The following is a 72,089-nucleotide window of genomic DNA, read 5'->3' on the forward strand; positions in this document are numbered from 1 at the left end:
TTAAGCAATAAGGGCGAGGGAACTCTATGAAAGAAAATTAACTTATACTTAACTCATAAATAAATTCTATAATCGCCCTAGCTTCACACTGTGTCTTCGAACCTGTGTCACTGAAAGGGTGGAAAATTTTGGGGTGAGAACAAACCACATGTTCTCAGTAGGGAATGGGAATGCCGTAAAAGTAATGAAATAGAATGCAAATAATTAACATACTCAAGGAAACTATATTTTTATCAAACCCTTATGAAAATACTATTCTTGGTTTTACTTTAACTAATTATTTACCTCTTCCAAAGAAAGTCTCTAAGCTCAAAACAAATTCCAAAATATAAAACTGGTCACATTAAGCATTTCTCAACCACACAATTAATTTTCAATCACAACATCAATCCTTACTCATCATCATACATTCACCAACTAATAGCACTAACAAGAGGTTCAATTCAACACACAAATAAGTCACAGCAAGGCAAACAGCACAATCATATGGAAGTACAACAAGCAAACCCAATCAAATGCAAATGCACACACAAGGATGATGCATGTCTAGCCCTAGTGCAGGTAATGAGCTTATTTGTCGGTTTCTACCCGCTCCCGACGTAACCCGAAGTAGCTGAAATGGGCATGGTTTTCCAGTCAGCATAGGTACATTTCTCACTAACTGACGTATGCGTCATATCCTCTGTAAGCAGACTCTGCCTTACAGGTGGCGGCATTCCAGCCGTGTATGAAATCATATTCTCTGTAAGCAATCTTTGCCTTACAGGTGCGGCATTCTAGCCGTGTATGAATTAATATCCTCTGCAAGTGATCCAAGGTTATCAGTTGCAGGTACAGCTCTCAACAGCTGTGTAACACTGGAAAACGTTCTATGGTCGTACCACTATCTATCTGACTGCCTTCACGCAGCAGATCATCACACAAATATCTCAGGAGTTGCCATAACGCAACAAATGAATAAACACATCTCTTGGGTTGCCTTAAGCAACAAATAAATATCTCTTGGGTTGCCTTAAGCAACAAATGACCTTTCAACAGGTCCTCTGCTTTTTATTCTCCTTTATAATCATAAATATGCAAGCGGGACAAAACCCACGTCCTTGCCAACAATTTTATAAACTGAATACCTTTCCTCAAAAGAATCAATGTAATTATCATGATAAGTTATCATTCTCATTATCCATCTCCAGTTACATATTCTTATACAATATCTCTCTTTTTCTTTGTTCAATCATGTTGTACAAACTTTATGACTTCCACTTTTGCAACCTCTTAACTCGAACCAATTTTAAAACTATTTTCTAGTTTAATTTTCTTTCAAAAGACTCAAGAAAATTATTTATTTTAAATTCGCTAAATACTTATCAAAACATTACCCTCTTACTAAAAGTAACCAAATAAAACTCTTTTTCAAGTTTACTAACTTCCCAAAGACCAAAAACCATCTCTCTTTATCATTCATATTCAAATATTATATAATCATTAAACTTTAAAAAAAATAATCCTTTATTTCAAACCCCAGGCATAACTCTCTTCATATTGAATAAATCTCAAAACATAACTTCTTTTATAAATAATTCAAACTTAAAACATAAACCTTTCCTTGGTAATTTAATTTCAAAATAATATAATTCTTTTCTTACCTAAATAAAATTGTTTTCATAATAAATTCAGCCCATACATAATACTTTAATCAATAGATAAAACTTAAATAACATAACTTTCCAAATCCAAACCTTCTAAAATAACTTTTTCAAGTAAAACCTCAGATTTTACAAAATTCCGACGGCACCTCCCCTAAAACTCGGACTTAGCCACCCTTACGGGTTCCCTCTTTCTAAACAAATCACCAGCCCTTTTCTCAATAATTTTCAAACAGACAATTCTTAATCAATCAGATATTCGCATTTCATAATAATTAGCAAATCAATCATACTCCACAATTTCTGCTAATCCATCAATCCAATCTCACCATTTCATATTTACTTTTCACTTATCATAAAATCCTTTTAAAATTAAATACAATCAACTAGTAATCCCAAAAAAAATTAGCCTTTCATAATTTTTAATTAATGCCATTTACTCTTTAGCAAAGTTACTATTTTGTTTTAAAGAGTCAGACTTGAAGAGAATGATTTGGTAATCAAACTTCAATCTTTTAACAGTTCTCAATCTTAATTCTAATTAATCATGACTCAACTTTAACAATCATCAAAGCCAATTCTAATTAGTCACAAGTTAATTTCACAGCCATTCCGATACATCAGATAACTAAAAATAGCAAGAAACACTTACTCTCAATAACCAGAATACAGCCACACAATTCAACTAATTCAGTATAATCACATAGAATCAAAACTTTTCAACAATTCCATCAAAATCAGAGAAAACAATATCAATTACAACTTCAAACACTCACAACAAAGCCCAAAGACATTCACAGCCATAACCTGAATTCAATAATCCAAATTTCACAACCTCAAACCAAGCTTATTTCTATCAATTAGTCTCTTATAACAACAAAACCAATTATATTCACAGCAGCAATCCAAACTAAATTCATCAATTATCCATTCAACAGCTGTTCAACAATTAACTTGGCATATTTCAGTTTAATAAGTTACACTAAATTAATCATTATTCACAACAGCATCTAAGTTCAATCACAGCTCAGAATATTCACAACGACTAACTAATTTCAAATGTATTTCAAGTCATTCATGTTAATTAAGAAATTCTTAACTATTGTTAACCATTTGCACTTATAACTTTGTAGGCATTCTAAATTAAAAACGTTAAATCCCCTACCTCGGTGTCACTACTTGCAGAGATCAAACGTGATGAACCCCTTTTTATTTTTCATTCACATCAGTAACGGTAGCTTCAACCTCCACCGGTGTTAACAGCAGCAGCTGCATCAACCAGACAACATCTCTGATGGCGACAGAGGCTCAGGCAGCTATGAGAACGAGGACCAGAAGCAGATCCGAGCAAGCCTCCCTTCCAAACCTCCAAAAGCAACACCAGTTCCAACAAGGCTCGACGGTGGTAGCGGTTGACTTCAGTGCTGGCGACACCGGGCAGAACGGTAACGGTAAAAGCTCGGCGCGGTGGCTGGTCTTTAGCAGTGGTGGCGACAACAATGATCCTAGTTTCTCCTCTTCGTGTTCTTCTCTTCCTGTAGTAATTGCTGCATCAACATCACAAGCCCAAAGAGCAGGGAGTAGCAAAGCTCAGCCACTGTGAAGCAGGGCAGCACAACAGCGGCCAAGCATAGCCCCTCAAACGGCAGTAGTTTCGACGAAAACGGCACCGACGACGCGAGCACGGCTAGGCATGGTGGTTGAACCCCAGCTTAGCCTCCGAGCTCTCTGTCTCCTCTGTTCCCGAGTTCCATCTCTTTGACTTTGCTATAAGTAGCGGCGGTTGGCTCTGTGACGAGGACGACGGCGGCGCAGTGAGGGCGACGGCGGCGATGCGACGGCAGCTACCTGACACGGCGCCTTCTCCCTCCCAATCTAGTTTGCACTCGTCTCTCCCTTTCTCCCCTGGCTCCCTCTGTGAATGTCCTCTCCTCACAAAATGGCGGCAGCGTCGTGGAGCTTCGTCGGTAGTGACGCGGGTAGCAGCTCGCGGGGCTGACGACGGCGACGGCGCAGAAACGACGGCTCTAGCAAGGCGACTGGACGGCTCTCTCTCTCCGCGGTTCCGTTTCCGACGATGGCTCAGCAGCAATGACCGGTGGTGACACGTGACGGAGGTGGCGACGACGTCTCCCTCCTCTCCGATTCCAAGCCCTCTGTTCTCCCTTTTCATTTCTCTGTTTCTTTCTTTTGTTTGTGCGTGTTGTGTTTAGGAAGAAAGGGGGGTGGGGTACGGCTGAGGGATGGTGAGGGTGGAAGGGTTAGGGTTTGAAATTAGGAATTAGGGTTTCTGATTCAATTTGGGAATTAGGGTTAGAAATTAGGGATTTTATAAAAGAATATGGATAGATATGAATAGATATTTTGATAAAATTGAAGGGTAGAGTAATTTTAAAATCAAATATACTCTATTAAAAATATTTAGAAACATTATTTATCAACATATTTCTAGGCTCAATCAATTATTTCTAATTTAAAATATAAAATGAACATATTAATCACATGTTTATAAAATATAACTTAAAATCAATATTAATTATTCAAATTAAATGATATAACCTTTTATCAAAACTCTAATTTTCAATTTGTGTAGAATAGCTAATTATAATAAAAATTGTACTTGAACATTAATTAACTTAAACTTAAAGTATTTATAAAAATCAAACTAATCATTTCTAATAAATTAATCTCTAAGAGTACAAATTAATAAAATAGAACATAATTTAATAAAAATTACTTAAATTGAACAGTACAATTCTTTCTTATTTTTTAATTACTAAAATTATAATTTCAATTATACCAAATATCTAATAAAGTTTATATAAAAATTCTAATTAATTTAAACTTTAATTATCATGAAACTCTATTTAATTACCTTTAGCAAAATAATTTTCTTAAAATAAATCACAAATAACTAATTATTTGATTTTCAAAAACTAGGGTTGTTACATCACGCGTTCGCATCAAGCACGTGCACGCGTCATCTTGCAGAACTCCAATCCACGCGTATGCGTCAGACACGCGTGAGCCATGCGTGCGCCATGCGTGCGCGTCGATGCTCGCTGGTTATCTCCTTAGTTTCTAGTGTTCCTTCCATTTTTGCAAGCTTTCTCTCTATTCTCTAAGCCATTCCTGCCCTATAAAGCCTGAAACACTTAATACACGGATCACGGTATCAGATGGTATAAAGGAGAATTAAAATACACAAATTAAAGATTCTAGGAAGCAAGTTTTCAACCATAGATCAAGACTAGGAAGGAATTGTAAAACCATGTAATTAGTATGAATAAGTGAGTAAAGAATTGATAAAAACTACTCAATTGAGCACAAGATAAACCGTAAAATAGTACTTTATCAATCTCCCCACACTTAAACATTAGCATGTCCTCATGCTAAGCTCAAAGAGACAAAAGGAATGAATGGGGGAAAGTAAGACTCATGAAATGCAACCTATATATGAATGCAACTATATGCTAAGAAGGTTCTATCTACTTGGTCAAAAGTAAACAAGTTCTTCAAGATAAAAATAGATCAGATTCCATTAATTCAAATCATACAATAAAAGACAAGTAAACTTGTAAGAAGATAGCTCATGAAAGCAGGGAACATAGAATTAAGCATTGAACCCTTATTGGTAGTGTATATCACTCCAATCTCTCAAGTGTCTAGGGTTAATCACTCTACTCTTCTCTAGTCATGCTTTCTAAACTTTGTTCTTCCTCTAACCAATCAACAATTGTTTAGTATACGAATGCAAACATCATGAGGTCTTTTCAGGGTTGTAATGGGGCTAAGGTAAGGGTGAGGCTGCTATATGTATGGCCTAGTGAGCTGAAATATAAATCTTTAATTAACCTAAGCTTTCACCTAACATACACATACTCTAAAATTATGCCTAGCTACCCAAAATTCCCACTTTTGCATTACATACTCATGCATCAACTCTTCTTTTAATTTTATCACATATGCATTGATCTTTTCATTAACTTAACTTAGCATTGGGGTAATTTTGTCCCCTTATTTATTTACTTGTTTATTGAATATTTTTGGATTTTTATTTTTTATTTTTTTATTTTTTTATTTATTTTTTTAAATAGAAAAAATAAACATAACTTATCAATGCACATGCATTTTTAATTTTTCTGGTCTCACATGAGTAGGTACCCAAATTTTCAATATTTTATCAATTCAATTCAACACTTTCTAATCAACCCAAGTTCCTACGGTTCCCCACACTTAATTGATACACAATCTCTATCTTAAACTAACCAAAGATTCAATTGGGGTAATTAATTATTTTTCCGCTTAAGGCTAGTGATGTGGTAAAATATAGAACAAATGAAGATTAAAAGGCTCAAAGTGGCTAACAAGGGTGATTTAAAAGGGTACGCTTATTTTGGGATAAGTGAGCAAAAACAAGTGACGGCCTCAATCATATGTATGCATGTAAATACACTAAACAATGGACATATAGAATGGAACAAAATATAGATTGCAATCATAGAGAAGGAAACACACAAGAATAAAATATTATGGTTAAATAATGTAACCACGTAATTAAGCTCATGTCTCACAGGTTGTGTGTTCTTAGCTTTAAACCATGTTCCAATTTACAATCTTCAAACAAGTTTAACAAAAAATTTTTGATTTAAATTAGTAAAATTTTTCAAAAAATAGGGTCTTAAAAAGAAACTTATTACTTAAACCAAGTAGTGGTAGAATATGCACAAAATCAAGTAAACATGCAATGAAACATGCAAATGCAACAATGAACTAACAAATAAAATAAAACATTGGTGTTGAGAAGAAAATAACTAACCCACGGAAGTCGGTATCGACCTCCCCACACTTAAATGTTGCACCGTCCTCGGTGCATGCTAAGATGTGCAAGTGGACGGGTTTCTCCAACTGACGCTTTTCTCCAAAGATTGTGCAGATGGACTTGTTTGTTTGCCCATTAAGAAGTTTTTTTTTCTCCCATCCTGGTGGCCATCCTGAAAGAAAATGGGAAGAAAAGTAACCTAAAAACAAAGATAGAAAATAAATAAAATATGGTTGGGTTAATGCCAAATAATGATAGTCTCAGTTACATGGTAGCTACAACATGCAATTGAGAAAACAGTGGAACCAAAATGGCATATCAATGTTGCAAAAATTTGCAACAAAGGGGAAGAGATAGTAGGTAATGAAAGACAGTATAAACTTATGTCAATGCAAAAGTAATACAAGTATCATAAAAGATTAGCATTTATTTAAATAATATTACCCAATAGTGTAAAACAAGTCACTAAGCACCAAAATAATACCAAAAAAGATACAACAGTTGAATAAGAACATTTAACACCAATGGTAAAATAATAAACGTAGAAAAAAATATGCACAAAATTAAAATGCAATGAATGAAAGAATGCAAATAAATGAAGTAAAATAGAATGAAAGTGAAGAAGGATGAGAAGTTAAAAGGATGAAGAAGAAGAAAATAAGAAAGGAGGAAGAAAGAAAGAGAAAACAGAGAAGAAATGAGAGGAAAATGAAAAACGGGACGTGACACGCGCGCGGGCATCACGCGTACGCGTGGGTGGTTTGGAAGCACAAGGACGCGCACGCGTCAGGGAGGCATACGTGTGGGTCAGTTTGTGCCTCTAGCACAGTTTCCGCGCGAGGGTAGCACAACCCTCTGTTCAGCATGCTTTTACGCTAATTTTCATGCCCACGCGTACGCGTCGCTGACGCTCACGCGTGGGTTGAACTTTTTGCAGGGGACGAGTACGCGTGAGGTACGCGTACGCATGGGGTGGCTTGTGCACCATGCACCCCTCCCGCGCGTCTCTCGCGTAACTCTCTGTTCAGGGCGCACACAGAAACGACGCGTACGCGTCGTAGACGCTCGTGCGTCAATTCCCCCCCCCCCCTTTTTTTGAAAAATATAGAATGCACAATGCAGATGCGGATGCAGACATTATGAATGAACACTAAGAAAAATAGAATAAAATAAAACTAAGAATAAAACAAAACAAAATAAAGCTAAGACTGAAAATGAACGATCATACCATGGTGGGTATCAACCTCTTCCTCTTGGTAGCTTTCTTCCAATTCGATCTCTTCTTCATTGTTCACCAAGGGCATGGGAGGTTGTGCTTCCTCTTCTTTAATCTCTATGTCAAGTCTAATGGGAGATGATTCAAATGTAGATAAGAATTTATCAATGATTGAATCCATCTCTTGATCATCCCCTTCAAAGTCTTCAACCATGATATGCCTTGGATGTTGTACACCCTCCTTAACATCAAATTCAAACTCCTTGGAAGGGGCTCTATGACTGGGCTTTCTCATGGACGTTCCGCATCTCCTAAATCTTCAACCACTACCTCTTTAATGATTACGGCCTCCTCCAATTGTTCCAATACAAAGTGATGCTGCTCACTGTCCATCGGAGTTTCTAGTTTCTCCTTCATGTTACGTTCTTCATTAGATTCTCCACATGAAGCCATGGGGGTTCCTTGAGTGTCCGAACGTCGGGAAGCTAATTGATTTATCGCTTGCTCCAGTTGATGAAGGGTTGCATGAAATTTATCCACTATTTCCTTGAGACGATCCTGTGATTCTTGGGTCACTTGAATTGCATGATTAAGATCATATGGCTCTTGGGTCGGTGGATATGGACATGGTGCATATGGAAGTGGTGGTTCTTGGGAGTAATTGGATTCGAATTGGGGTGGATAAGGGTTAGGGTCATATGGAGGTGAATGGTTGTAGGTGGCTTGTGAGTATGGTGGTTTAAAGGTATGTTGGGGAGGTGGTTCATAAGCATATGGTAGGGCTTGTTGGTAACTACAAGGGGGTCCACCATATTCATCATCTTGGTACGCACCTCGGAATGGCTCTTGACCATAGTAATTTGGTGGAGGTTGGTTGTCACGAAAAGGTCCACCATAACTATTGTCTTGGTATGCATTGTATGATGGTCGTTGTCCATGGGACCTTGGAAGGTGTTGCTGCCGAAAGGGTTGATCAGATCCTCATGGCTCCTCCCATCTTTGATTGTTTCGACCTGGATGCATGTTCCTGTTATAGCTTTCATTCCTTACAACAACATTGGAACCAAACTTAAAGCCAGAGGGGTGAGAACTCATAGTAGCTAATAAAAATTAAAAACAAAAACAAAAACAAATAAACAAGCAAAAAGCAAATATTTACAATAACCAATAATAAGACACACAATTGCAATTCCCCGGCAACGGCGCCATTTTTTACGAACAGACTTTTGTGTGGTCTAGAATTTCACAAATAAAGTCTCATTGTAAGTATAGTTCTAAACCAACAAAGAATTCTTTCGTACAAAAGTTTTGGTTGTCACTTAAGCAAACACAATAAAATTTATAACCAAAGTATTTAAACCTCGGGTCGTCTCTCAAGGAATTGCAGGGAAGTATGATTTATTATTGGTTATGGAAAAAATGTATTTTTTTGGTTTTTGAAATAAGGAACAAGTAATTTAAATGACAAGAAAAATAAATTAATAATTAAGAAGACTCTTGGCAAGGTATGAGAACTAGAAATCCCATCTCAGTTATCCTTATCAGGTGTGATGAGAATTGTTTATTGCTCCCACTTAGTTAACCCTTACTAAATAAAGAAAAGTCAAGTGGACTAATCAATTTGATTCCTCAAGTCCTAGTCAACTCCTATGGAAAGACTAGCTTTAGAGGGATCCAAATTAATTAGCAAATTCCAATTTTCAATCAATAGTTGAGTTTGACAACTCAAGTGTCACCAATTACTCAACCAATGCCAAAAGGGGAAAAATCCAAATTATTTATATCATAAATAGAAGAAAGCAATTATAAATCTGAATTACCTCAAATTGCATTAAATAAAGAAATCAATTCTAACATGGAGTTCATAAACCAAATTTAGAGAATAAACAAACTAAAGTAATAGAACAAATAAAAGTAGAAGAGAAAGTAAATTAAAGGAATATTGAACCTTGAATTGGGAAGAAGAAGAAATCCTAATCCTAATAGAAATTCTAAATCCTAAAACCTAAGAGAGAGGAGAGAGCCTCTCTCTCTAGAAAACTACATCTAAAACCTAAAATTGTGAATAATGAATGTTGTGTTGATGAATGAATGGATTACCCCACTTTATAGCCTCTAATCTGTGTTTTCTGGGCCGAAAACTGGGTCAAAACGTGGCCCAAAATCGTCCCCAGTGTATTCTGTTAATTCTGCAGATCGCACATGTCATGCATACGCGTCAGTCATGCGTACGCGTTAGTCATGCGTACGCATCGCTAGTCGTTTTGGCGTGTCACGCGTTCGCATCAAGCACGCGCACGCGTCATCTTACAGAACTCCAATCCACGCGTACGCGTCAGGCACGCGCACGCGTCGCTGGAAATTTCTTCATATCGCGCGCACGCGTGAGCCATGCGTGTGTGTCGATGCTCGCTGGTTATCTCCTTAGTTTCTTGTGTTCCTTCCATTTTTGCAAGCTTCCTCTCCATTCTCTAAGCCATTCCTACCCTATAAAGCGTGAAACACTTAACACACGGATCACGACATCGGATGGTATTAAGAAGAATTAAAATACACAAATTAAAGATTCTAGGAAGCAAGTTTTCAACCATAGATCAAGACTATGAAGGAATTGTAAAACCATGCAATTAGTTTGAATAAGTGACTAAAGAATTGATAAAAACAACTCAATTGAGCACAAGATAAACCATAAAATAGTGGTTTATCAAGCTACATTACACGACCATAACAAGTCGGTCTCAAAGGAGGTAAGAGAAAAAGTAATGTTCAGTTGGTTGAGAAAATAGTCATAGGCATAGAAGAAAGGACGTTCCCCCTGGGTCAGGACAGGAAAGCAAACCCTTTCATCAGAGTCAGGCACTACCAATTCATAGCTTTTTTCCTGATCTCTATTACTACAGATTTGGTGATGTTTTCTAAGCTCCGCGCAGAACTTAGAATTAACTACAGAAACATACATCAGGACAAGGGAGTCCAGCCAGTCGGACATACCCTTAGGGACCTTGGAAGATGTCTCGACAATATTTCTGCGAGAAGACATGGTCAACTAGTCCTACAGCAAGAAAAAGAAAATGGATTACTAACCAAAAATAGCTCGGGCAAAATAAAAAAAATCAACTTGGACGAAACATGACTCAAGCATACAAAAAGTAAAAGAAAAACCCCAAGACGCACACCAAGGTCCAGGGGCATCCTTTGGAGGCAGTAACAGAGTAAGGACTCAGAAAAATCTACAAGGCTACATCCCAACAAATCTCTCAACAAAGAAAATAATCCTCTTCCAAAAAGTCACAAATCAAAAGGTCTATCAGCAAAGAAAGATCTCAAAATCAAAACAAGGCAAAAAGAAACTAGCAAAAGGCACAATCTTCTTCAGAATTAAGTAGTTCATAAGCCTCAGTAACGACATGCAGATTCAAAATAAAAAAGTTACAAATCAGAAAATAATAAAGTCATGCAAAAACCCTAAAAACACCGAACGCAAAAAGGATCATTCAAAATTGAAGAGACTCCCAGAGCACACATTACAACGATAAGTAGATGCACGACAAACGCAGAAATCAAAGTAAGATCAAAACTTTGCAAGTACAAAATAGTGCGGAAGGAATGAAAAAGAAAGAAAACCAACCTGCAAAAACGATGAACGCTGAAGTGGTTGAAGGCAGGAAGCGAAACCAGGAATCACCTTTCGAACAAATGAAGCACCAACAACTACCAATGGTGTCACAGATAGAAGCATGAAAATGTGAAAACAAAAGTTCCAAGAGAACAAAGAAGCACAAATGAAACGGAAGAATAAAAGAGAAAGGGGGAAGTTATAGCGACCAAGAGAAAGAGAAACAGAAAAGAGAAAGTTTTTTATGTAATTCAAAATGAAACGAGAAAGCGGGAGACGAAGGAAACGGAACATTAAGAAGTTAATGGGGGCATTAAAAACCTCGCACATTCCCAAGGCAAGGAACACCTGTTATCAAAATTAAAGAAAAAGAAAAAACGCTTTGTATCCAAAGGGAAACTCTACAAAGAAGAAATCGACAATGCTCGAGCTCGGCTTCCCCAGAGAAAGATTGAAGTCCTCAAAAAGGAAGACCACACTCGAGCAGGGGAACTGTTCATACCCTGGGTCGAGATGTCCGACCCAGGACGATCGACGACAAGCCGAACAACCTCTACAGGTTAGGACTATCCGACCTCTTCTCAAAGAGCTCGGCCAAATCACCAGGAAAAGCCCAAAAAGGGCCCAAACAGAGGAACACAACCCAAATCCAAAGGCAACCCAAGCCTATAGAGATAAGGGCGGTTCCCTTGAAGATAAGATGACTTCACTCAAGGATAATATAAGATAAGATAAGATAACTATCTTATCTCCAGAAAGATCACTCCTCATCATTATAAATGCACTGGAGCACCGAGGTATAACTCACACTCTGATTCTACACCAATACCTGCTTAATACCCTTGCTAACTTAAGCATCGGAGTCCCTTGCAAGTACCACCACCCTCCGGTGAGAAAGGATCAATAGCCAGCCAGTCCAACAAAGTCAGACACGTCGGCTCCGGCCACCACCCACAAGCCGGATGCGTCATCTCCGACCAGCATAGAAGATCTCGTCCGAGATCGACCCATAGTTTCAGGTAACCCTCGGAACACCCACCTATCCCCACCCACCTCAAAATCAAATTTCCCACCCAAACCCACCCTATGGCCAAAACCTAACCTACCCCCATTCTATAAATACCCCTCTTTATAACCCTTCATACACACACCTCTCATCCCCTAATATACCCCACAGGGCCGAGTCCTCTCTCTCCCTTTTCCCTCCTTCTATTTTCTTCTTTTTCTACTCCATTCTTTTCTTTACTTTATTTTTTGCTCGAGGACGACCAAAGTTTTAAGTTTAGTGTTGGAAAAGCATAGCTTTTTTTCTTTCCATTACCATTCATGGCACCCAAGGTTGGAGACTCCTCTAGAAAGAGGAAAGGAAAGACAATAGCCTATCCCTCTGAATCTTGGAAGATGGACAGATTCATCATCAAAGCCCACCAAGACCACTTCTATGAAGTAATAGCAGAGAAGAAAGTGATCCCTGAGGTCCCTTTCATGATCAAGAAGAACGAGTATCCGAAAATCCGAAGAAAGATCCAGAGAAGAGGTTGGGAAGTCCTAACCAATCCCATTCAAGATGTTGGGATTCTCATGGTGAAGGAGTCCTATGCTAATGCATGGGTTACTAAAAACCATGACACTAGTGTGAACCCAAATCCAAGGAATTAGATCACCATGGTCCGAGCAAGAATCTTATATTTCAGCCCGAAAAGTGTGAGGTTGGCATTCAACTTGCCTCTAATGCAAGGAGATCCTCATCCTTACACTAGGAGAGTTAACTTTGATCAGAGATTGGATCAAGTTCTCTCAGATATCTGTGTGGAAGGAGCATAGTGGAAAAGGGATTCCAAAGGCAAGCCCATTCAACTAAGAAGGGTTGACCTTAAGCCCCTAGCTAGAGGATGGTTGGAATTCATCCAAAGATCCATCATCCCCACTAGCAATTTGTCAGAAGTGACTATCGACAGAGCCATCATGATCCATTGCATTATGATTGGAACTGAGGTGGAAGTACATGAGGTGATTCCTCAAGAATTATACAAGGTAGCTGAGAAGCCTCACATCAATGCAAGGTTGGCATTCCTACACCTCATCTGTCACTTATGCAATTCAGCTGGAATTGTCATTAATGGAGATATCTCCATTGGGGAGGATAAGCCCATCACTAAGTAGCGGATGGAGCACACTAGAGAGCATGCACAAGAACCTATGCATCCGCTTCAGTATGAGATCCCTGAGATGCCTCAAGGGATGTATTTTCCTCCCTAAAGCTATTGGGATCAATGGCAAACTTCTCTTAGAGAACTGAGCACTAACATGGAGGAATTGAGGATAGAGCATCAAGAGCATGCTACCACCCTCAATGAAATAAGAGAAGATCAAAGAGCCATTAGAGAAGACCAAAGGGCTATGAGGGAAGAGCAAAAAAGGCAAAGGAGTCAGATAGAAGAGATCAAGCATCACATTGGATCCTCAAGGAGGAGCACTAGCTGCCACCATTAAAGGTCGACTCGTTCTCTTTTACTTCCTTTCCTTTTCTATTTTTCTGTTATGTTATTGTTTTCTTGTTCTAGTTGCATGATCATTTGCATTAATGTCTTTAAGTTGTAAAATGTTACATATATCTCTCACCTTGCTTAAAAAAAATTATTGAAAAGAACTGAGAGATGCATGAATTTCAAGTTTAAAATAAGAGTAGTTTAATTATGTTGATATGATGTCATTTGCTTTTGTTTTCTGAATGTATGACTAAACAGTGCATATTTGAAGTTGAAATTTTAGAATATTGGCTCTTAAAAGAATAAGAAAAAAGGAAAATATTATTGATAATCTAAAAAATCTAAAAATTGATTCTTGAAGCAGGAAAAAACAGCAAAAAGGAAAGAAAAAAATTATTATGCATGCGAAAAAAAGAAAGAAAAATGGAAAAAAGAAAAAAAAAATAAAAAGCAAAAAAATCCATTACTGCCCAAAAATGCAGGAAAAGAAGGGCAGATTGAAAAAGCCAGTAACCCTTTAAACCGAAAGGCAAGGGCAAAAGGATCCAAGGCTTTGAGCATTAATGGATAGGAGGGCCCAAAGGAATAAAATCCTGGCCTCAGCGACTAAACCAAGCTATCCCAAACCATGTGCTTGTATCCGGTGGTAATATTGGAAAACAAGGTGCTTAGGGTCACAGCCAAGACTCAGAAAGCTGTGTTCAAAAATCAAAATAAGCTTAACTAGGAAAGTTAATAATATCATCTGGATTCTAAGTTCCTAAAGATGCCAACTATTCTAAGTTTCAATGGATAGTGTGATGCCAAAATTATTCAGAAGCAAAAACCTACTAAGTCCCGCTCATCTGATTGTAACTAAGCTTCATTTGAAACTTAGAGATTTATTGTATCTTAATTTTCTTTTCTATCCTACTGTGTTTTTAGTTGCTTGGGGACAAGCAATAATTTAAGTTTGGTGTTGTGACGAGCGGATATTTTATACGCTTTTTGGCATCATTTTCATGTAGTTTTTAGAATGTTTTGTTTAGTTTTTGTTAAGTTTTAATAGATTTTAATGTTAAATTCACATTTTTTTATTCTACTATGATTTTTTGTGTTTTATACAATTTTAAGTATTTTCTGGCTAAAATTGAGGAGCTGGAGCAAAGGTCTGATTCAGAGACAGAGAAAGCACTACAGATGTTGTCTAGATATGACCTCCTTGCACTCGGAAGAGCTTTTCTGGAGCTATAAAATTTAAAATAGAGCACTCTCAATGGCTATGGAAAGCTAACTTCCAGAGCATTCCAAAACTGTATAATAGTCTATACTTTGCTCCGGATTAGAAGGCCCAAAATTGGCGTCCAACGCCAACTTCCTGCGCCTTCCTAGCGTCCAGCGCTCAAAGAGCAAAGACCAGCGTCCAAACGCCGAAAGAGGACCCCCTAGCTGGTGTTCCATGCTCAAGAGACCTCATAGCATGTGGATCTCATCAAAGCTCAGCCCAAACACTCACCAAGTGGGCCCCAGAGATTTTAAAACTAAATAGATTGTTTTACCCTTACGAGTCATCTGTTTAGTATTTAAGGGATTAGATTTATGTAATTCAAAAAATCTTTTTTACCTTCTTCAAACCTTTAAACATTATTTTTGAGTTTTACTTGTATTTTACTTCAGTATGACTTTCTAAACCTCCTAGGTTGAGGGGAGGAGCCCTGCTGAGTCCTATGAATTAATAAAAGTATTACTATTTCTTCTTTGATCCGTGTTTGATTTACTTCTAAGATGTATATCCACTCTTCATCGTGGTGAATAGGATGGTCGAACAATCAGCTCTGTTCATCACATTAAGATGAACGTGCCTGACAAAGCCCAAAGCCCTGACAATTGATTGATTTACTACTCTCTTTAATTTCCCTGCACCCAAAGCCCTTTACATTTGATGCAGTTTATTTTTCCCGTAATTTAAGTTTCTTGCTCTTTAAGTTTCTGTCAATTTACTTTTTGCAATTTACATTCTCCAGCAATTTACATTCTGTCAAGTCAATTTCCACTCAAATCACCAACTGTTAGCTTGACTAAATTTATCACCTCACTAAAGTTGCTTGATCCATCAATCCCTGTGGGATCGACCTCACTCACATGAGTTTTACTACTTGATGCGGCCTGGTACACTTGCCGGTTAGTTTGTGTGGAATCCGACTTTTCCTTATCAAGTTTTTGGCACCGTTGGTGGGGATTGATTTAGATCAATAGTGATTAAGTGGGTAATAAGTATAGATTAAGCATTTTCTTTGTTTTTGTCATTTAAATTCTTTTTAATTTTCTATTTTCTGCTGATACTAAGGTGTTTGTGTTATTGCCTAACTAAGAAATTCTCATCTGTGACATGAATTTCAATTTTCATTGGTGATTATGTTTTACAAAATTCAAATAGAGTTCACCTCAACTTTTGATCAAATATATTTCATGGGATATTGCCCACCATCACAAAATGACTATTCTAATGGTGGCTGGGAATATCACTAAGAAATAACAGATTATGAGCAATCCACCCAGTGGGGATATGCTCCAGAGCCACAAAATGATCAAGACAATTTCATGGGATACTGCCCAACACCACAAAATGATTCATGTCATTATGCTAATGGTGGATGGGAGTATCAACAAGGAATGATAGAGTATGAACACCTCCCAGAGACACAAAATGAGTCCTATTTTGATGAATCTAACAACTACTCATATTGTGGCTGGGAGGGTCAAAACCAAAGAGATTTTAATGCTCCATATTCTAATCAGCAAGAGACATTATCTCTTAATTATGCTTTCAATAAATTCATGCAAGATTGCTCCCCATGACTACAAAATGATCCACACTGTGATGAATTCAACAATTACTCAAGTTGTGGGTGGAAGGATCAAAATTAAAGAGCATTCAATAGTCCATACTCTACTTATCAAGAGCCATTATTGATTGAGCAAACCTTCAACTCATTTATGCAAAATTGTCCAACCTCACCTCACAGTTTTTCATATGAAAATTCTTCATCACTTGACTATGCGTCAGCACAAAATTCCTTTCGAAACTCACAACCCATACAAACTTCCCTGAACCAAAGATTCTCAAAGCTGGAGTCCATGCTTGAAAGATATGAAGAGGAAACGAGAAAATCTTGGGAAGAACAAGAGGCCTCTTTCAAAAACATCGAAGTGCTTTTAGACCAAATGTTGAGTACAAAGGAGGAAGTGGAAGAGCAAGAAGAAGAGGCCCCTATATCAAGTGAAACTTCGGAGAATGAGGAGATGAAGGTATGTGAGCCTAGGATTTTATATCCACAGAGGCTACTTGAGTTGACAGAGGAACATGCAGACTCACTCCCAAAGGACTTAGTGGAATATCATGTAGAAGAAAGGGAGGAAGTCAATCAAGGGAATCCATACTCAAGTGAAACAGAAAGTTGCATAGAAGAAGGGTTCATTGAACCACCAATTCAAGAGGCTTTTGATGAAGAGCACACTCGAACCATCACACAACACCCAAGTTTTGATATCCAAGAAGTGAAGGCAACCAACAAGAGCACCGAAGAGAGGATTGTGACCAAGACACACTTGAACATATCAAGGAAGAGGAAAAGGTCAACAGTAAATTGATTTTTAAGAACACATTGCAACCCTCAACATGACTAGTCAATCACTCTAAACAATCAGAGAAGCTATTTAACAATTGTTTAGTTCCTAGTTCATACTCTGTTTTATTAAATTGATTAGTTTTTAGTTCATAGTTTATCTTCTTAATAAAAGCACTTGATGATTCTTGCATGTATTCAATCTGTTGCATTAGGCAAGGAACTAAGTTTGGTGTTCCCACACCAACTTAGGTCTAGAAAATCACAAGCATATATGCATGCTAACCATCTTTCAAGTTCTTGGGGAACAAGTAACTTCTAATAAATTTACAGGGATTCAATCAATCTCTTTGAAGAACTATGCACCATCATTCAAGGACACAGAAGAAAACAAAAGTTATAGATGGTGATGACAAAAGGAGAGCCAGAAGACATCACCAAGAGGTTGTATTGTCACATGAAAACCCTATTAACCAGAATTGAATGTCTTCCAATAAAGGCTATACTTCTCTCTGTCTTCATTCATTTTTCTTGCTTGGGGACAAGCAAGATTTAAGTTTGGTGTTGTGATGACAAGTCATTTTTTGCATGTTTTACTAGCAATTTTCATTAGTTTTTATTTGGTTTTCATGCATTTCTTAGGCAATAAGTAAGTGTTTGGATGAGAAATTCATGTTTGTCTTTATTCAATCAAACATTGTTAAATTGGTGCATTTTCATAAGATTTATGCAAGAATTTTTAGATGATATGAATTATACAAGATTTGATGATTATGCCAAGGCTTTGATGTATCTGTTTGGTTCATGACAGGTAAGAAAGAAGCAGAGAAGTGGAAAAGAACACTGCGTTCCTCACCAAGAAAGTTTTGCTAGCGACGCGTATGCGTGGGTGACGCGCACGCGTCGAAGTGGAGATTTGTGGAAGACCACGCGTATGCATGCATGACGCGTACGCGTGGATACGAGGAGCGTTCTTCAGCCAAGAGTGCTACGTTCTCTTTCAATGAGCGCCTGTGACACTTTCGAAATTGGGACTGGAGATTTGCCACCGATGCATACACATGCATGACGCGTACGCGTGGGTGCGATAATGGTGATGAACGGCACAAATACATAGACGAAGCTGCAGCGTGGAAAGTAACATGGTTCAATCCACGCGTACGCATGTATGACGCATACGCACAGAGTAGAGTTCTCGACACGAATGCTACGCTCTCCTTAAGAACGCTAACGGCGACGCGTACGCGTGGGTGACGCATACGCGTCCATGTGCCAAAATGCAAGGGACGCGCACACGTATAGGATGCATACGCGTGGGTGCTTGAGTGCTCCGTTTTCCCAAAGAATGCTTGATGTCAGGCATTTTGGCCAGTTTCACTGACCTTTTCTTTACTGTTTTTAAGGTAGTTTCATGCATTTTCTTAGGAAATAAGCTAGTTTTGGGTAGATATTCACTTACATCTTGATTCAAGCAAACATTGTGCACTTCAACATTGTCACCCAACATTGTCACTAACGTTGGAAGCAACCACATATCCCCAAGAAGCCACGTTAACTCCCACGTTAACCTAGTTAACGTGGAAGTTAACGTGAAGAAGAAGAAGTTGTCGACAACGTTAGTGACACCAAACATTGTCACTAACGTTGCCAACACAAGCCACAAAGAACCACGTTAACTCCCACGTTAACTTAGTTAACGTGGTAGTTAACGTGGGCAAAAGTCCCACCTGGCAGCTTGACCATGCCTTCTTCAAACAAGAATAACTTGAGCCACAAAACTCTAAATGAGGTGATTCCAGTGGCATTGGAAAGTAGGATTCCAGAGCTTTCCAAGAATATATGGCACTACATGGTTGACACTAAATTTGAGGGAGAAAACCTGCCCCGAAAGTGCAATGATGAACATGGTATCAACCTGTATTAAGGCCAACTGACCTCTTCATCTTCCAAGAAGTGTAACTCGAGTTGTAGAGCTCCAAATGATGAGCTTCCAAAGGCATTGGAAAGTAGACATCTAGGGCTTTCCAAAAATGTATAATAGTATGGGGTGGACACTAAGTTTGAGCTTCAGAAACAGGAAAATTGCTAGCGTTATTGGCAATCAACATTTCCAATAACGTTGGCATATATGCCAACGACCATATCCACTTCAAAGGAGCATAACTTGAGCTACAGAGGTCCAATTGAGGTGATTCCAGTTGCGTTAGAAAGCTGACATTCAGAGCTTTCCAACGATATATAATACTCTATAGTGGGCATGAAATTTGAGCACAAACAAGAGGCATCTTTTAAGCCCCAAAAACACCAACTGGGCAGCAAGTGCAATGTTAGCCACAATAACTTTAGCACTAACGCCACACTTGTAGCGTTAGTATGGCTAACTTTAGCACTAACTTTAGTACCTGGGCTTCAACTTAACTCACTTCTCTCTCAAATCCACTTCAAAGCTCAAGCAAGTAAGCCCACAATTGTCAACCAATCAAGACCACAAGAAGCATCTAGAATAGAAATTTTTATTTTATTGTAATTTGCTTTTATTTAGGAGAGCCTATATAAAGGCCTTAGTTTTTACATTCAAGGCATTCTGGAATTCTAGAAATTGAAGGAAGGGGGAGAGAGTGAAGTTCAATTTGAACTTCTGTGAATTGGCACACTCCAAGGGGAGTGGGTCTTCGGACCCCTCCCCTCAACCACTCTTCTTCCTTTTCTCTTCTTTTCTTTTCCTAGTAGTAGTTTTTCTTTTAGTTGTAATTTTTATTTATGAATGTTAAATTTTCAATTTCAGTTTTTATCTTCATCTTTACTCTTCTGCACTTTCTTTCTTTTCTATTTTGGTAGAGCAATGATCAACTAACTCTTTACATTGGGTTAGGGAGCTCTGTTGTAATTTGATGGATCAATACTAATCTTCATTATTCTTCTTCTATCTTTCCTCTTGATTTTACTTGAAAGCTTTCGATCTTCATCCAATTGAGTAGTTATCTTGGAAGAGAAGCTATTCAGACTTGGATCTCTTTTTAACCTTGGAAGAGGAATGAAGAGATCAAGCTAGAAATGCTTTCTCATGCTGGACCAAATTGGGTTTGGATGGGTATGTGACTATAACCCTCTCAATACATGGTTTGGAAAATGCATGTGGTATAATCAGTGACCATACTTCATCTCTTCTCATGAGCAATTGACCAAGGAATTGGCTATTGATCAAGATTTGAGAGATTGAATTGCAAGAAATTGTAATTCAATCACTTAAGATTGCCAAGGAGATCAATGAGTGCATTGATTGAGGAAGAGATGAAAATGAACTTGATCCGGAGAATTGCAACATCTCCTAAGCCCAATGAACTCCCCATCTCTGATCTTACCCATTCTCTTTAATTTCTGCCATTTACTTTTATGAGCAAATCCCCCATTCCCATTTACAATTCTGCAATTTATTTTCAGTCATTTACTTCCAGTCCTTTAATTCTAGCATTTACTTTTCTGTTATTTACATTCCCGCCATTTTATTTTCTGCAACTCTCAACCCAAATCCTGGATTCGCTCAACTAGAACATTCTTCTAATTAAAGTTGCTTGATCAATCAATCCCTGTGGGATTTGACCTCACTCTATTGTGAGTTTTTACTTGATGACAACTTCGGTACACTTGCCAAAGGGAGATTTGTTGAGAGACAAGTTTTCCGTGCATCAATGCTATATTCTCCTGGAGCAGAATTGAAGTACAAATTAAAAGACCCTCTCTAGCTTGCTTCAACAGAGGCCAAGGGCTCACATCCAAGCACTGAAAGACCCATTTTGGGGATGAGAAGAAGAGCATAAATAGAAGAAGGTTTGAAGAAAAAGGAGGCTGAGGGCTTGGATACAGTAGGAGCAGAAGTAGGAGTAGGAGTAGGAGTACGGTAGGAGGCTCTGGTACCTGGAGGATTAGAGACTCCAGGGAATGTAGTGACTGATACACTTTTTCTTTTCTGCAATTTTGCATTTCAGTTGTATTAAATTTAGTTTAATTCTATTGCAATTTCAAGTTCCTGTATCTCTGCTCTTCTGTAATTCTACATTTCTGTTTTAATTTTCCTGCTTAAAGTGATGACCTATTGAACCCCAATCATTAGGGGGAGGAGCTCTATTATAATTCACATGATTGAGTAAATTTCTTCTTCTTATCAATTCATTTATGTAGCTATAGGATATCCTCTATCTTGATTGAGATTACTTTACTCTAGAAGGGGGTTTAAATCTGTTGAATGCTTGTGTGAGCCTCGGAAGGGGAATCATGAGCATTAGAACTGAGGCTCTATCCTTCACTACTCTCTTGATCAACACTATTCGGGAGGAATTGAGATCTTGAGAGTTATTGTGGCTTATGGATGAGAGACATGTACTTAATCTCTTCTCATGACAATTGGATCAAGGAATTGGCAAGATTGATTGTGATTCGAGAGATTGGATTGCTAAGGAATTGGGATCCAATCAATTTCAATCTGCCATAGATCTACTCATATGATTGAGAAAGGAGTTGAGACCCATTTTATTCATTGTGGATTACTATATCTCCAATCCCTAATGAATTTTTCCTTCTGTCAATTGTCTTTGGGTTCATTTCAATTGCTTGATTTACTGCTCTCTTTAATTTCCCTGCACCCAAAGCCCTTTACATTTGATGCAATTTAATTTTCCTGCAATTTAAGTTTCTTGCTCTTTAAGTTTCTGTCAATTTACTTTCTGTAATTTACATTCTCCAGCAATTTACATTCTGTCAAGTCAATTTCCACTCAAATCACCAACTGTTAGCTTGACTAAATTTATCACCTCACTAAAGTTGCTTGATCCATCAATCCCTGTGGGATAGACCTCACTCACGTGAGTTTTCCTACTTGATGCGACCCAGTACACTTGCCAGTTAGTTTGTGTGAAATCCAATTTTCCCTCATCATTGGTACAACAGTACGAAGGTGTGAGGATTCGTGCTACCAATGACTTGTGAGTCACTGAAGATGATGAGCTTCTGGACCCTGACCTCTTTTGCCATTCTTAGGCCGGCCAGCAGGGCTTCATATTCTGCTTGGTTGTTTGACGCGAGGAACTCAAACTTTAGGGATAGTTATATTTGGGTTCCTTGGTCACTTTCCAAGATGATGCCCGCCCTGCTCCCGGCTTTGTTTGAAGAGCCGTTGACATATAGGTTCCACGAGACGGGAGTTCTCAGGGTGTCGGTGTATTCGGGGACGTAGTCGGCTAGGTATTGGGACTTGATGGCGGTCTGAGCTTCGTATCTGAGATCGAACTCGGACAACTCGACTGCCCATTACCAGATTCTTCCTGCTAGGTTCGTCTTCTGTAGAATGTGCTTCATGGGTTGGTTGATGCGGACTTTGATGGTGTGGCCTTGAAAGTAAGGTCGGAGTCTTCTGGCTGTGAGTATGAGGGCGAAGGCAAATTTTTCTATTTTTTGGTAGTTTAGTTTGTTCTCTTGTAGGGATTTGCTAATGAAGTAGATGGGCTACTGCCCGTTGTTGTCTTCCCGAACTAGGACTGATGCTATCGCCCGACTTCCAAATGCCAGGTATAACACCAGTTCCTCTCCTTGCTTGGGTCGGGTCGGGATGGGTGGTTTCCCCAAGAACGATTTGAAGTCTTGGAAGGCTGATAAACCCCAATTTTGTGGTTTATATTGTGTTGATTTTAGGGGATTTTAGGCTCATAAACCCCTAATTTGTGCTTAAGAGTAAAAACATGCCTTTTAGGCCTTAAAATTGCTAATTTTATTTTACTTTAATTCCATTCGATGCCCTGATATGTTTGTTAAGTGATTTAAGGATTAGAAGGCAAAGATTGGGTTGAAGAAATGAAGAAAAAGCATGCAAAAATTGAGAATTCATGAAGAAATGAGGATTTGCTTAATTGAAGGCCACGTGCACGCGTCACCCACGCGTACGCGTGAGATGGAAATTCGCAAGTGACGCGTACGCATCACCCACGCGCACCCGTGACCTGAGAATCAGCAATCGACGCGTATGCATCATCCACGCGCACGCGTGATATTGGTCACGTTACTCACTTAAAGGCAAAACGCTAGGGGCAATTTCTGAGCTCAAGGAGGCCCAAATCCAACTCATTTCTGATGCTTTTGAACCCAAGGATGGCAAGGGATTGAGGAGGGAGAACTCATAGTGTAGTTTCATCATGTTGTAGGTAGAATTCTAGGGAGAGAAACTCATCCCTTCTCTCTAGCATTTAGGGTAGTTTAGGTTTAATTCTTGTTTTGATTTAGTTTTTCCTTTTAATTTCTTGTTATTACATCTTTGTTCTTCTAGTTCTTGTTGTTAATTTCCCTTTCATGTTGTTTTTATGTTGATACACTCTTGTTAGTTTTAATTTCCATCAATGCAATTTATGTTTTCTTGTTCTTATTGTTTAATTGAGTTGTTATTGTTGGTTTCTTGCTTGTGTTAGTTATGGATTTCATTAATTCTTGCATTTTGTGATATTTACTTTTATTGCACTCTAGGTGTTTGATAGAATGTTTTCACTAGTTATTGGGTAGTTTTCTTTACTCTTGGCCTAGGCTAAGGGAATTGGGTGACCTTGAGTCATTGGGTCTCAATGAATTTGTGATTTGAGAATCCTATGTGGTCAATTTGATAACCATTGACTCTAGCCTACTACTAAGTCAATTAGTAGTTAGGTTAGGACTTATAGATTGATGTTGATCAAGCCTATTTGATGTACTTAATGCTTAGAGGTAGACATTATACTTACTTCAAGCATAGGAGTAGACTAAAAGGGTTGGTCCCTCATAATTATCAATGTATGGTTTGTAGACAAGGATGGTAATCTCAATTACCTATGTCTAGCCAAGAGTTCTTCCTTTCTTTTATTGATTTTTGTTATTTACATTTCTTGTTCCTTATCACAAAAACCCCAAAATATTCTTTCATAGCCAATAATAAAGCACTTCATTGTGATTTCTTGGGAGAATGACCCGGGATTAATACTCTCGGTTATTTTATTGGGGTTGAACTAGTGACAACCATATTAAATTTGATTTGAGCATTGCTTGTCGGTTGGAAACTATACTTGCAACGAAGTTATTTCCTCTACCCGAGAAGAAATTCTTAGTCGACGGTTATGTTCTTTATCAAATTTTTGGTGCCATTGTAGGGGAATTGCAATGGTATTATATTATTGGCTATTGTGAATATGTAAATATGTTTACCTTTTGCTTGTTTGTTAGTTTTTGTTAGGTTTAGGACATTGTTGCTTATTTTTGTTAGCTTTTATTTTTATTTGCTACTGTGAGTTCTCATCCCTTTGGCTATGAGTTTGGTTACAACTATGTTGTAGGGAATGGAAGCTTCAATGAGAATGTGCATCAAGGGTGGAACAATCAAAGATGGGAGGAGCCTCAAGGGATTGATAAACCTTTTTGGCAACAACCCCCTCCGATCTATTATAGGTATAATTTCACTCCTAATGCATACCAATCTAATGTATGTTGTGACCCTCATTGTTATTGTCAACCACAACTACCACATATATATGACCTTTTCCCTCAACATAGCCCTCAAACACCTTACTCACAAGTCCCTTACCACTAAACACCTCCATATGACCCTCATCCTTATCCACCATACCAACCACCTTATAAGCCATATGAACCATACAAGGAACCACAATAATTCCAACACAATTACTCCCAAGAACTACCTCCATACACACCATCTCCATACCCTTACCAAGAAGAACCACCTTTCAATTATGAACCCTTTCCCCCAAACAATGAACCCTCTCTTAAACCACCTCCAATGGATGAATCTCTCCATGCCTTTATGCTAGAACAACAATGAGATATTAGCTCTTACCTCCAAAGGCAAGAAGAGACACAAATGGAGTTCAAGAAGATATAAGCCGTGCTTGCCACCGTGGCGGAAGCCGTTCGTAACATGGTCCCCTCCCGCCTAAGCCTATACGATTAAGGCACTCCCATTGTTGAATGTGGAGAAGCAATCAAGGAGCATAGTGAGGGAGTGAGTTTGGTGCTTCAAGGTTGAGAAGAGGAGTTGAAGCGAGGAGTGCAACAAGAGGAGAGGGTAGGGATGATTGAAAAGGAAGAAGTGGTTGAAGATCTAGGAGATGTTGGAAGTCCATGGGGATGTAGAATTAGAGAGCCCTTTTCCAAGAAGCTTGATGTTGATGTTGAAGAGGGTGCGCAACCTCCAAAGCATATCATGATTGAAGACTTTGAAGAGGTTGATCAAGATGGATTCAATCATTGAGGAATTCATATCTACAATTGAATCCTCTCCCATTGGGTTTGACATAGAGATTAAAGAAGAAGATACCTCACCTCCCATGTCCTTGGTAAGCAATGAAGAAGAGATTGAATTGGAAGGAAGCTACCAAGAGGATGAGGTTGAAATTGAAGAAGCTTACAAGGAGGTGGGAGTTGTCAAAGAAGAACATAAGGGAGTAGAGCTTGCAAGGACATTGGAGATACCTCTCCCCAAGCCACCACCATCCATTCTTTCATTCAAGTAGGTAAATCTCTCATCTCTATGCTTTATTATCCCACTTGAATATGGTTTGCTTGAGACGGATGGGCAACTTAGCTCTTTGTGACTTTAAGAGCAAAAAGGAGATGGTTATTGGTTGGAAACGTCACTCTAGGTTCATTATGGTTGGAAGCTCAAGGTTTAGGAGCAATGGTTGGTGTAGAGCAAGATTGCTTGGGTCTAAGAGGATGTTTGGTTGTCTTAATGAGAATTCTAAGAGCTTGCCACCTAATTGGAATAATGATGATCAACTTGAAGATGGGTGTAGAAACAAGATTTGGGATCTAGGCATATATGAAGATCAATTTTGGGAGCCCTTAGCTTGTGTGGAACTTCACCGAATCTTGGTGCCATCAATTTTAAGATTTGAAGCTTACTTGAAATCCAAGCATTGGTGGAAATTCAAGGATGAGTATAAGCACAAGCCACCATAACAAGGAGCCTTCCAAATGTCCAACTTAAGGACTTAAACCAAAATTTCTAGGTGGGAGACACCCCACCATGGTAAACACTTTCCATTCTCTTGTATATATAATCAATGAATGAATTGAGTTGCCATTGTTAGGTAGCTTTCTTCTTTGCATACTCTTGTTTTAGTGTTTTGGTTGCTAGTTTGTTTGATTAGATTTATGCCATAAGTTGTAAAATAGTTGTTGTTAATTTGTATATTACTTGAAGTGTAAGTTTTGTTTGTTTGATTTGAAAATCTTTCAAAAATCAAAAGATTTGTTGTTAAACTTGAATTTTGATTGTTTTAGAATGCTTGTAGAATAGGAGAGTACCCTGTTTATATTTTCATATGTTGAAAAAAGAAGGTGCATCCCATGTCGTAGCGTGGGCGACACTTACACGTCGTATGCCATATGGGGACTCCTGGTACAAAAACCAGAGAGTTGTGCAGGACTTGTGTTGCCTTCGTGCGAATAGCACAATCTGGACCCACGCGTATGCATGAGCGACGCTGACGCATCACCTGCACTTTCTGCGTTCCATGCGTACGCGTGGACGACGCTTACGCGTCGTTTGTCCCTGCTGTCTCCCACGCGCATGCGTGGGCGACGCTTACGCGTCGCTTCCGCGCCCTGTTTCTCCCCTGTTTTTTGTTTCTTTCTTCTTTTTTCTTCTTCTCTCATTCTTTCTTTCTTCTTCTTCTCTTTTCCCTTCTCCCATTCCTTTTCTTCTCTTCTCACAATTCTCATCGTTGCTTTCTTACTTCTCTTTATTTCTTCTTCTCCCTCTTTTTGAAATTTCACTTTTTACTTTTCTCATTTTTCATTTTCTTTTGTATGTTGCATTTGCTAATTTCATTCATTGCATTTAATTTTGTTTTTATAGCTTGTTTTTATTTCTTTTCTAGGTTTCTTATTTTAATAATGGTGTTGAATTCTCTTACTCAATTGTTGAGAATTTCTTGGTTATATTGGTGCTTCTTGACTTGTTTGATATTGTTGGGTGATGAAGTTTTTAGGTCAATGCTTAATATTTGATGACTCTTGCATCCTTTGTACCTTGACATGAACTTCTATTGTCTTTCATGACCCACTCTTTCTTGATTAAACTTGATGCTCAACATGCTCTTCATGTTATTTACTTATACTTTGACTTTACTCTTGCATCAAGTATTAGTTAATATGCCTTAATTTATATTGTTTTCTCACTCACATATTGTAGCTACCATGTAGTTGAGAACTCTACTTTTACTTGGCATTAGCCCCTGCCTATATTCTAATTGCTTTGATATCTTTGTTGTAGGCTTAATTTCTTTTTTCTCTTCTTTTAAGTTGGCCACCGAAAAGGACAAGGAAAAGTTTCTAAATGGGGCAACAAACAAGTCACTTTACCATATGCATCCTTACCTTTACCCTAGCCCATTATAACCTTTGAATAAGCCCTCATGATAAATGTATGCATGCATTGAATAATTGTTGATTGTTAGAAGAAAAACAAATCTTGGAAAGTATGATTAGAGGAGAATTGAGTGATTAACCCTATACACTTGAGCGACTAGAGCGGATACACTTCCGGTGACGGTTCAATGCTCAATTCCTTGTTCCCGGCTTTCATGAGCTTTCTTCTTGCAAGTATATTTGAACCTCATTTTTATATTTGAATTGGTAGAATTCATGAATCGTCATATGATCTTAGTCCTACATGTTCATATGCGTCCTTGGAGATTGATTTACTTTTAACCAAGTAGGTAGAAGCCTTTTGCATTTAGTCGCATGCATGTAGATAGGTGCATATAGTTTCTTTGCATTGAATAAATGTGCATACCACTTTTCTTGTCTTTCGTGGTTTATCATGAGGACATGCTTGGTTTAAGTGTGGGGAGGTTTGATAAACCCCAATTTTGTGGTTTATCTTGTATTGATTTTAGGGGATTTTATCATCTTTTCTCATATTTATTCAATGAAATAGCATGGTTTTGTGAATTGCTTCTAATTTGTGCTAAAGAGTAAAAACATGCTTTTTAGGCCATAAAATTGCTAATTTTAATTCACTTTAATTCCATTCAATGCCTTGATATGTTTGTTAAGTGATTTCAGGATTATAAGGCAAAGATTGGATTGAAGAAATGAAGAAAAAGCATGCAAAAATTGAGAATTCATGAAGAAATGAGGATTTGCTTAAGTGAAGGCCACGTGCACATGTCACCCACGCGTACGCATGAGATGGAAATTCGCAAGTGACGCGTACGCATCACCCACGCGCACCCATGACCTGAGAATCAGCAATCGACGCGTATGCATCATCCACGCGCACGCGTGATATTGGTCACGTTACTCACTTAAAGGCAAAACGCTAGGGGCAATTTCTGAGCTCAAGGAGGCCCAAATCCAACTCATTTCTGATGCTTTTGAACCCAAGGATGGCAAGGGATTGAGGAGGGAGAACTCATAGTGTAGTTTCATCATGTTGTAGGTAGAATTCTAGGGAGAGAAACTCTCCCTTCTCTCTAGCATTTAGGGTAGTTTAGGTTTAATTCTCTTAGATTCACTTTTAATTCTTCTTTTGATTTAGTTTTCCCTTTTAATTTCTTATTATTACATCTTTGTTCTTCTAGTTCTTGCTGTTAATTTTCCTTTCATGTTGTTTTTATGTTGATACACTCTTGTTAGTTTTAATTTCCATCAATGCAATTTATGTTTTCTTGTTCTTATTGTTTGATTGACTTGTTATTGTTGGTTTCTTGCTTATGTTAGTTATGGGTTTCATTAATTCTTGCATTTTGTGTTGTTTATTTTTATTGCACTCTAGGTGTTTGATAGAATGTTTTCACTAGTTATTGGGTAGTTTTCTTTACTCTTGTCCTAGGCTAAGAGAATTGGGTGACCTTGAGTCATTGGGTCTCAATGAATTGTTGATTTGAGAACCCTATATGGTCAATTTGATAACTATTGACTCTAGCCTACTACTAAGTCAATTAGTAGTTAGGTTAGGACTTATGGATTGATTTTGATCAAGCCTATTTGACATACTTAATGCTTAGAGGTAGACATTATACTTACATCAAGCATAGGAGTAGACTTAATAGGTTGGTCCCTCGTAATTATCAATGTATGGTTTGTAGACAAGGATGGTGATCTCAATTACCTATGTCTAGCCAAGAGTTCTTCCTTTCTTTTATTTTGTTATTTACATTTATTGTTCCTTATTAGAAAAACCCCAAAACATTCCTTCATAGCCAATAATAAAGCACTTCATTGTGATTCCTAGGGAGAACGACACAGGATTAATACTCTCGGTTATTTTATTGGGGTTGAACTAGTGAGAACCATATTAAATTTGATTTGAGCATTGCTTGTTGGTTGGGAACTATACTTGCAACGAAGTTATCTTCTCTAACCGAGAAGAAATTCTTAGCCGACGGTATGTTCTTTATCAAATTTTTAGCGCCGTTGCCGGGGAATTGCAGTGGTGTTATATTATTGGCTATTGTGAATATGTAAATATGTTTACCTTTTGATTGTTTCTTAGTTTTTGTTAGGTTTAGGACTTTTTTGCTTATTCTTGTTAGCTTTTGTTTTTATATGCTACTATGAATTCTCATCCTTTTGGCTTTGAGTTTGGTTACAACTATATTGTAGGGAATGGAAGCTTCAATTAGGATATGCATCAAGGGTGGAACAATCAAAGATGGGAGGAGCCTCAAGGGATTAATCAACCTTTTCTGCAACAACCCCCTACGGTCTCTTTTAGGTATAATTTCACTCTTAATACATACCAATCTAATATATGTTGTGACCCTCATTGTGATTGTCAACCACAACCACCACCTCCATTAGAAGTCTGGAGGTACAAGTCGGTCAATTGAGCAAGAGAATCCCTGAGACTCCTTGATGAATCCACATTTCATGATATTTATTTGCTCTATTTGGGTGGATTTCATCAACTTTTCCTACACTTATTCCTTTAAATAGCATAGTTTTATGATTCTCCCTAGATTTGTGCTTAATTGTGAAAACATGCTTTTTAGGCCTTAAAATAGCTAATTTTAATTCACTTTAATCCCATTTGGTGCCTTGATGTATTTGTTAAGTGATTTCAGGATTTCAAGGCAAGTATGGGATGGAAGAAGTGAAGAGAAAAGCATGCAAGGGGGAGGATCCATGAAGAAATGAAGTTTGGGGCTTTTCAAATGTGTGCGCACGCACAAGTATGCGTGCATACACATAAGGAAGATTTGCAGGCGACGCGTACACGTGACTCACGCGTACGCGTGGGAGCGAATTTGGTCAACGACGCGTATGCGTGGCCTACGCGTACACGTGGGAAGCCGCACGTGACCTCGTTAATGCAAATTGCTGAGGGCGAATTCTGGGCCTCCAGGACCCAAGTCCAACTCATTTCCAAGGCTATTTCATGCAGAATTGAAGCTTGGAGAAGGGGGGAGAAAATTTAGGTTACATTTTAGTCATGTAGTTCATTTTCTAGAGAGAGAAATGATAAACCACTATTTTATGGTTTATCTTGTGCTAATTTGAGTGGTTTTTATCAACTCTCTGCTCACTTATTCATATGATTCGCATGTTTTATATTTCCCTTCCTAGTTTTGTTCTATGGTTGAAAACTTGTTTCCTAGAAGTCTATAATTTGTGTATTTTAATCCTCTCTTATTACCATTCGATGCCGTGATATGTGCGTTAAGTGATTTCAGGGATTACAGGGCAGGAATGGCTTGGTGGATGGAAAGGAAGCATGCAAAAGTGGAAGGAATACAAGAAATTGAAGGAACTGCAAAGCTGTCAACCATGACCTCTTCGCACTCAAACGATCATAACTTGAGCTACAGAGATCCAAATGAGGCGGTTCTAGTTGTGTTGGAAAGCAAACATTCGGGGCTTCGCAACGATTTATAATATACTATAGCTGCCCCAAATATGCAATGTGCACACGTGGATCACGCACACACGTGACCTGGCAAAAATCCAATCCACGCTCACGCAAGACTTTGTCGCGTGCTGGACGTATTAGAAATTGCTGAGGGTGATTTTTAGGCTATTTCTGACCTAGTTTTCGGCCCAAAAAACACAAATTAGAGGCTATAAAGTGGGAAAATCCATTCATTCAACATCATTCATTCATTATTCACAATTTTTAGGTTTTAGATGTAGTTTTCTAGAGAGAGAGTCTCTCTCCTCTCTCTTAGGTTTTAGGATTAGGATTTCTCTTAGTTTTAGGTTCATTCCTTCTTCATTCCAGGTTCAATGTTCCTTTAATTTATGTTCTCTTCTACTTCTATTTATGCTATGACTTTAGTTTATTTACTTTCCCAATTTGATTTATGAACTCCATGTTAGGATGGATTTTCTTTATTTAATACAATTTGAGGTAATTCAGATTTATGATTGTGGTGCACGAATTGTGAATCACACTTTTCACACTCGTACCACTAACCAGCAAGTGCACTGGGTCGTCCAAGTAATATCTTACGTGATTAAGGGTCGAATCCCACGGAGATTGTTGGTTTGAAGCAATCTATGGTTATCTTGCAATTCTTAGTCAGGAAGTCAATTATATTTATCAGTTGAGTTGCGAATAAACAAGAGAGAATGGATTAAAGGTTACTTGTTATGCAGTAATGGATAATATGTGGGAGTTTTGGAGATGCTTTGTCTTCAGAATCTCTGCTTTCCTCTGTCCTCTGATTCATGCACGCACGTCCTCCTATGGCAAGCTGTGTGTAGGTGGATCACCGTTGTCAATGGCTACCATCCATCCTTCCAGTGAAAAGGGTCCAGGTGCGCTGTCACCGCACGACTAATCATCTGCAGGTTCTCAGTCGTACCGGAATAGGATTTACTATCCTTTTGCGTCTGTCACTACGCCCAGCACTTGCGAGTTTGAAGTTTGTCACAGCCATCCAATCCCAGAATCCTACTCGGAATACCACAGACAAGGTTTAGACTTTTCGGATTCTCATGAATGCTGCCATCAATCTAGCTTATACCACGGAGATTCTGATTAGGGAATCTAAGAGATATTCATTCAATCTGATGTAGAACAGAAGTGATTGTCAGACACACGTTCATGGATTGTCAGACGGTGATGAGTGTCACTTATCATCACCTTCTCCATAGTTAGGCGCAAATGGATATCTTAGATAGGAACATGCATGTTTGAATGGAAAACAGAAATACTTGCATTAATACATCGAGATACAGCAGAGCTCCTCACCCCCAACAATGGAGTTTAGAGACTCATGCTGTCAAAAAGTATAAAGTTTTGATCTAAAAAATATCATGAGATTCAAAATAAATCTCTAAAAGTTGTTTAAATACTAAACTAGTAACCTAGGTTTACAGAAAATGAGTAAACTATAACAGATAGTGCAGAAATCCACTTCTGGGGCCCACTTAGTGTGTGCTGGGGCTGAGACTAAAGCTTCTCACGTGCCTGGGGCTGTTTTGGGGGTTCAACGCCAGCTTTGGATCCTTTTCTGGCGTTGAACTCCAACTTGCAACTTGTTTCTGGCGCTGGACGCCAGAATTGGGCAGAGAGCTGGCGTTGAACGCCAGTTTACGTCGTCTATCCTTGAGCAAAGTATGGACTATTATATATTGCTGGAAAGCCCTGGATGTCTAATTTCCAACGCAATTGGAAGCACGCCATTTGGAGTCTTGTATCTCCAGAAAATCCATTTTGAGTGCAGGGAGGTCAGAATCCAACAGCATTAGCAGTCCTTTTTGAGCCTGAATCAGATTTTTGCTCAGCTCCCTCAATTTCAGCCAGAAAATACCTAAAATTACAGAAAAACACACAAACTCATAGTAGAGTCCAGAAATGTGGATTTTGCCTAGAAACTAATGAAAATAAACTAAAAACCAACTAAAACATACTAAAATCTATATGAAATTAACCCCAAAAAGCGTATAAAATATCCGCTCATCACAACACCAAACTTGAACTGTTGCTTGTCCTCAAGCAACTAGACAAATAAAATAGAAGACTAATAAGTCAAGAAGCAATAATATCTCAGATTTTTTTAGTGAAGCTCAGATTCTAATTAGATAAGCGGGACTAGTAGCTTTTTGCTTCCGAACAGTTTTGGCATCTCACTTTATCCATTGAAGCTCAGAGTGATTGGCATCTATAGGAACTTAGAATTTGGATATTGTTATTGATTCTCCTATTTTAGTATGATGATTCTTGAACACAGCTACTTTATGAGTCTTGGCCGTGGCCCTAAGCACTTTGTTTTTCAGTATTACCACCGGATACATAAATGCCACAAACACATAATTGGGTGAACCCTTTTAGATTGTGACTCAGCTTTGCTAAAGTCCCCAATTAGAGGTGTCTAGGGTTCTTAAGCACACTCTTCTTTTTGCTTTGGACCTTGACTTTAACCGCTCAGTCTCAAGTTTTCACTTGACACCTTCATGCCACAAGCACATGGCTAGGGACAGCTTGGTTTAGCCGCTTAGGCCAGGATTTTATTCCTTTAGGCCCTCCTATCCACTGATGCTCAAAGCCTTGGGATCCTTTCTATTACCCTTGCCTTTTGGTTTTAAGAGCTTTGGCTTTTTCTGCTTGCTTTCTCTCTTTTTTTTTCTGCAAGCTTTGTTCTTTGCTGCTTTTTCTTGCTTCAAGAATCATTTTTATGATTTTTTAGATTATCAATAACATATCTCATGTTCATCATTCTTTCAAGAGCTAACATATTTAACAGTCTTAAACAACAAATTCAAAAGACATATGCACTGTTCGAGCATTCATTCAGAAGACAGAAAGCGTTGCCACCACATGTTACTAATTAGAATTTTTCTTATTAAAAACTCAAATTTTATTGCCTCTTATTCAAAAGATCTACTATTTTATTCATGTTTGCTGATGATGAGAAAAATAAACTATAACTTAATTGGAGGTAAAATCAAAATAGACACTAATTACTACTATATGACTCCTAAGGTAAACTCTTATAACGACAACTATCACAGAGTTAAAGCAGAAATTGGAATTTAACAACCTTTGTTCTGGGAAGTGGATGTTCCTCGGATCTGTGGGGTGCTTGGTCCTTCAAGAGATAACTTTTGGCGCTTCAATTCCCTCAAGTCACGCCCTTGCTCTTCCTGTTCTTTAATCAAATAGCAAAGAATTTGACTTTGTTCCTTCTGTTCCTTTATTATTTGTTCCATAGCTTCTTGCATCTTGGTAACTGATATTTCAAGATACTCTCAATATTCAGATTGAGGGATTTCTAGGAGAAATTCCTGTGTTTTCTTCTTGATGGGGTCATCCTGTGCTTGTTGTTTTTCCATTGATGCTTTGGTGATTGGTTTCTCAATTGAGATATCCTCAGTTATTCCCATCCTTACTCCAGCGTCCTTGCAGAGCAGAGAAATCAAGCTTGGGTAAGCCAACCTGGCCTCTTTAGAATTTTTTATTAGCAATTTTGTAGAATTCAGTTGAAATCAGTTGATGAACTTCCACTTCTTTTCCCATCATGATGCAATGGATCATCACTGCTCTTTTAACAGTGACTTCAGAACGGTTGCTGGTGGGCAGCAGAGAATGCCCAATGAAGTCCAGCCATCCTCTGGCGACTGGTTTGAGATCTTCTCTTTTGAGTTGATTTGGGACACCCTTCGTGCTGGTGGTCCACCTGGCTCCAGGGATACATATATCCTCTAGAATCTTATCTAGGCCCTTGTCTGTTCTCATCATTCTCCTGTTGAAAGAGTCTGGATCATCTTTCAGCTGAGGTAGCTTTAAGATCTCCTTGATCTTGTCAGGGTTGGTATGAACAATCTTTCCTCTGACCACGGTCCGATATTCATAGAAAGCAGTTCCAGATAGTTTTTGCTTGTCTGTCTGCCACATGTTAGCATAGAACTCCTGGACCATATTCCTTTCCACTTTCGTCTCAGGATTAGCTAGGACCTCCCAGTTCCTGATTCGAATTTGCTCCTGGATCTCCGGATATTCGTCTTCTTTCAGATCGAATCTAACTTCCGGGATCACTGATCTTAGACCCATTATTTTGTAATAATGGTCTAAATGTTCTTTAGATAAGAACTTCTCTTGATTCCAAAGTGGTTTTGGAACGCTCTCTTTCTTGCCTCTTGAAGTGGGTTGTTTTCCCTTAGGAGCCCTGATCTTAGTGATCACGGATAAACACACCAAACTTAGAGGTTTGCTTGTCCTCAAGCAAAAGAAAAGAAAGGAGAGGGATAGAAGGAGAGCTAGGTGCAATTGTTGATGGAGGGGGGGAGGCCGAACCCATATTTAAAGGGGGAGGGGGGTGGGTTCGAAAATTTAGAAAAGATATGATAAAAAAGATTGATTTGGAAAAGATAAGATAGAAGATATGATAAGAGAGGATATAGTTTAAAATTGAAAAGATATGAAAAATTTTTGAAAAAGATAAATCTAGATTTTGAAAAAGATAATGTGGAGATTTGAAAAAGATATTGATGAGTTGAAAAGATTTTTGGAAAAGAGTTGAATTGGATTGAAAAAGAGGATTTGTGCTTATGGATTAAGATACATTTGATATTTTCAAAGTAGGATTTTTAAAAATTAAGGATTTTAGAAATTAGGGTTCTTAACATGTGTATGCAAGAAATCATGATTTGAAACATGGAAATTAAAATTAGAATGAAAAATATGAAGAAGAAATGAATTTACCTCCTTCCCATCATCCTGGCGTTTGAACGCCCAAACGCTGCCTATTTTGGACGTTCAACGCCCAAATGCTGCTCTCCTGGGCGTTCAACGCCCAGTTGTTGCCCTTTTCTGGCGTTGAACGCCCAAAATAGGCTCTTACTGGCATTTTCTTGCCAGTGAGCTCTTTTTCTCTGTTTTGTGTGCAAATTCCTTCTGTAACCCTGTTAACTTATGCAACTGATTTTTTTACCTTGTTATTAATGAACTTTATATAAACAAATAAAAATAAAAATAGGGCAAAATGCTTAGAGGATTGATGCCCCATGGCTGGGTTGCCTCTCTGCAAGCGCTTCTTTATTGTCTTTAGCTGGACCTTGCTGAGTTTTTAATCTAGCTTCAGCCTTGAGCACTCTTGCTCAACGTTGCCTTCAAGATAGTGCTTGATTCTCTGTCCATTGACAATGAACTTCTTATCAGAATCAATATCTTGAAGCTCCACATAACCATATGGTGATACACTTGTAATCACATATGGTCCCCTCCACCGGGATTTCAGTTTCCCGGGGAATAGCCTGAGTCTAGAGTTAAACAGCAGAACCTTCTGTCCTGGTTCAAAGATTCTAGATGACAGCTTTCTATCATGCCACTTTTTCGAAAGCAGTGAATCTGAATTCCTCTAGCTCATTTAGCTGGAGCAATCTTTTTTCTCCTGCTAATTTGGCATCAAAGTTTAGGAATCTGGTTGCCTAGTAGGCTTTATGTTCCAGTTCCACGGGCAGGTGACATGCCTTACCATACACAACCTGGTATGGAGAGGTCCCTATAGGGGTCTTGAATGCTGTTCTGTAAGCCCACAGAGCATCATCCAAGCTCCGTGCCCAATCCTTTCTACGGGTACTTACTGTCCATTCTAGGATTCTCTTTAATTCTCTGTTAGAGACTTCAGCTTGCCCATTAGTTTGTGGATGATATGGAGTAGCTACCTTGTGGCGAATCCCATACCGAACCATGGCAGAGTAAAGCTGTTTGTTGCAGAAGTGAGTGCCCCCATCACTGATCAGTACTCTAGGGACACCAAACCTGCTAAAGATATGTTTTTGGAGGAACTTCAGCATTGTTTTAGTATCATTGGTGGGTGTGGCAATGGCCTCAACCCATTTTGATACATAGTCAACTGCCACCAGAATATAAGTATTTGAGAATGATGGTGGGAAAGGTCCCATGAAGTCAATTCCCCATACGTCAAACAACTCAATCTCCAAGATTCCTTGTTGAGGCATGGTGTAACCTTGGGGCAGATTACCAGCTCTTTTGGCAACTGTCACAGTTACGTACAAACTCTCAGGAATCTCTATAGAGTGTGGGCCAATAGAAGCCACATTGGAGGACCATGGTGGCTGTTCGTTCACCCCCGAAATGGCCTCCATATTGAGATCCATGGCAATGCCATGGGATCCTCTGTGCTTCTTCTCTAGGAACACACCTACGGATTATTCCGTCTGCACATCTCTTAAAGAGATAGGGTTCATCCCACAAGTAGTACTTTGCATCAGTGATTAATTTTTTCTTTTGTTACCTGTTGTACTCCTTGGGTATGAACCTTGCAGCTTTATAGTTTGCAATATCGGCAAACCATGGTGTTTCCTGGATGGCAAATAAATGCTCATCCGGAAAAGTCTCAGAGATCTCAAGAGAGGGGAGGGACGTCTCTTCTACTGGCTCTATCCGGGACAGATGATCAGCCACTTGGTTCTCTGTCCCTTTTCTGTCTCTTATTTCTATATCAAACTCTTGCAGAAGCAACACCCATCTGATGAGCCTGGGTTTTGAATCCTGCTTTGTGAGTAGATATTTAAGAACGGCATGGTCAGTATACACAATCACTTTTGATCCTACTAAGTATGGTCTGAACTTGTCAATGGCATAAACCACTACAAGTAATTCTTTTTCTGTGGTTGTGTAATTTTTATGGGCATCATTTAAAATGCGACTAGCATAATAAATGACATGCAGAAGCTTGTCATGCCTCTGTCCCAATACTGCACCAATGGCGTGATCACTGGCATCACACATTAGCTCAAATGGTAATGTCCAGTCTGTGCAGAAATAACTGGTGCTGTGACCAGCTTAGCTTTCAGCGTTTCAAACGCCTGCAGACACTCTGTGTCAAACACAAATGGCGTGTCAGCAGCTAGCAGATTGCTTAGAGGTTTTGCGATTTTTGAAAAATCCTTTATAAACCTCCTATAGAATCTTGCATGCCCCAGAAAGCTTCTGATTGCCTTAACATTAGCAGGTGGTGGTAATTTTTCAATTACCTCTATTTTTGCTTGATCCACCTCTATTCCCTTGTTTGAGATTTTATGTCCAAAGACAATCCCTTCAGTCACCATGGAGTGATATTTTTCCCAGTTTAAGACTAGGTTGGTCTCTTGGCATCTCTTCAGGACAAGTTTCAGGTGATCAAGACAGGAGCTGAATGAGTCTCCATATACTGAGAAGTCATCCATGAAGACTTCCAGAAATTTTTCCACCATATCAGAGAAAATAGAGAGCATGCATCTCTGGAAGGTTGCAGGCGCATTACACAGCCCAAATGGCATCCTTCTATAAGCAAACACTCCAGATGGACATGTGAATGCTGTTTTCTCTTGATCCTGGGGATCTACTGCAATCTGGTTATAGCCTGAGTAGCCATCCAAAAAGCAGTAATAATCATGACCTGCCAGTCTTTCTAGCATGTGGTCTATGAATGGTAAAGGAAAATGATCCTTTCTGGTGGCTGTATTGAGCCTTCTGTAGTCAATACACATGCGCCACCCTGTAACTGTTCTTGTAGGAACCAGTTCATTTTTTTCATTATGAATCACTGTCATGTCTCCTTTTTTGGGACGACTTAGACAGGGCTCACCCAGGGGCTATCAGAAATAGGATAAATAATCCCAGCCTGTAGTAATTTGGTGACCTCTTTCTGCACCACTTCCTTCATGGCTGGATTTAGCCGCCTCTGTGGTTGAACCACTGGTTTAGCATTATCTTCCAATAAGATTTTGTGCATGCATCTAGCTGGGCTTATGCCCTTAAGGTCACCTATGGACCACCCAAGAGCTGTTTTGTGTGTCCTTAGCACTTGAATAAGTGCTTCCTCTTCCTGTGGATTTAAAGCAGAGCTTATGATCACTGGAAAAGTGTCACCTTCTCCCAGAAATACATATTTCAGGGATGGTGGTAATGGTTTGAGCTCGGGTTTAGGAGGTTTTTCCTCTTCCAGAGGAAATTTCAGATCTGAATCCTCCAAATCAGGCTGAACATCTTTAAAGATGTCTTCCAACTCTGATTCGAGACTCTCAGCCATGTTGATCTCTTCTATCAAAGAGTCAATAAGATCAACTTTCATGCAGTCTTTTGATGTGTCTGGATGCTGCATGGCTTTAACAGCATTCAACTTAAACTCATCATCATTGACTCTCAGGGTTATTTCCCCTTGTTGGACATCAATGAGGGTTCGTCCAGTTGCTAGGAAGGGTCTTCCTAGAATGAGAGTAGCACTCTTGTGCTCCTCCATTTCCAGCACTACAAAGTCAGTGGGAAAGGCGAATGGACCAACTCTGACAATCATGTCTTCAATCACGCCTGATGGGTATTTAATGGAGCCATCAGCAACTTGGAGACATATCCGGGTTGGTTTAACTTCTTCAGTTAAGCCAAGCTTTCTAATAGTGGATGCAGGTATTAGGTTGATGCTTGCCCCAAGATCGCATAAAGCTGTCTTGGTGCAATTACCTTCTAATATGCATGGTATCAGAAAACTCCCAGGGTCTTTAAGCTTTTCAGGAAAGCCTTTTAGAATGACTGCACTGCATTCTTCAGTGAGGAGAACTCTTTCTGTTTCTCTCCAATCCTTTTTATGACTCAGGATCTCTTTCATGAACTTGGCATAAGAAGGTATTTGCTCAAGTACCTCTGCAAATGGAATCTTTATTTCAAGAGTCCTGAGATAATCTGCAAGGCGAGAAAATTGCTTATCCTGCTCCTCTTTTCGGAGTTTTTGAGGATAAGGTATCTTGGCTTTATATTTCTCAACCTTAGTTGCTGTAGGTTTATTGCCTACAGAAGTAGTTAAAGAAGCCTTTTTAGAGTGGTTGTCATCAGTACTTGTGTGTGTCTGATCCCTCACTGGCAATTGAGTGCCAGAGTTAGAAGCTGGAGTGACGTTAGACGCCAACTCCTTGTCTGTTCATGGCGTCTGAACGCCAGAACTGTGCCTATTTTGGGCATTCAATGCCAGATCCTGCCCATTTTGGGCGTTCAACGCCAGATCCTTGCTTGTTTCTGGCGTTGAACGCCAGTCCTTGCTTGTTACTAGCGTTGAACGCCAGTCTTGGGCATGGTCTGGGCGTTCAGCACCAGCCTTCCACCAGATTGCTGGCGTTTTAACGCCAGAATTACTTTTCCCTAGGCTCTTACTGTTCTCAGGTGAATTTTGGGTGGTTTGCTCATTCCTTGGCTCTTTGCTGCCTTGAGGTGGGGTATTTAATGTTTTCCCACTTCTTAATTGAACTGCTTGGCATTCTTCTGTTATTTATCTTGACAGCTGCTGCTTTGTTTGCTTCAATTGTTCTTCCATATTTATATTAGCCATCCTTGTCTCTTGTACTTTATCCTTGAATTCGGCTAACTGCTTTGTTAGAAAGTCCAATTGCTAATTGAATTCAGCAGCTTGTTTTACAGGGCTGAGTTCAGCAGTTACTGTTTTAACTTCTTCTTTCATGGAAGGGTCACTGCTTAGGTACAAATGCTGATTCCTGGCAACTGTATCAATGAGCTCTTGAGCCTCTTCAATTGTCTTTCTCATGTGGATAGAACCACCAGCTGAGTAATCTAGAGACATCTGAGCTCCTTCTGCAAGCCCATAATAGAAGATGTCTAACTGAACCCACTCTGAAAACATTTCAGAGGGGCATTTTCGTAGCATCTCTCTGTATCTCTCCCAGGCATCATAAAGAGATTCCTTATCTCCTTGTTTAAAGCCTTGGATATCCAGCCTTAGCTGTGTCATCCGTTTTGGGGGAAAGTATTAATTCAGGAATTTTTCTGTCAGCTGTTTCCATGTCCTTATGCTAGCCTTAGGTTGGTTATTTAACCACCTCTTAGCTTGATCTTTTACAGCAAATGGAAACAGTAATAGTCTGTAGACATCCTGATCTATTTCCTTATCATGTACTGTGTCAGCAATTTGTAAAAATTGTGCCAGAAACTCTGTAGGTTCTTCTTGTGAAAGACCGGAATATTGGCAACTTTGCTGCACCATGATAATGAGCTGAGGATTCAACTCAAAGCTACTGACTCCAATGGAGGGTATGCAGATACTACTCCCATATGAAGCAGTAGAGGGGTTAGCATATAACTCCAGAGTCCTCTTGGACTGTTCATTTTCACTTAGATCCATAATGGAGAAAGGGAGATGATGTCAAATAAAAAAATTTATTTTTATTTATTTATTTATTTATTTAATTCGAAAATGAAATAAATTAAAATAAAATAAACAAAAATGGTTGAAAATTTTCGAAAAAATGAGGAGAGAGAAAGTGGTTAGGAAGTTTTAAAAAGGATATGATGATTTTTGAAAAAGGTTTTAAATTTAAAAAAAAAAATCTAAATTTTTAAAGGTAAATTTCGAAAATTTGCTTTAAAATAGAGAGAAAAGATATTTTTGAATTTAAAGAGGAGAGAGAAAAATAATAAGATGGCACAAGATTTAGGATTTTTAGATCTGATGCTCCTTGTTTTTGAAAATTTTGGAGGAAAAACACCAAGGAACACCAAACTTAAAATTTTTAGAAAACTAAACTAAAATTTTTGAAAACCAAAAGGGAAATCAACAAGAAAACACTAAACTTAAAGTTTGGCAAAAAATTTAATAGAGAAATTATTATTTTTGAAAAATATTTTTAAAAAGAGTATACCAAACTGCCACGGACTTAGACCAACGCTCTAGCCAATTGGGCAGTAAATGTAACACTTGTTTTGAAGAAGTATAAAATTTTAACCAAGAACAATAATAAGAGACTCTAAACCAAAAAGAAAAATTTTCCTAATCTAAGCAACAAAATAAACCGTCAGTTCTTCAAACACGAACAATCCCCGACAACGGCGCCAAAAACTTGGTGCACGAATTGTGAATCATACTTTTCACACTCGTACCACTAACCAGCAAGTGCACTGGGTCGTCCAAGTAATACCTTACGTGAGTAAGGGTCGAATCCCACGGAGATTGTTGGTTTGAAGCAATCTATGGTTATCTTGCAATTCTTAGTCAGGAAGTCAATTATATTTATCAGTTGAGTTGCGAATAAACAAGAGAGCATGGATTAAAGGTTACTTGTTATGCAGCAATGGATAATATGTTGGAGTTTTGGAGATGCTTTGTCTTCAGAATCTCTGCTTTCCTTTGTCCTCTGATTCATGCACGCACGTCCTCCTATGGCAAGCTGTGTGTAGGTGGATCACCGTTGTCAATGGCTACCATCCATCCTTCCAGTGAAAAGGGTCCAGGTGGCTGTCACCGCACGGTTAATCATCTGCAGGTTCTCAGTCGTATCGGAATAGGATTTACTATCCTTTTGCGTCTGTCACTACGCCTAGCACTCGCGAGTTTGAAGTTCGTCACAGCCATCCAATCCCAGAATCCTACTCGGAATACCACAGACAAGGTTTAGACTTTCCGGATTCTCATGAATGCCGCCATCAATCTAGCTTATACCACGGAGATTCTGATTAGGGAATCTAAGAGATATTCATTCAATCTGATGTAGAACAGAAGTGATTGTCAGACACACGTTCATGGATTGAGGAAGGTGATGAGTGTCACTGATCATCACCTTCTCCATAGTTAGGCGCGAATGGATATCTTAGATAGGAACACGCATGTTTGAATGGAAAACAGAAATACTTGCATTAATTCATCGAGACACAGCAGAGCTCCTCACCCCCAACAATGGAGTTTAGAGACTTATGCCGTCAAAGAGTATAAAGTTTTGATCTAAAAAATGTCATGAGATTCAAAATAAATCTCTAAAAGTTGTTTAAATACTAAACTTGTAACCTAGGTTTACAGAAAATGAGTAAACTATAACAGATAGTGCAGAAATCCACTTCTGGACCCCACTTGGTGTGTGCTGGGGCTGAGACTAAAGCTTCTCATTTGTCTGGGGCTGTTTTGGGCGTTCAACACAAGCTTTGGATCCTTTTCTGGCGTTGAACTCCAACTTGCAACTTGTTTCTGGTGCTGGACGCCAGAATTGGCAGAGAGCTGGCATTGAACGCAGGTTTACGTCGTCTATCATTGAGCAAAGTATAGACTATTATATATTTCTGGAAAGCCCTTGATGTCTACATTCCAACGCAATTGGAAGCACGCCATTTGGATTCCTGTAGCTCCATAAAATCCATTTTGAGTGCAGGGAGGTCAGAATCCAACAGCATCAGCAGTCCTTTTTCAGCCTGAATCAGATTTTTGCTCAGCTCCCTCAATTTCAGCTAGAAAATACCTGAAATTATAGAAAAACACACAAACTCATTGTAGAGTCCAGAAATGTGGATTTTGCCTAGAAACTAATGAAAATAAACTAAAATCCAACTAAAACATACTAAAATCTATATGAAATTAACCCCAAAAAGCGTATAAAATATCCGCTCATCAGATTGCTTTCCTCTATTTATGATATAAATAATTTGGATTTTTCCCCTTTGGCTTTGGTTGAGTAATTGGTGACACTTGTGTTATCAAACTCAACTGTTGATTAAAAATTGGAATTCGCTGATTGATTTGGATCCCTCTAAAGCTAGTACTTCCATAGGAGTTGATTAGGACTTGAGGAATCAAGTTGATTAGTACACTTGACTTTCCTTTATTTAGTAAAGGTTAAATAAGTGGGAGCAATAAACAATTCTCATCACACCTGATAAGAATAACTGGGATGGGATTTCCAGTTCTCATACCTTACCAAGAGTTTTCTTAATTATTAATTTATTTTTCTTGTCATTTAAATTACTTGTTCCCTATTTGAAAAACCCAAAATATACTTTTTCCATAACCAATAATAAATCATACTTCCTTGCAATTCCTTGAGAGACGACCCGAGGTTTAAATACTTCAGTTATAAATTTTATTGGGTTTGCTTTAGTGACAACCAAAACTTTTGTACGAAAGGATTCTTTGCTGGTTTAGAAACTATACTTACAACGTGATTACTTTATTTACAAAATTCTTTACTGGCAGAAGTCCCGTTCGTTCAAAATGGCGCCGTTGCCGGGGAATTACAAACGTGTTACTTATTATTGGTTATTGTAAATATTTACTTTTTCGTTTCTTTGTTAGTGTTTCTAGTTTTAGGAGTTTATTTTCATTAATTTCTATTAGTTTTATTTCTTTTGCTACTATGAATTCTCATCCCTTTGGCTTCAAGTTTGGTTCCAATGTTGTTGTAAGGAATGGAAGCTATAATGAGAACAGGCATCAAGGTTGGATGAAACAAAGATGGGAGGAGCCACAAGGATTTGATCAACCCTCTTGACAACAACCCCCTCCAATGCACTATAACCAACAACCATTTTGTCATGTATACCAAGATAATAGTTATGGTGGACCTTTTCGTGACAACCAACCTCCACCAAATTACTATGGTCAAGAGCCATTCCAGGGAGCGTACCAAGATGATGAATATGGTTGACCACGTTGTAGTTACCAACAAGCTCCACCATATGCTTATGAACCACCTCCCCAACATACCTTTGAAGCACCATACTCACAAGCCCCCTACAACCAAACACCTCCATATGACCCTAACCCATATCCATCATACCAACCACCTTATGAGCCATACTTAGAACCACCACCTCAATATACACCATGTCTATATCCATCAATCCAAGAGCACTATGATCCTACTTATGATAGCCGAGCACAACAAGAATCAAAGGATCGTCTCAAGAAAACAACGGATCGACTTCATGCAACACTGCATCAACTGGAGCGAGCGATAAACCAATTAGCTTCCCAATTTTTGAACACTCAAGGAACCCCCATGGCTTCATGTGGAGAATCTAATAAAGGTACAAAGGAGACACTAGAAGCTTTGATAGCTAGTAAGAAGTATAACTTTGTATTGGAACAAGTGGAGGAAGCTGTAATCGTTGAAGAGGAAGAAGTGGTCGAAGACTTAGGAGATGCGGAACTCCATTAGAGAGCCCAGTCATAGAGCCCCCTTCTAAGGAGTTTGAATTTGATGTTGAGGAGGGTGTACAACCTCCAAGGCATATCATAGTTGAAGACTTTGAAGGGGATGATCAAGAGATGGATTCAATCATTGATGAATTCTTGTCTACATTTGAATCCTCTCCCATTGGACTTGACATTGAGATTAAAGTAGAAGAAGAAGCACAACCTCCCATGCTCTTGGTGAAAAATGAAGAAGAGATTGAATTGGAAGAAAACTGCCAAGAGGAAGAAGTTGATATTGAAGAAGCTTCTAAAGAGGTGGAAGTTGTCAAATAAGAACACAAGGAAATTGAGCTGGAAATCACCTTGCCAAAGTTGTTGGAAACTTCTCCCCCAAAGCCATCACCATCCATCCCTTCATTCAAATGGGTAAATCTCTCATCTCTAAGCTTAATTAGCCCACTTGAATATGATTTGCTTGAGATGGATGGGCAACTTAGAGCTCTTTATGGCTATAAGAACAAGCGGAAGATGGTTAGTGGTAGGAATTGTCATGCAAGGTTCAATATGGTTGCATGCTCCAAATTGAAGTACAAAGGCTGGTACAATTCTCAATTGAATGGGTCTAGGAAGCTGTTTGGATGCCTCAGTGAGAATTCGGATTGCTTACCACCCGTTGGAACAAGGATGGTCAACAAGAAGACGGGTGCAAAAGCAAGGTTTGGGACCCCGGAATTCAGTCTACCAATCACCACTCTTGGGTCCTTGTCATTTGCTTTAACTTGCTTGAAGGCTTTATGCAACTAGTGTGGGATCCCGGAGGCTATTGGAATTACAAACACTGGTGGGGATTCTTGGATGAGTTCAAGCACAAGCCACCATAACAAGGAGCTCACCAAATGTCCAACTTAAGGACAATAACTAAAAGTGCTAGGTGGGAGACAACCCATCATGGTATAGTCCTTCCTTTTATTCCTAGTTTATTTTATTTTAAATTTATTAGTGTCATTCATAATGTTTGCATTAGCATCTGTATACTGCATTTTGCATTTTACATAATAAAAAAAAAAAGGGGCAAACCACGCGTGTGCGCAGGCCACGCGTGGGCGTCGATTACAATTTCGCTCCCCCATCCAACGAACAGAAAGTTGTGATGGAATCGTGCTGCTGGTGTGCTCTACGCACAATTCGACCCACGCGAACTCGTCTATGATGCGTGCTCGTCAATTTGCCACAAGGGAAAGCCACGCGTACGCGTCAAGCACGCACACTCGTGGATAGGGAAATCAGCATAAATAGCATGTGGGACAGAAAGTTGTGCTGCCCCCACGCTAGAACTGTGCTAGAGGCACAAGGTCATCCACGCATATGCGTCCCTAACGCGTGCGCGTCCTTTCACTTTCAGACCACCCACGCGAACGCGTAGGTGACGCTTACGCGTCACATGGCCAACTCAGTTTTCACGCGTACGCGTGATGCATGCGTACGCGTCGTGTCCTGTTTTTCATTCCCTTATCCTTTCTTCTCTCTTTTCTCTTTCTTTCTTCCTCCTTTCTTACTTTCTTCTTCTTCTTCATCCTTTTAACTTCTCATCCCTCTTCACTTTCATTCTATTTTACTTAATTTATTTGCATACTTTCATTCATTGCATTTTCATCTTGTGCATATTTTTATTTTCTTTTCTAAATTTATTATTTTTCCATTGGTGTTAAATTTTCTTATTTAACTGTTGCATATTCTCTTGAATTATCCTGGTGCTTCATGACTTGTTTATTCTGATTGGGCAGTATTATTTAAATCAATGCTAATCTTTTATGATACTTGTACTCCTCTTGCATTGATATGAACTTATACTGTCTTTCATTACCCACAGTCCTCCCCTTTGTTGCAAATTTTGCACCACTGGTATACCATGTGCTTCTATTATTTTCTCACTTGCATGTTGTAGCTACCATGTAATTGAGACCCCCATTATTTGGCATTAATCCAACCATATTTTATTTGTTTTCTATCTTTGTTTTTGGGTTACTTTTCTTCCATTTTCTCTTCTTTCAGGATGGCCGCCGAAGAAGGGAAAGGGAGAACTTCTTTACAGGGCAACAGACAAGTCTGCCACACAATCTTTGGAGAAAAAAGCATCAGTTGGATCCACCCGTCCACTTGTACATATCTGCATGCACCGAGGACGGTGCAATCTTTAAGTGTGGGGAGGTCGATACCAACTTCCGCGGGTTAGTACTTCCTGACTCAACACCAATGTTTAACTTTTTTTTGTTAAATTAGTTGTTGCATTTGCATGTTTGTTTGATTTTGTGCATATTTTACCACTTGGTTGAAGTAATATTTTCTTTTTCAAGAAACTTTTCATAACATTTCACTAATTTGAATTAAACTTTTTGAAAAACTTGTTTGAAGAAATTTTAATTTGGAACATGGTTTTAGAGCTCGAACACACAAAACCAGTGAGATTTTGAGCCTACTTGATTGGTTGCATCTTATCAACCAATATTTTATTATTTTGATGTGTGTTGTTCTCTCTAAATTGTGATCTTTGTCTTGCTTGATTCTATATTTCCATTGTTTAATGTATGCATGCACTTATGTGATTGAGGCCTTGTTTCACTAAGCTTACATACCCATATGGCCTTAACCTTTCATTATCCTTTGCAAACCAATTTGAGCCTATTTTACCCCTTTTATTCTTTACTTTAGCACATCATTAACTATAAGTAGAAAATAATAATGTCCTTAGTTTGAATCCTTGGTTAGCTTAGACTAGTGATAGTGCTCACGAATCAAGTGTGGGGAAATTGAGTTTGCCAATATTTGGTTTGAGAATTGGGTGTTGTGTATTCTTGAGAAAATATGAATAAGAATGTTAAGAACATGTTTATGCATTCAATACCTCAATCATATGCATTGAAAAAAAATTATTAAGAAAAGAAAAATAGAAAAAGAAAAAAAAAAGAGAAAAAGAAAAGAAAAAGAGCAAATAATAAAAGGGGACAAAATGCCCCAAAGTAAATGGTGAAAGCAATGCATATGAGTTGTACTCAAGTTCAGATGCATGAATATGTGGAAAACATAATTAATGGGTAGTTAGGCTTTATATTATTATTACATAGATTGTCCTAAGTTAGGTGAGAAGTTTAGGTTAATTAAGGATTCAGATTTTAGTCCACTTAACCAAATACAATCCTACCTTGACCCTAACCCCATTACAACCCTTAAAAGACCTCTTGATTTATGTATTTGTGCATTAAATTTTTGTTGATTGATAGAAGAAGAGCAAGCCTTAGAAAGCAAGATTAGTAGAGAATTGAGAGAATCAAACCTCAAACACCTGAGCAATTAGAGTGTATACACTTCCAGTGAGGGTTCGATGCTCGATTCCTTGTTCCCGGCTTTCATGAGCTATCTTCTTCTTGCAAGTCTATTTGTACTTTATTTTTATGATTTGAATTAGTGAAATCCAGTTCATATTTGTTCTTGAAAGATTTATTTACTTTTCACCAAGCAGGTAAAAGCATTTTGCATTTAGCTGCATTCATACAGATAGGTTGCATTTCATATATTCTACCATCCCTCTTCACTCCTTTATAGCTTCTCTTGAGCTTAGCATGAGGACATGCTAATGTTTAAGTGTGGAGAAATTGATAAAATACAATTTTATGGTTTATCTTGTGCTAATTTGAGTGGTTTTTATCAACTCTCTGCTCACTTATTCATATGATTCGCATGTTTTACATTTCCCTTTCTAGTTTTGTTCTATGGTTGAAAACTTGTTTCCTAGAAGTCTATAATTTGTGTATTTTAACCATCTCTTATTACCTTTGGATGCCATGATATGTTCATTAAGTGATTTTAGGGATTACAGGGCAGGAATGGCTTGGAGGATGGAAAGGAAGCATGCAAAAGTGGAACGAATACAAGAAATTGAAGGAACTGCAAAGCTGTCAACCCTGACCTCTTCGCACTCAAACGGTCATAACTTGAGCTACAAAGGTCCAAATGAAGCGGTTCTAGTTGCGTTGGAAAGATAACATTCGGAGCTTCGCAACGATATATAATTTTCTATAGTCATCCTGAATATAGGTGATGCGCACGCATGGATCACGCGCACGTGTGACCTGGCAAAAATCCGATCCAGGCTCACGCGTGGACGATGCTCACGCGTGACTTTGCCGCGTGCTGGACGTATCAGAAATCGCTGGGGGCAATTTCGGGGCTGTTTCTGACCCAGTTTTCGGCCCAGAAAACACAGATTAGAGGCTATAAAGTGGGGCAATCCATTCATTCAACATCATTCATTCATTATTCACAATTTTTAGGTTTTAGATGTAGTTTTCTAGAGAGAGAGGCTCTCTCCTCTCTCTTAGGTTTTAGGATTAGGATTTCTCTTAGTTTTAGGTCCATTTCTTCTTCATTCCAGGTTCAATGTTCCTTTAATTTATGTTCTCTTCTACTTCTATTTATGCTATGACTTTAGTTTATTTACTTTCCCAATTTGATTTATGAACTCCATGTTAGGATATATTTTCTTTATGTAATGCAATTTGAGGTAATTCAGATTTATGATTGCTTTCTTCTATTTATGATATAAATAATTTGGATTTGTCCCCTTTGTCTTTGGTTGAGTAATTGGTGACACTTGAGTTATCAAACTCAGTTGTTGATTGAAAATTGGAATTTGCTGATTGATTTGGATCCCTCTAAAGCTAGTCTTTCAATAGGAGTTGACTAGGACTTGAGGAATCAAGTTGATTAGTCCACTTGACTTTCCTTTATTTAGTAAGGGTTAACTAAGTGGGAGCAATAAACAATTCTCATCACACCTGATAAGGATAACTGGGATGGGATTTCCAATTCTCATACCTTGCCAAGAGTTTTCTTAATTATTAATTTATTTTTCTTTTCATTTAAATTACTTGTTCCCTATTTCAAAAACCCAAAATATACTTTTTCCATAACCAATAATAAATCATACTTCCCTGCAATTTCTTGAGAGACGACCCGAGGTTTAAATACTTCGATTATAAATTTTATTGGGTTTGCTTTAGTGACAACCAAAACTTTTGTACGAAAGGATTCTTTGCTGGTTTAAAAACTATACTTACAACGTGATTACTTTATTTACAAAATTCTTTACTGGGAGAAGTCCCGTTTGTTAAGAAGCTCCCCCTTCTCTCTAGAACTAGGATTTCTTACTTTAATTTCTTGTAATTTCTACTTTTAATTCTTGTTTCCATTTATTTTTCCTTGTCATTTATTGTTATTGCATCTTTGTTCTTTCCTTCTATTTGTTATTTCATTCCTTTTGTTTTTTATGGTTATGATACTTTGTCATCTTAATTAACAATTAATGCAATTTATGTTTCATGTCGTTTATTGCTTTATTGAGTTGCTATCTTTGATTTCCTTGCTTTTGGTAGTTGTAGAATTTATATTTCTTGTTATTTTACCATGCTTTATGTTCATGCCTCCAAAGTGTTTGATAAAATGCTTGGGTTGGTTTTAGCTTAGTTTGTCTCACTCTTGGTTGGGAATTTGAGTGTTTGGGTGAACTTGAGTAGTGGATGTCCATTCCACATTGTGTGAGGGTTGTTAATTAATTTGGTTTCCCTTGACTCTAAGTGACCCAATAGTGTTGACTTATGACTTATGGATTGAGATTAATTATGCCTAGTTGACTTATCCTCGATGTAGGGTTGACTAATTGGGATTAATCCATCCGCAATTACCATGTTTGTGGTCCACAACTAGGATAGCAAGTCCTAATTACTTGCATGTTTGTGGTCCATGTTTATTGCTTTAATTGCCTTCATTTAATTACTTGCATGCTTATTTAATTCCTTGCATATTTACATCACTTGCAATCTTTCCATCAATCCCTCTTTTCCTTCCATAGCCAATAATTATACATTTCATTGTAACTCCTAGGGAAGACGACTCGAGGTTAAATTACTCTCGGTTATTTTGTATTTGATTTAATATTTGATCTTGAGAATTCATTGTTGGTTTGGACTATGATACCAATGAATTGATGCTTGTTTTGATTGATTCCAAGCTATACAACAAATTCTCATTGTCACTCCTCCTAACACTCTTCCTAGTAACACTGAGGTAAACCCAAAGAAGAGTGCAAGGCCATCACTACAGAAGTGAAGGCCGAATCTGAGGAGGCATCAGTGGCGTTGAACGCTATTAAGGAGGTCCTTATTGGGCGTTCAACGCCCAAAGCAGTACCAAAGCTGGCATTGAACGCCAGTACAAGGATGCATGATGGGCATTCAACGCCCAAAAAAACACAAGTCCTAGCATCAAATGCCACAATAGGGATAGTTGGCAACCCTCAACCCACTGAGAAATTCCCTATTGAAGAACTGATAGAACCAAAGGTACATGCAGAGCCCATTGAAGTTCTCTTGAATGCTTGGTTGAAGATCATAGAATCTGCAGAGTACTCTTCCTCTGATGAGGAAGAGAAACCTAGGGAAGAGTAAGTTGCTCGGTACTGGTGCACAAATTCCCACACTTTTGTACAACTGTACCAGCAAGTGCAGTGGGTCGTCCAAGTAATACCTGAGCGAGTCAGGGTCAATCCCACGATGATGGTGGCTTGAAGGAAGCTATCGTTATCTTGCAGGTCTTAGTCAAGCAAATCAGAAGAGTTATTCTTAATTTGTATTTGTGAGATCTAGCCTAAGTTGACATGTAAATAAAAACAAAGGGTTTAAAATACTTTATAAATTGGAATGTGAACAGGAGTAAGAATATGGTTAAAGATTGGAGTTGCTTTGTCTTTCTGAATTAACTCTAGTATTACTGTCTTCTTTGTGTGTGAGTGATTTCTTCCATGGCAGGCTGTATGTGATCAACACCATGGGCCGTGGTCATCAATCTCCTCTATTTTAGATCAAATGCCATTGGCCGTGGTCATCCAATCTGAACGAGGGTAAAGCTCTAGCAGTTCATTCTCTCGGTAATCCTACTCAAAATGCCACAGAAAATGTCAAATCTTCCAGATCAAAGAAAGCTGCTTCTTTGGATTCTAGTCTCTACCACAGAGACCCTAATCTCTCCATAAATCAACTGAACTGGTGTCTCGAGAAGTCCCCAAGAAAGTCGTGGATTAGCCGTCTGAGAGATGTATAATCAAGCTGGTGGTTAGAGCTTCCCAGTCACGTATTCACACGAACCCAAGTAGACACGGGTGGTTGTTAGGCACGCAGTCTTAATATGATGAACAGAGCTGATTGTCATTCACCATGATGAAGAACGAGTATACATCTTAGAAATAAATCAAACACGGATCAAAGAAGAAACAATAAAACTTTTATTATTTTATAGGACTCAGCAGGGCTCCTCCCCTCATCCTAAGAGGTTTAGAAACTCATACTGAAAGGAAATACAATGGTAAAAATGTGTAAAGTAGCTGAAGATCCTTAACAGAGAGTGATCTTCTACTTTAAATACTAAACTAAGGACTAGTAAAGGTAAAACAATCTTTTTAGTACTAAAATCTACTTTTGGGGCCCACTTGATGAGTTTTGGGCTGAGCTTTGATGCGATCCACGTGCTAGGAGGCCTCTAAGGCGATGAACGCTGGCTAGGGGGTCCTCTCTGGGTGTTTGGACGCTGGTCTCTGCTCCTTGGGCACTGGACGCCTGGAAGGGGGCAGGAAGTTGGCATTGGACGCCAGCTTTGGGCCTTCTAATCTGAAGCAAAGTATGGACTATTATAAATTGTTGGAAAGCGTTGGCATTCGACTTTCCGTAGCCATTGAGAATGCTTCCTTTGGACTTCTGTAGCTCCAGGAAAGCTCTTCCGAGTGCAAGGAGGTCAGTTCTGGACAGCATCTGCAGTGCTTTCTCTACCTCTGGATCAGACTTTTGCTCCAGCTCCTCAATTTCTACCAGAAAATACCTGAAATTGTAAAAAAATACACAAACTAAAAGTAGAATCCAAAAAAGTGAATTTAACACTAAAACCTGTAAAAACTTAATAAAAACTAAACAAAACATATTAAAAACTATATGAAAACTATGCCAAAAAGCGTATAAAATATCCGCTCATCAGGTACCTAGGAATTCTGATGAGGGTGAATCCCAAGTTGTTTGGCACAAAGCTATTGGAGAAAGAACCTCCAGTGCTAACAAAGGAACTCAATGCCTTGATTCAACATAAGTTACCTCAGAAGAAGTTGGATCCTGGATGCTTTTTAATCCCTTGCACATTAGGTACAATGACCTTTGATACGTCTCTGTGTGAGCTAGGGTCAAGCATAAACCTCATACCTCTCTCTGTAATGGAGAGGCTGGGAATCTTTAAGGAACAAGCTGTAAGAATCTCACTAGAGATGGCAGACAAGTCCATGAAAAAGGCTTATGGACTGGTAGAGGATGTCTTAGTAAAGGTTGAAAATTTCTGAAAAAGACACCAAGAATTCGAAACTTTTACCAAGAACAAGAACTAAAGACTCAAACAAAAAGATAAAGATCACAAACAAAAGAAAAGGTTTTGAAAAATAATTTTGATTCTTTTTATTTTTTTCGAAAAAAATAAAAGACGCAAACAAAATTAAAAACAATACCTAATCTAAGCAATAAGATAATCCGTTAGTTGTCAAATCCGAACAATCCCCGGCAACTGCGCCAAAAACTTAGTGCACGGAAATTAACTCCGCACAACTGATCCAGCAAGTGCACTAGGTCGTCCAAGTAATACCTAAGGTGAGTCAGGGTCGATCCCACGAGGATTGTTGTTTTGAAGCAAGCTATGGACACCTTGTAGATCTGAGTCAGACGATTAGAAAAGATAGTTTGTTGAGATAAACACATAAAACATAAATAGGAATGAAATTACTTAATTTGAGTAAAACTAGTGATAAAATAACGGTTGAGGCTTTGGAGATGCTTCACTCTTTTGGATCAACCTTTCTTACTGTATTTCTCCAAATGTAAGTGATTCCTTCCATGGCAGGCTGTAAGTGATCAACACCGTACAGTCGCGGCTGGTGAATCTTCCTCTCTTAGGCCGAACGCCAGGTTTAGTGTGCACCCAATCTTAAGGAGGGTGAAGCTCCTGCAGTTCATCCCATTGATGATCCTACTCAAAACGCCATAGACAAGGTCGAATCTTCTAGATCAGAGAATGTTGCGTCTTTGTTCTAGCCTCAACCACGAAGACCCTAATCTTCCCATACCTCGGCTGAACTGGTGTCTTGGGAAGTCCCCAACGAAGTCGTGGATTAGCCGTCTAAGAGATGTATAATCAAGCTGGTGGTTCAGTGATCTCTGGTTAGGACTCACACTGAACCCATGTAGAATGAAGACGATTGTCACGGATCATTGATGATTAGATTTTTGATGGTTTAGAATTTCACAAATGAATTCTCGTTGCAAGCATAGTTCCTAAACCAAACAATAATCCTTTCATACAAAAGATTGTTTGTCACAAGTAACAAACCCCTAAAATTAATAACCGAAGTATTCAAACCTCGGGTCCTTCTCCCTAGAAATTGTAATGAAGTGTTTTGTTATTGGTTGTGAGTTATTTTTGGGGTTTTAATAAGAAACATGAAAGATAAATAGCAAGAAAGTAAACTAAGGCCTAAAAAGGTCTTAGCAAGGGTTGGTGGTCAAGGATCTCTATCCTAATCACTAACCACAATATGAGAATTGGCAAGGATTAATCTCATTAAATCATCCTCTAACTAGTAGTAAAGGAAAGTCAAATGAGCTATGTCAATCCTAGTCCATAAGTCCTAACTCTCCACTAATTCAATTAGTGAGAACTAGAGTCAATGGATCCCAATCATCAATTACTTGGACATTAGTAACTCAAGAGTTCCTAAGTTACCTTTCCAAGCCAAGAACATAAAACTCTACTCTAAAATCCAACCAAGCATTTTCTCAAACACTTGGAAGGCACAAAAGAAAATCATAGTAAATCAACAACAAGAATTAATTCTAACAACAATCAAATGTAAAGAATTAACAACAACAATTAAAGGAAATAAGACCTACATGAATTACCTCTTATTGAATTGGAAGAAAGTAGAAGGAACAATACTAGATCTACAACAAAATATAAGAACAACATAAAGGAAATTACAACAAAAGAATGGAAGAAGAATGAATGTAACAACAAAGAATTGAGAGGTAGAAGGAGATGAAAGCATGAATTAAAATCTAGATCTAAGATTATTGAACTAAACCTAATCCTAATTCTAGAGAGAAGTGAGAGCTTCTCTCTCTAGAAACTAACTCTCACTACCAAACTAAGCTAAAACTAAACTAATGGTAACTAACTTCTAAAGTATGAAAAGTATCTTCATTCCCCCTTTAATCCTTGGCTTAAATAGCATCAGAAATGAGTTGGATTGGGCCCACAAGAATTTAGAATTCGCTAGCCACGTTTTGCTTTAAGTGAACCAGGTGGCAGAAACGGTGCGTGCGCGTACTATGCGCGTACGCATCACCATGCGCAGTTCAACCATAGCAAATCTTATATCGTTTCGAAGCCCCGGATGTTAGCTTTCCAACCCAACTGGAACCGCATCATTTGGATCTCTGTAGCTCAAGTTATAGCCGATTAAGTGCGAAGAGGTCGGGTTGACAGCTTTTGCGTTTCCTTTATTTCTCCATGAGTTCTCCATTTCTACATGCTTTTCCTACATTCCCTTGGTCCAATCCTTGCCTTCTAAATCTAAATCACTTAGCAAACATATCAAGGCATCTAATGGAATCAAGGAGAATTAGATTTAGCTATTTTAAGTCCTAAAAAGCATGTTTTCACTCTTAAGCACAATTAAAGGAGAAGTTATAAAACCATGCTATTTCAATGGATAAATGTGGGTAAAAGGGTATAAAATCCCCTAAATCAAGCACAAGATAACCCTACAAATGGGGTTTATCAACCTCCCCACACTTAAACCAAGCATGTCCTCATGCTTAAACCAAGAATGAAGTAAGGGTATGGCATTTATTCAATGGAAACTAACTAAATGCAATCTACCTATATGCAACTATCTAAATGAATGCAAGTGCTTGCTCAAAATAAATCAATTCCCAAGAAACATATATGCACAAGGGCTAAGGACTAGCAAGTCTAATCCACAATTGAATTGAGTTATTAAATATTTTTACAAACTTGCATGAAAATTATGATCATAGGTGAAAACATGTAATTGAGCATCAAACCCTCACTGGTAGTGTTTGCACTCTATTCACTCAAGTGTTTAGGGTTGATTTTCTCAATTCTCTCCTAATCATTCTTTATAAGATTTGTTTTTCTTCTAACAATCAACAAATATTTCATGCATGCATACATATATCATGAGGTCTTTTCATAGGTTGTAATGGGGTTAGGATCAAGGTAGGATGCATATTTGATTAAGTGAGCTTGGAATTTAAATCTTTGATAAGCTTAAACTTTCCACTTAACCCATATAATAACCTATACAATTAAATTCTACTCTAACTACCATTCTACTCACTTTTTCACATACTCATGCATCCCTTTTCATTTCACAACACTTATGCATTGATCTTATTGAGCTTCGCTTTGGGGCATTTTGTCCCCTTTTTATTATTTTTCTTCTTTTTTTTTTCCTTTTCTTTCTTTTTCTATTTTTTTCTTTTCTTTTCCATATTGTTTTTCTTTTTCTTTTGTTCTTTTGTTTTTCTCATTTTTTTTCTTTCTATATACAAGAGCATCAATGCATAAGGTTTTACATTTGATCAATACATGAGTATGTACCCAATTCCCAATATTTTCAATAACAATACAAAATACCCTTTTATTCACCCAATGTCCCAAGGTTCCCACACTTGAATGATACTCACACACACTAGCCTAAGCTAATCAAAGATCCAAATTAAGGGACAATTATTATTTTTCGCTTTAAGGCTTGTAATGTGCTAAATTAAAGAATAAGTGGGTTAAGCGTAGGCTCAAATTTGGCTAACAAAGGAAGATAAAAGCTAAGGCCATTTGGGTAAGTGAGCTAATGAAATGATGGCCTCAATCATATAAATGCATGAATACACAAAATAATGGAAATAAAGAATCAAACAAATCAAAGATTACAATCATAGAAAGAGACTAATGCACATAAGAAGGAAAATAAGTGGTTATAAGATGTAACCACACCATTAGGCTCAAATCTCACAAGCTTGTGTTCTTAGCTCATAAATCATGTTCCACAAAATATATAATTCAAGCAAGTTCTATGAAAAGTTTTCCACTCAAATCAATTGGTCCCCTATAGATAGAAATCCTTGGAAAATTTCATTATTTTGACTAGGCTTATTGTGTATATATATGCAGAAATAAGAAAATGCAACAAAAATCCAAAAAACCTAAAATGAGATGCAAAAGTGTTGGGATTAGAAATTTGTCACCCAAGATCGCCGACTAGTCGGACGACCTCCTCACACTTAAAAGTTTGCACCGTCCTCGGTGCACTCAAAGATGAGCTAGGGGGTACGGCGAATCTCCGGATTGCTGCGTGGTCTTAGTCTTGCTTCTATATTTGCTTGTGGTGCATTTATCATGAAAAACAAAAATATAACACCATAAGATGAGAAGATATAAAAGCAAGGAAGCATACATTGTTGGAATGAGGTAAATCACTAGAAATGAGTGAGTGAATTAGTGTGACATTAATGACAAATAAGTGTGTGAATTCTAAATTGCGCGGTTCAGAACACACATTAGTATAAAGAGCTATGTCACAAAAGAAGCATGCACGTCACTTATCCTAGTGTGCTTGAGATGCTTTAAGTAAGCTTGTAAGGTAAGACAAGTATGAGAGAAGCATGAGAGCATTCAAGTCAAACATATGGATGGATATAATCATGAAATACAATGCATTAAGGTAAATGCTCAACATCATCCATCAAGAGATTGCCTAATCAAAGAATATGGTTCAAACCACATGGTGGCCAAATCATGCCATTCAAAAGAATTACAAGTTCGAAGGCAATTCTCATCACTTGGTAGTTTTCAAAAGGTAAGCATGAAAAACTCAAAACCAAGTAGCAAAATATAACCCTAATCATAGGATCCAACAAAGTTTATAAACATAATGATGTTAAGAAAACATCCCATTTTAATACTCAGCAGCAATTAATGGTAAGCAAGAATAACAATCCAACACTTACAATGAAAAACAAATGAAATGGAAACTAACTAAAACTAACTATAATGACTAACTAATTAGTTAACTAAAATAAATGGTTATCAATGGTGTTTGGAGGTGTTGGATGAGTGGTAGAAGGAGGGAAGAAGAAAGGAGAAGGAAAGAAATGGAAAGAGGAAAAGAAAAGAAGTGGATGGAAGAAAGGGCATCCACGCGTACGCACGCATGGCGCGCGCGCGTCGTTGGCTTATTTCGAGAGTGGCGCGTATGCGTCATGTGCGCGTGTGCGCAAGTGGGGTTTGTGCCAGAGGCACAACGTTGGCGCGGCGCAGGCACAACTCTCTGGAAAATGTATGGAGGTTGGAACTTCTCAATCCACGCGTACACACGCATGGCGCGCGCGCGTGGATGGTCGACAATGCTGGAAGTGCACGTACGCGCCATGTACGCGTACGCGTGGATGGTGCTCTGTTTTTCAAAAAAAAAAAATTTCTATGTTTTTGCACCAATCCAAGCATTCCAAACCTCCAAACAGCTACCAAAACACCATAAAACCTTATTTAACATACTTAAACTACCAAACATACTCAACTAACAAAACAAAACATGAAATTAAACTAATTCTACCAATATATACAAAAGAGAAAATGAAAGGATTTTACCATGGTGGGGTGTCTCCCACCTAGCACTTTTGTTTATTGTCCTTAAGTTGGACTTATGGGGAGCTCCTCTCAAGGTGGCTTGTGCTTGTATTCATCTTGGAACTCCCACCAATGCTTGGTTCTCCATTGTGCCCCAAGATTCTTCATGGATTGAGCCAAGTCTTGATGGAGTTCTTCACAAGCTTGGGGCTCCCAAAGTTGATCCTCTTCTTATAATCTGGGATCCCACACTTTGTTTTCACACCCATCTTGAGGTTGATCATCATTATTAGTCCAACCGGGTGGTGAGTAAGGTGAATTCTCTATATAGTGGCCAATAATCCTCCTAGACCCATCTATTTGAGCACTACTCCAACCTTTATATTTCATGTTTGATGCATCAACCATAATAAGCCTTGATTTGCAACGCCAACTACGAAACATCTTTCGCTTACGCTTCATCCCACAAAGGATCCTAAGTTGACCATCCGTTTCAAGCAAGCCATACTCAAGTGGGACAATAAAGCTAATAGAAATGAATTTTACCCACTCAAGTGAAGGAGTAGATGACAACCGAGGCAAAGATGCTTCCAAAGATCTTGACAGAGCGTATTCCACTCCCATCCTTCTATTTCTAAGGACTTCCATCTCTTCACAAGATCTCTCTAATTCAATCCTTTGTTCAACAATTTTATCTAAACCTTTTCCTTTACTAAAATCATAATAGGGAGGGTGAGAAAAATTTACCTCCTCAACGCTTTCAAATCCAACCGGAGAAGGTTCTTCATGCTTAGAGGATTCTTCACCACTAAGACTTGATGCTTGATCTTCATCACCAAGGGAACTCAATTCTTTTTTTATCCCATCCAAGTCTTCATATGGGATATGCCTTGGAAGGTGTGCACTTTCCTCCCTAGCATCAATTTCAATCATCTTGGAGGGGTTTTGTTCCCATGGAGGCTCCGCATCTCCTAAGTCTTCTACCACTTCTTCCTTGTCTTCAACAATTAAAGCTTCCTCCAATTTTTCCAATACAAAGCAACTTCCGTCATTTCCCACCGGAGTTTCTGTTCTCTCCTTCATGCCACGTCCTTCATTCGATTCTCCACATGTAGCCATGGGAGTTCCTTGAGTGTTCAAGCATTGGGAGGCTAATTGATTTGTTACCGCATCCAAGGCGGCCATGAAATTTTGCACATCCCTTTTCATCTTTTCTTGCCCTTGAACAAGAACACCAAGGATGTTATCCATTGGAGGTTGGGGTGGACGGAAGGATTCATCATTTTGGGGGAAGGGTTCATAGTAGGAAGGTGGTTCTTCTTGGTAGAGTTGTGGTGGTTCTATGTTTTCCACTCTTTCTACTTGTTGCACAACACACTCCATGGTTGCTTGAAATTGATCCAATGCTTCCTTGAGACGATCCCTTGACTCTTGTTCCTCTTGGATAATATGATTAGGATCATGTGGCTCTTGGTTCAATGGATATGAGTATTCTTCCATGGGAGGTTGTGGTGGAAAGTAGTATTCATCTTGTGGTTGAAAATTTTCATATATTGGAGGTGGTTCATCGTGGTAATAATGTGGAGGAGGTGGCTCTTGAAAATGTTGATGTTGGCGTGGTGGTGGCTCTATGTGTGGTTCATATTGCTCATATGGTTGTTGGTAGGATGGATATGGATTAGGGTCATATGAAGATGGTTGGTAAGAAGGGGCTTGTGAGTATGGTTGGGAGTTATGTTGAGGGTATGGATCATAGGCATATGGTGGTGGTTCTTGAAAATCACAAGGTGATTCACCATAACCATTGGATTGATATGCATCATAGAATGGCTCTTCTTCATAGTGCATTGGTGGGGGTTGTTGCCATGAGGATTGATCATAAGCATATGGCTCCTCCCACTTTTGGTCATCCCATTCTTGATACACATCTTCATTATAGTCCTCATTTCCTACAACATGTTGATAACCAAACTCATAGCCAAGGTGAGAATTCATGATAGCAAGAAGAAAATGAAAACAAAATCAAATAAGAAGCAAGAAAATTAAATCCTAAAACTAGCAAGAGCTAACAAAAGCAAACACACTATTCACATATATACAATAACCAATAACATAACACCATTGCAATTCCCCGGCAACGGCGCCATTTTTTTTATGATTAGATTTTTGATGGTTTAGAATTTCACAAATGAATTCTCGTTGCAAGTATAGTTCCTAAACCAAACAATAATCCTTTCATACAAAAGATTGTTTCTCACAAGTAACAAACCCCTAAAATTAATAACCGAAGTATTCAAACCTTGGGTCGTTCTCCCTAGGAATTGTAATGAAGTGTTTTGTTATTGGTTGTGAGTTATTTTTGGGGTTTTAATAAGAAACATGAAAGATAAATGGCAAGAAAGTAAACTAAGGCCTAAAAAGGTCTTGGCAAGGGTTGGTGGTCAAGGATCTCTATCCTAATCACTAACCACAATATGAGAATTGGCAAGGATTAATCTCATTAAATCATCCTCTAACTAGTAGTAAAGGAAAGTCAAATGAGCTATGTCAATCCTAGTCCATAAGTCCTAACTCTCCACTAATTCAATTAGTGAGAACTAGAGTCAATGGATCCCAATCATCAATTACTTGGACATTAGTAACTCAAGAGTTCCTAAGTTACCTTTCCAAGCCAAGAACATAAAACTCTACTCTAAAATCCAACCAAGCATTTTCTCAAACACTTGGAAGGCACAAAAGAAAATCATAGTAAATCAACAACAAGAATTAATTCTAACAACAATCAAATGTAAAGAATTAACAACAACAATTAAAGGAAACAAGACCTACATGAATTACCTCTTATTGAATTGGAAGAAAGTAGAAGGAACAATACTAGATCTACAACAAAATATAAGAACAACATAAGGGAAATTACAACAAAAGAATGGAAGAAGAATAAATGTAACAACAAAGAATTGAGAGGTAGAAGGAGATGAAAGCATGAATTAAAATATAGATCTAAGATTATTGAACTAAACCTAATCCTAATTCTAGAGAGAAGTGAGAGCTTCTCTCTCTAGAAACTAACTTTCACTACCAAACTAAGCTAAAACTAAACTAATGGTAACTAACTTCTAACGTATGAAAAGTATCTTCATTCCCCCTTCAATCCTTGGCTTAAATAGCATCAGAAATGAGTTGGATTGGGCCCACAAGGCTTTAGAATTCGCTGGCCACGTTTTGCTTTAAGTGAACCAGGTGGCAGCAACGGCACGTGCGCGTACTATGCACGTACGCGTCACCATGCGCGGTTCAACCATAGCAAATCTTATATTGTTTCGAAGCCCCGGATTTTAGCTTTCCAACCCAACTGGAACCGCATCATTTGGATCTCTGTAGCTCAAGTTATGGCCGATTAAGTGCGAAGAGGTCGAGTTGACAGCTTTTGCGTTTCCTTTATTTCTCCATGAGTTCTCCATTTCTACATGCTTTTCCTACATTCCCTTGGTCCAATCCTCGCCTCCTAAATCTAAATCACTTAGCAAACATATCAAGGCATCTAATGGAATCAAGGAGAATTAGATTTAGCTATTTTAAGTCCTAAAAAGCATATTTTCACTCTTAAGCACAATTATAGGAGAAGTTATAAAATCATGCTATTTCAATGGATAAATGTGGGTAAAAGGGTATAAAATCCCCTAAATCAAGCACAAGATAAACCCTACAAATGGGGTTTATCAATCATCCCATTCATAAGGTTGAAGAACGAAGATACATCTTAGAATAGAATCACACATGAATTGAATAGAACAGTAGTACTTTTATTAAACCATGAAAATCAGCAGAGGTCCTAACCTTAACCTAGGAGGTTTAGTGACTCATGCTGATAGAAAAATACAATGGTATATGTGAAAGTGGGCAACAGTCCTCTAACAAGGGTGAACTCTTGTCTATATATACTAATCTAATGACTAAAGATTACAGAAATACGATAAACTAAGTTGATAGTGTAAAAATTTACTTCTGGGGCCCACTTGGTGAGTGTTTGGGATGAGCTTGAGTGTCTCCCACGTGCTAGTGTCCCTCAGGGGCATTGAATACTAGCTAGGGACCCCTTTTTGGGCATTGAACTCTAGTTGCTCCCTTATGGGCGCTGGACGCCAGGAATGACGCTGGTGGCTGGCATTGAACGCCAGTTTTAGGCCTTTATTTCTGAAACAAAGTATCGAGTATTATATATTTTAGGAAAGCCCTGGATGTTAGCTCTCCATAGCCGTTGAGAGCATGCAATTTGGACTTCTGTAGCTCCAGAAAAACTCTTTTGAGTTCACGGAGGTCAGATCCTGACAGCATCTGCAGTCCTTTCTCTGCTTCTGAATCAGATTTCTACACAAGCTCGTCAATTTCAGCCAGAAAATACTTGAAATTGAAAGAAAACACACAAACTCAAAGTAGAATCCAAAAATGTGAATTTTACACTAAAACCTATGAAAACTTAATAAAACTTAAACAAAACATACTAAAAACTATATGAAAATAATGCCAAAAAGTATATAAAATATCTAATCATCAGAACACCAAACTTAAACTGTTTCTTGTCCCCAAGCAACCAAAAAAAAAGTAGGATAAAAAGAAATATAAGGATGCAATAAATTTCAGAGTTCTCAATGAAGCTTAGTTTCAAATAGATGAGAAAGACTAGTAGCTTTTTGCTTCTGAATATTTTTGGCATTTCAATTTCCATTGAGGCTCAAAATGATTGGCATCATTAGAAACTTATAATCCAGATGATATTATTGATTTTTCTTTTGCCACTACTTCATAGAAGTGGTCTTGATGAGCTTTGGTGATGAATCTCTCCATCTTCCAAGCTTCGGAGGCGGAAGTAACTGCTTTCCCTTTCCTCTTTTTAGAGGGCTCTCCGACTTTGGGTGCCATAAGTGGGAATGGAAAGCAAAAAGAAATGCTTTTCCAATACCAAAATTAAAAGCATTGCTCGTCCTCAAGAAAAATAAGAAGAATAGAGTAGAAGAATAGAATAGAGGAGATGGACGGGAAAGTGGGTTCGGCCAAAGGCGGCTAGTAGTGTATGAATGGTGTGTGTTGGGGAGGTGGTATGAGGGGTTATTTATAGGGGATGGGATGGGGTAAGGTTTGGTTATGGGAAGGGAATTGGGTGGGAAATTTTGAATTTAAAGTGGGTGGGGGTTGGTGGGAGTTTTGATGGTTTTGTGCAATGATATAGATGTGATTGGGCTAGGGTTTATAAGAAAGAGTGTGTGGGGAAGAGTGAAAGTAAGTGAGAGAAGGAGTGGGGTAGGTAAGGAATCTGTGGAACCCATTGATCCTGAGGGGTTAGAGAATTCGAGTTCCCTGCCCCTTGTGGGCGTTGAACGCCCAGGTCTATGCTCCTGGCTGGCGTTCAACGCCAGCTATATACCTCTCAGTGGGCGTTGAATGACCTTGAGAATGCTCCTGCCTGGCGTTCAATGCTAGGTCTGTGCCTCTGTTTGGGCGTTGAACGCCCAGGGTCTGCCCCCTGACGGGCGTTCAACGCCAGCTTCAGACTCCCTGGCTGGCGTCCAACGCCAACATTATACTCCCTGGCTGGCGTTCAATGCCAGCACTCTGCTCCCTGGCTAGCGTTCAATGCCAGCAGGGTCTCTACTCCATGGTGTTCTATTTTTGGCTCTGACTATTTCTGTTTTTGTTCTAACTACTGCACATGATCATAAACTCAAAGAAGACATGAAAATTAACTGAAATAGCTTAAATAAACTTAAGGAAAAACAAGAAAACATTAATTATGAATGCGTTACCTCCCAACCAATGCTTCTTTAACGTCACTACCTTGACGGTTAGCTTATTATGGAGATGGATAGGGGCTCAGAATTTTTCCCCTTACAGTGAATTTCTCACCTGTGCTCTCATGGATAAGTTCCACAGGTTCCAGAGACAAGATCCTTCACACAGTGTGTGGGATAACTGGATTGTCTGTGAATACAACTCTCATGCCAGGTGAGAGGCCTTCAGTGGGGATATTCTTGTCCCTCCAGCCTTTAGGTACTTTCTTTTTAGTACCTTTGGTCTCAGTGCTTGATAATGGCTGCCTAACACCAAACTTAGAATTGGCATCTAGGGGCTCTGTATAACTCTGCACTGAGAGAGAAGGTTGAAGCACTTCATGTTTATGAATGGTACTTCCTTCGGCTGAGGTAGAATGAGGTTTATGAATCTTGAATACAAGACAGTCCTCATCTAATTGCATGACTAGTTTTCGTCTGTCTACATCAATCATAGCCTTAGCTGTAGCTAGGAATGGTCTTCCAAGGATGATGGATTCATCCTCTTCCTCCCTAGTATCCAGGATTATGAAGTCAGTAGGGATGAAAAGGTCTTCAACCTTCACTAAGACATCCTCTACTAGCCTAATGATCCTCCAATGCTAGTGATGGTGCCATTGTGGGCGTTGAACTCCTAGTAAGGACCTCCTTACTGGCATTGAACGCCGTAATTGGAGGATCATTGGGCATTGAACACCCAGCTTCTGCACCATAGTTGGCATTCAACGCCAGCTTCTCTGCCACTTTGAGCGTTGAATGCTTAGTAAGGTCTTCCTTACTGATGAGCGAATATTTTATACGCTTTTTGGCATTGTTTTCATATCATTTTTAGCATGTTTTATTTAGTTTTCATTAAGTTTTTATAGGTTTTAGTGTTAAATTCATATTTTTGGATTCAACTTTGATTTTGTGTGTTTTTGTGCAATTTCAGGTATTTTTTGGCTGAAATTTAGGAGCTGAAGCAAAAGTCTGATTCAGAGACAGAGAAAGCACTGCAAATGCTGTCTGGATTTGACCTCCTTACACTCGGAAGAGATTTTCTGGAGTTACAGAAGTTTAAATGAAGCGTTCTCAATGCCTCTAGAAAGTTGACTTCCAGAGCTTTCCAGTAATGTATAATAGTTTATACTTTGCTTCAAATTAGAATGCCTGAAACTGGCATCCCAGCTTCCTGCCCCCTTCCAGGCGTCTAACTCCCACAAGGCAGAGACCAGCGTCCAAACGCCTAGAGAGGAACCCTTAGCAAGAGTTCAATGCCCTAAGGGCCTCATAGCACATGGATCTCATCAAAGCTCAGTCAAAACACTCACCAAATGGGCCCCAGAAGTGGATTTTAGCACTAAAAAGATTGTTTTACCCTTACTAGTCATTTGTTCAGTATTTAAAGGATATTTTACTTGATCTTCAGCCACTTTACACGTTTTTACCATTGTATTTCCTTTCAGTATGAGTTTCTAAACCTCTTAGGTTGAGGGGAGGAGCCCTGCTGTGTCCTATGAATTAATTAAAGTGTTACTATTTCTCTTCGATCCGTGTTTGATTTAATTCTAAGATGTATACTCGTTCTTCAACATGGTGAATATGATTATCAGTGACAATCAGCTCTGTTCATCATACTAAGATAGCGTGCCTGACAACCACTCGTGTCTACTTGGATTCGTGTGAATACGTGACTGGAAAGCGCGAACCGCCAGCTTGATTATACATTTCTCAGACGGCTAATCCACAACTTCATTGGGGACTTCTCAACACACCAGTTCAGCAGATTTCTGGGGAGATTAGGGTCTCTGTGGTAGAGGATAGCACCCAAAGAATTAGCATTCTCTGATCCGGAAGATTCGACCTTGTCTGTGGCATTTTGAGTAGGATCGCTAAGAGAATAAACTGTTAGAGCTTTACCCTTGTTCAGATTGGATGACCACGGCCAATTGTGTTTGATCTGAAGCAGAGGAGATTGTTGACCACGGCCAATGGCATTGATCACATACAGCCTGCCATAGAAGAAATTATTCACAAGAAAAGGAGACAGTAACCGTATTTCTATTACTGGTTCCATTCTAATTTACAACGTATTTTATACCCTTTTTCTTTATTTACATGTCAACTTAGTTTAGATCTCACAAATACAAATCCATATCCAACAACTCTTGATTTTTTCCTGACTAAGATCTGCAATATAACCATAGCTTGCTTCAAACCACATTTCTGGACTTTACTATGAGTTTGTATGTTTTTCTGTGATTTCAGGTAATTTCTGGCTGAAATTGAGGGACTTGAGCAAAAATCAGATTTAGAGGTTGAAGAAGGACTGCAGATGCTATTGGATTCTGACCTCCCTACACTCAAAGTGGATTTTCTGGAGCTACAAAAGTCCAAATGGCGCGCTCTCAATTGCGTTGGAAAGTAGACATCCAGGGCTTTCCAGCAATATATAATAGTCCATACTTTGCTCGAGTTTATATGACGCAAACTGGCGTTCAACTCCAGCTTTCTGCCCTATTCTGGAGTTAAACGCCAGAAACAGGTTGCAAAGCAGAGTTAAACGCTAGAAACAGGTTACAAACTGGCGTTTAACTCCAAGGAAGACCTCTACACGTGAAAGCTTCAGTGCTCAGTCCAAGCACACACCAAGTGGGTCCGGGAGTGGATTTCTGCATCATTTACTTATTTTTGTAACCATAGTAACTAGTTTAGTATAAATAGAACTTTTTACTGTTGTTTTTATATCTTTGGGATCATCTTTTGATCATTTTAGATCTCTAGACCTCCATGGGAGGCTGGCCACTCGGCCATGTCTACCCTATTTTCACTTATGTATTTTCAACAGTGGAGTTTCTACACCGCATCGATTAAGGTGTGGAGCTCTGCTGTTCCTCATGAATTAATGCAAAGTACTATTGTTTTTCTATTCAACTCAAGCCTATTTCTTCTCTAAGATATTCATTCGCACACAAGAACATGATGAATGTGATGATTATGTGACGCTCATCACCATTCTCACTTATGAACGCGTGCCTGACAACCACTTCCGTTCTACATGAAAGCAAGCTTGAATGCATATCTCTTAGCCTCTTGATCGTGAGATCAGAGTCTTCGTGGTATAGGCTAGAATTATTGGCGGCCATTCTTGAGATCCGGAAAGTCTAAACCTTGTCTGTGGTATTCCGAGTAGGATCTGGGAAGGGATGGCTGTGACGTGCTTCAAACTCGCGAGTGCTGGTGTAGTGACAGACGCAAAAGGATTACTGAATCCTATTCCAGTATGATCGAGAACCAACAGATGATTAGCCGTACGGTGACAGCGCATTTTGGACCATTTTCACTGAGAGGACGGGATGTAGCCATTGACAACGGTGATGCCCAACATACAGCTTGCCATAGAAAGGAGTAGGAAGGATTGGATGAAAGCAGTAGGAAAGCAGAGATTCAGAAGGAACTAAGCATCTTCATACGCTTATCTGAAATTCTCACCAATGAATTACATAAGTATCTCTATCATTATCTTACGTTTTATTTATCTTTTAATTATTAAAACTCTATAACCATTTGAATCCGCCTGACTGAGATTTACAAGGTGACCATAGCTTGCTTCAAGCCGACAATCTCCGTGGGATCGACCCTTACTCACGTAAGGTTTATTACTTGGACGACCCAGTGCACTTGCTGGTTAGTTGTGCGAAGTTGTGACAAAGAACTAAGATTATGAACGTGCGTATTAAGTTTTTAACGCTGTTACCAAGGAATGAACAATCACGATTTCGTGCACCAAGTTTTTGGCGCCGTTGTCGGGGATTGTTCGAGTTTGGACAACTGACGGTTCATCTTGTTGCTCAGATTAGGTAATTTTATTTTAATTTTAAGTTTTTGTTTTTATTCTTTTTATTTTCGAAAAATTTTCAAAAAATTTTTTAAAAATAAATTATTCTATGGCTTCAGAATTTTTAAGAATGAATTCTAGAGTTTCATGATGATCTGTTGAAATCTGGCTGGCTGTGAACCCATGTCTAATCTTCTGGACCAAGGTTTCAACTCATCATCACAAGAGCTTTTTGATTCTCATCAATTCAGCTGTTGTATGCCTGATTTGTATCTTAAAGCTTGGCTGGCCATTGGCCATGTCTGTGTTTTGGACCGGAGCTTTCACTGAAAGCTTGGCTGGCTAGTAAGCCATGTCTAATTCCTGGACCGAAGCTTTAGACTAACATTGCATGATTCCTGAAATTCTTATTAAAAATCTTGAAATCCTTATTTTTCTTTTTCCAAATTAATTTTTGAAAAATTCCAAAAAAAATTTTAATAAAATCATAAAACCAAAAATAATTTTGTGTTTCTTGTTTGAGTCTTGTGTCAAATTGTAAGTTTGGTGTCAATTGCATATTTTTCAAACTTTCTTGCATTTTTCGAAAATTCATGCATGTGTTCTTCATGATCTTCAAGTTGTTCTTGATGAATTTCTTTGTTTGATCTTTAAATTTTTCTTGTTGGTGTCTTTTCTTGTTTTTCATGTGAATTTTCAAATTGTTAGTGTCTAAAGTTTGAAAATTTCTAAGTTTAGTGCCTTGCATGTTTTTCTTTTCTTAAAAATTTTCAAAAATAAGTTCTTCGTGTTCATCTTGACATTCAAAGTGTTCTTGATGTTCATCTTGACACTCAAAGTGTTCCTGCATGCATTGTGTGTTTTGATTCATAATTTTCATGTTTTGAGTCTTTTTATTATTTTTCTCTCTCATCATTAAAATTCAAAAATAAAAAAAATATCTTTTCCTTATTTCACTCATAATTTTCGAAAATTTGATTTGATTTAGTCAAAAGTTTTAAAAATTTAGTTGTTTCTTATGAGTCAAGTCAAATTTTCAATTTAAAAACCTTATCTTTTTCAAATCTTTTTCAAAAATCAAATCTTTTTCATTTTTCTTTCATAATTTTCGAAAATTTCAAATTGATTTTCAAAAATCTTTTTCTTATTTTGTTTCATAATTTCAAAATCTTTACTAACAATTAATGTGATTGATTCAAAAAAATTTAAGTTTGTTACTTGCCTAGTAAGAAAGGTTCAATCTTTAAATTTTAAAATCATATCTTTTTGTTTCTTGTTAGTCAAGTAACCAACTTTAATTTTCAAAATCAAATCTTTTTAAATTTCTTTTTCAAATCTTTTTCAAAATAAATTTCAATCACATCTTTCTCAAAATCAATTTCAAAATCTTTTCCAACTTCTTATCTCTTTCAAATTTGATTTTCAAATCTTTTTCAATTAACCACTTAACTTTTTGTTTGATTTTAAAAGTTTACTATTTCAATCATACCTTTTTCAAAACCACCTAACCACTTTTCTCTCTCCTAATTTATGAAAATCACCTCCCTCTTTTTCAAAAATCTTTTTAATTAAATAATTGTTTCTTCTAACCTTTTCGAATACTAATTAATAAATAAAATAAAAACAAAAATATTTTTCTTTTTTTTCTTCTTCTAATTTTCGAATTCTTCTCCCTCTCATCTCCTTTTAATTATTTTATTTATCTACTAACACTATGGCCGAGAGGCCAGCCTCCATGATCTCAGAACTAAACGTCCAAAGATGAACAAAAGATGTTCCAAAGATGTAAATACAATAGTAAAAAGTCTTATTTATACTAAACTAGTTACTAGGGTTTACAGAAATGAGTAATTGATGCAGAAATCCACTTCTGGGGCCCACTTGGTGTGTGCATGGGCTGAGCATTGAGCTTTACACGTGTAGAGGCTTCTTTTGGAGTTGAACGCCAGTTTGTAACCTGTTTCTGGCGTTTAACTCCACTTTGCAACCTGTTTCTGGCGTTTAACTCCAGAATGCAGCATGGAACTGGCGTTGAACGCCAGTTTGCGTCATCTAAACTCAGGCAAAGTATGGACTATTATATATTTCTGGAAAGCCCTGGATGTCTACTTTCCAATGCAATTAAGAGCGCGCCATTTGGAGTTCTAATGCTCCAGAAAATCCACTTTGAGTGCAGGGAGGTCAGAATCCAACAGCATCTGCAGTCCTTCTTCAACCTCTGAATTTGATTTTTGCTCAAGTCCCTCAATTTCAGCCAGAAATTATCTGAAATCATAGAAAAATACACAAACTCATAGTAAAGTCTAGAAATGTGATTTTTATTTAAAAACTAATAAAAATATATTAAAACTAGCTAAATCATACTAAAAACTATGTAAAAACAATGCCAAAAAGTGTATAAATTATCCGCTCATCAGCGTGCGGCTTCCCTTTTCGCCCTCCGTTCAGGCGTTGCTGAGTCGGTGTTCTGTGGTGCCGTCTCAGCTTCATCCGAATAGTTGGGCGGCTATTCGTACTTTTGAGCTCGTGTGTGAATACCTCGAGCTTCCGGTCTCCGTTCCTGTTTTTCTTTTTCTTTTCTTATGCACTCTTCCGACCAAGAAAGGAAAGCTTAAAAAAGGATATATGTCGTTTAGAGCTCAGCCTCATCGGCATATATTCGGGTTGTTTGAGGACTCCTTTCACGGATTTAAAAAGGAGTATTTTAAGGTGCGCCCTATTCAAGGGCATCATCCTTTCTGGTTGACGATGGAAGGTGAACGTCGGTTTCCGACTTATTGGAACTTTGTTGTCGGGCCGTCGGTGTTGACGAGAGTTACCTATGATGGCTTGACTCCGGAGGATAAGAATATTGCTAGCGTCTTCTGGCACTTGTTTGGGGAACGACCATTGAATCCCGGGGACATTATGGGGGACCCCGTGGCCTGCCGGTCGTATATTGGTGTGTTTTTTTTCTTTTTTGGCGTGTTACCGAGTTTGGGACTTATATTTTTCCTTTCCCTTTTCAGTTGAGATGGCTGGTGGTTTGACCTTGCTGGCGAGACTCAAGGCTGCTATGGATTGGGAGGAAGCGTCGTCAGCTTCTCCTTCCTCCCTGGTGTCCCATCCAGCTGCGGACTCCCAGGTTATTTCGCAAGTGGCGATCTCAGCTGGGGCGAGGGTTGAAGCTCGGGTTTCCCCGGGTCTTGTGAACTCGCCTGAGGAGGAGGTAATTGTGGTCTTAACATCTGAGGCTTCTCGAAAGCGGAAGAGGCCCGAGGAGATTAGTAGTGAGAACCTGGAGGAAGAGGGTGCTGTGCCTTCCATGATGGATCGGCGCTTCGATGCTTCGGCTTTCATTGACCAGCATCTGATACCCGGTATTGAGGGGTTTTTTGATGACTGTGG

This window comes from Arachis hypogaea, chromosome 14 (genome assembly GCF_003086295.3).
Source record: "Arachis hypogaea cultivar Tifrunner chromosome 14, arahy.Tifrunner.gnm2.J5K5, whole genome shotgun sequence".
NCBI lineage: Eukaryota > Viridiplantae > Streptophyta > Magnoliopsida > Fabales > Fabaceae > Arachis > Arachis hypogaea.